This window comes from Chelonoidis abingdonii, chromosome 8 (assembly GCF_003597395.2).
Source record: "Chelonoidis abingdonii isolate Lonesome George chromosome 8, CheloAbing_2.0, whole genome shotgun sequence".
Lineage (NCBI taxonomy): Eukaryota > Metazoa > Chordata > Testudines > Testudinidae > Chelonoidis > Chelonoidis abingdonii.
The window spans coordinates 56,522,993-56,595,081 of NC_133776.1; the positions used below are offsets into that span (position 1 = coordinate 56,522,993).

Below are 72,089 nucleotides of genomic sequence, written 5' to 3' on the forward strand. Positions count from 1 at the left end.
AGGCTCTCCACAATGGCATGTAAGGCATCCGCCACCACCTCGCAAGAGGGGCCGGAGACCATGACGTCATCGATATAATGATAGTGGTGGGCCAGCAGTGGCAACTGTATCTGGGCCAGGTCAGTGCTGACTAGCTGGTGGCATATGGTTGAGGAGTGCTTCCAACCTTGCGGCAGCAAACAAAAGGTGTACTGGCGTGCCTGCCATGAAAAGGCGAACTGTTCTTGACTACCCAGGGCAATGGTGATGGAGAAAAAGGCATTAGCCAAGTCGAGAACGGCGTGCCATGGTTGGGCAGCCACTGCAATATGCTCGATCAAGATCACCATGTCTGGTACAACAGCCGTCAGCCGGGGGGTCACTTTATTAAGCTCCTGATAGTCTACAGTCATACGCCAGGTCCCATCCAGTTTCCGTACGGGCCAGAGGGGACTGTTGTAGGGGCTTAGGGTGGGTTGGATAATCTTGGCCTCCAATAGCGCGTTAATTGTTTGGGTAATTTCCTCCTTCGCTCCCAAGAGGCGGTATTGCTTCTTAGAGACCACGGCGGTTGGGGGGGCAACACCATGGGTTCCCAGCGAGGGGTGCCCCGCGTGATTGTTAATGTCTGCACCTCCCACGCTCGCGTCGCGCTTACATACCAGGGATGGCCGAATGCAAAAAGGCCGTACTGCGTGTCCACCGAACGGCCCCGTAGGACATCGATGCCTAGTATGTACTCCCCGATGGCAGCTGCCAGGACTGTGGCCTGGAACGGAGGGGCTTTCCCCAGGGTCAAGGTGACCATGACCTCATATGCCGGGGTCTCAGCTCCTCCAAGGCTTTTCACCAAGGTGGCTCGGCCCTGGGTCTGCGCAGAATGCAAGATCGTGACTTCGGCACCTGTATCGAGGAGCGCCAAGACATGCTGAACCCTCCCCTCAGCCAGCGGATTACTAGGGGTACGTAGGGGCGTTGGTCCCCCGCCTCCCTCTCGTATGTGGCTGCGGCCACGCACAGAACGGAGGACCCGCCACACCCTCAATAGGGGCGTGGCAATTGCCACTCCGAGGGTGGAGCAGAGGGCTCTACTGGTTTGCTTCGTTCCACGCCCTTTTCTCCTTCGCTTCTGGTACTTCGTTTAGCGGCAGGCAGCTGCATCCATCGCTTATACAAGTCTGCCGTTGGCTTCCCATTGATTTCCTCTCGACAGACTCCCGCCTGTAAGAGATCTAAGCACAAAACCTTCCGGGGCACCCGCAGCTCCCCCTTTTCTTGTCCCCCGCCAGCCTGTCCCTTACTCTGCTGCCCCTTTGCAGCTTGGACGGCCCTAGGCCATGCCCCGGCCAGGGCGGTCTCCAATTGCATAAGGGTGGCAGCTAGGTCTCCGACCCACCCATCCCCTGCCATAACAACCACAAGGAGCGAGGGCTTCAACTCGTCTGGGGCCAAGCGCAATAGGGTAGCTTTAATGGACTTTGTGACCAGCGTGTCGTCTGGTCCGTTCTTACCACCCGTCTCTACGGCCCAGGCCATCCCCAACTGCCGTAGTACTTGTACCCCCTTGGCGATGGTTTTCCAGGGGCCTGCTTGTGCCTCCAATTCCCCTACCGATGGGTAGGCCGCACCTACAGCCGCCGCCAACCAGCAGTACAGGGAAGGAGACTCCTCATTCCCATCGGGCTCCTGGGGGTTGGACATTTGTGCACGTACCTGTGAATCTTGTGACAGGACACCCAACTGTTGCAGCTCATACCGGAGGAGCATGACCGTATTACCCGCATTGTCCCAGGCTCTGACTAGCCAGCGCAGGACACCTTCCCCGGGCTCCTGGCGAAACAACTTTACGATTCCTTGCAATTCACTTGTTTTGAAGGTTTGAACGACTTCCGGTTGCAGCTCGCCGCCCTCGGCTCGTAGCTCTCTCACAGGACGGGCGTGCACCACCAGAGGCCTCAGCTCCTCCTCATCCTCGGAGGAGGAGGATGAGCCCCAGATGTTACCGTCCCAGGCCTCAGGGTCCCAGAAGGGGGCAGCGGTCACCGCACTTACCTGGGCCGTGGTTACCGGTAGCCACCCGAGTCTGAGACACCATTTATTTGCAACCCGGGCCACTAAGACTTCACAATGCCTCATCAACTCCTGGGCGCGCTCTGCCTGGGAGGTGACGACCTCCTGGGCCACGGCCCAGGCCTCCGCCTGGGCCGTGCATTCCAGCGTCTTTTCTTCCAGGGCCCGCTGTAAGCAGAGCACCTCCTCATCCTGGGCCTGGAGGGAAGTCAGGAGGAGCCACCCTAGCTCCCCCATGGCTCGCCTTTCCGTCCCAGAACACCGGTTCGCCCGCAGCCGCTGTAAGCTCTCTGTCAGCTGTGCAGGGGTAACTCCAGCTGCCTGCCGGAATTCCGGCCAATCAGCCGGGACAGCCCACCCGGCCAGAAGCCATGCTACCAGCCCCCAGCGCTCAGTCTGGGGCCACCCGGGTATGCACTGTAGGGACAGCGACGGCTTCCCTACTTCCCCTACCTTTGACCAAAACGGCATCATCTCCCAGAGCACCCTGCTCGCTGCGCCAGATATAAGGTTCTTGGGAGGCTACGGGCCTACCCAGGGTGCTCTGCAAGAACGAGGCCCACACACACTGTGAGTTATTTGGCTTTAAGGAAGGTAAAGTGACACACCCGCAACGGGGACTCCTGGTGTTGCTGTCATGGAGGTGGGGAACCCAGCGCACTGAAGCTCGGCCTGGTATGGAGTCCGAAGGCGGGACTGAAGCCCTGCAGTTATATATACCAAATGCAAAAACAGCTTATACATAAACAAGTAGGGGTTTTCCACTGGCTGAGTCCGCCCCTTGGCTTAAGGCCATACAAAGCAGTTCTTACCAGCTAGGAGCGGATTACACTGGCATGCCGTGTCCTACAATGACCGGCCGCCGAGAAAGCGGAAGTACCCTAGCTAGGCCGTAACCCAGTCTTCCGCGGTCCCCTACAAAAGATTAACAGATTGATTTAAGCTTATGCCCAAATAAAACTGTTAGTCTTTAAGGTGCCACCGGACTCCTCATTGTTTTTGTGGTTACAGACTAACATGGCTACCTCTCTGATACTTAGTACCTAACTGAGGCACGTGATTGAATTGTTAAGTAAGCAGAGTCTGAATGAGCTCACCTGACATCTAGTGGTGAGCTGTGGAAGAGGACTTCAGGAGCTGATCTCGTTTGCATGGGCACATCCACATCTACCCTGCCTAGATGCTGAGCATGATGGGATTGCTTGCCCAAATGGTCACTTTTGGCTGGTGTGGGATCCCCAGTCTCCTTATTATTGGGGCAGGAGTAATAAAGGGTTGTTATCCTTATTGTATTAATCAAGGGCAGCAGAACTGTACTTGGCATAGCCTGACTGAGGGACTCACTCTCAACTAAATGGCACTCTCTAAGCAGGGAACATGGGTTCCAAAGCCCAGTGAGCTGAGAATTGGTGGGGACAGATATCTCTGTTGGGTGGTGTGGCCCTGGCCTAAGGGTTTCAAGTTTCATTTTACTATTTCTCTTAGCCCTGTGTAATGACAAAGCTAATTTAAACTCACTTGAGAGTCTTGTTACACACTGTAGAGCTGAAATCACTGATATTGAGGTCTAAGTGTTTGACTTGCTTTGGGACAGTGGCTCTGATGCAAGACTGCCCACTGTCTGCCAGGAATAAGGCTCCCCCACTAACAGCTGAAATCACTGAGAGCTGTGTTAAGCAGTGGGATCTGAAGACATCCAGGTGGATCAGTGGGCAGCTGGCAGGGCGGCCAGGAGAGAGGTGTGGTGATCAGCCGGCAAAGTGACTGGTGGATATGTGTGATTAGCCAGTGAAGAGGAGCAGCGAGCGAGTGCCTGAGAAGCAGAGTGAGTAAAGTGCCTTCTTACCCCCCTCCACCCAGGGCAAAAGGTGAACTCTGCAAGTGCATCTCTGGACTCTGGGTCTGCACTGACCAAGGACAACAACTGTGAGTGGGGTGCAGAGAAGGGATGGGCATGTTAAAGGGACTTTTGGTTGCTGGACTTAAGAACCTGACAGAAAAGGTCCCTGCCCAACTTACTTGGGGGTGGGTCTTTTGCTCATGGTTTATATTTGTGAACTGTGTTTGTGGCATTTTCCCAAACTGATGTTGAGTTACCTTTTATTAAAAGTTCCTTTTCAGCTTTCAGACTCTGTGCTTGCGAGAAGGGAAGTATTGCTTCTTAGAGATGCCCAGGGCATGGTATGTAATTGTCCCAGGTTACTGGGTGGGGGAATGAGCTGGTTTTGTGTTGTATTGTTGAACAGAAACCCTTAGATATTGAACCCATCACTGGTTGCTGCCAATTCCAATGGGCAGAAGGGTTACAGTTAATTTGTCACAGCTTGTGGCCAGTTTCCAGGGTGGTTAAAAGGATGATTTGCATGGTTCTCAGAGAGAAAAGATCTAGGATTTTGCAGAGGGTCCTTGGGCTCGTGAGATTGGATGAGACCTTGTGACCCTCACAGGCTGAGATCACCATCCTTCTGCACCTTCTGTTCCCCTGGCTGGGGAGGAAGCATGGTAGGACTCAGAGCTGAGTCTTGGGGCACAGGCTGAGGAAAGTCTACCCAAAGTTACAGGATATCTGGTAGGAGCCCTGTAACCCCCACACTGAAACCAGTTAAATGTCTGCTGTAGGAGAATATGGGTGATGGACAGGTAACAGGTATTTAAATTTAAGAGTTGCATCCTGCCACTTAAAATCCATCCATGAGTGTTCTCATTTCACCACCATGTCCGCATCAAGGTCTCTTTGTTGGGACAAACAATGTCTGTTTTGGGACCGGCTCTGTTCAATATCTTCATCAACGACTTAGATATTGGCATAGAAAGTACGCTTATTAAGTTTGCAGATGATACCAAACTGGGAGGGATTGCAACTGCTTTGGAGGACAGGGTCAAAATTCAAAATGATCTGGACAAATTGGAGAAATGGTCTGAGGTAAATCGGATGAAGTTCAATAAAGACAAATGCAAAGTGCTCATTTAGGAAGGAACAATCAGTTTCACACATACAGAATAGAAGAGACTGTCTAGGAAGGAGTATGGCAGAAAAAGATCTAGGGGTCATAGTGGACCACAAACTAAATATGAGTCAACAGTGTGATACTGTTGCAAAAAAAGCAAACGGGATTCTGGGATGCATTAACAGGTGTGTTATAAACAAGACACGAGAAGTCATTTTCCACTCTACTCGGCGCTGGTTAGGCCTCAACTGGAGTATTGTGTCCAGTTCTGGACACCGCATTTCAAGAAGATGTGGAGAAATTGAGGAGGGTCCAGAGAGAGCAACAAGAATGATTAAGGTTTTGAGAACATGACCTATGAAGGAAGGCTGAAAGAATTGGGTTTATTTAGTTTTGGAAAAGAGAGACTGAGAGGGGCATGATAGCAGTTTTCAGGTATCTAAAAGGGTGTGATCAGGAGGAGGGAGAAAACTTGTTCACCTTAGCCTCTAAGGATAGAGCAAGAAGCAATGGGCTTAAACTCAGCAAGGAGATTTAGGTTGGACATCAGGAAAGTTCCTAACTGTCAGAGTAGTTAAGCACTGGAATAAATTGCCTAGGGAGTTGTGAATTTCCATTCTGGAGATATTTAAGAGTAGGTTAGATAAATGTCTATCAGGGATGGTCTAGACAGTATTTGGTCCTGCCATGAGGGCAGGGGACTGGACTCGATGACCTCTCGAGGTCCCTTCCAGTCCTAGAGTCTATGAATCTATGAATGTTAAGTGAGTTTCCCAGGAAATCTCTAGTGACAGGTGAATGCAAATGCATCACCCCATTGTGCAAAAAACCCAGCAACTCAAAACTACGCACTGAGAAGACAACCATTGTCTTCTGATCACCTGTTACACAAGGACAAGATCAAAGGCCCAAGTGTATAAAGAAACAGGCTGATCTACAATGTCTGGGTTCTTGTTCTGAGAAAAAGCTGTTTTGAACTGGAAACCATGGAATTTCTGGGATTTGAAGGATTTGAAGGATTGATCACTTACTGGAGCCCAAGGTTTGAGTTGGGTGTGATCTTATAAGAACATGAGTGGACTGATACAGAATAGCCAATGGTCCATCTAACCCATGGTACAATATGGACTGCTGAATAGCTGTGTATCCTCAGTTCTCCAACCTGGGATGCCTTTTACACGGCTTTACAGGTGAACAGCCATTCCTGGCCAGTTAACACACAACCTCTAGCATGTAACTTGCTCTCAGCTACACAGTATTGAGTGCTACTAGCTAGCCACTCATGAATTACACTGCAGAAGGCTACTAGCTGATTCTCTAGTCCTAGACTTTCCCCCAGAAATGTGTGTCTTCTGTTGCCCAGCACAACTGCACAACACAAGCTCATATAAAGCCCGTCATTTCATCAATGGAAAATGACATGCACCAGCCTTGTTATTCCGCGTGGAGTTTCCCCACAGTCTTTACTCCATACACATTGGTTAGCTAAGATAGTGAAACAAGTTTATTAACTACAGAAAGAAAATAAAGATTTTAAGTGGCTGCAGGTAATGAGGCATAAAAGTCTGGATTGGTTAAAAAAAAGAAAAAGATAAAATACAAGCTAAATGCCTAACTTAACAAGTTAAGTGAACTTAAAAGCAAAAGTTTTTTCTCTCCATAATCTTACAGCATTCTGTACTAGATTAAAAACCTCCTAGCCAGGCCTCCCACCCCAAGCTCAATTCTTTAAAAGTCATTGATATAAACAGAGATGAAGGACGAGAGTGTGGTCAAGTGTTTTTCAGCCCTCTTTATAATTCAATTCCTTGTGCTAGAAACATCCTTGCTGAGTCATGGTGACCAAAAAGCTCTTGTGGACATGAGGTTTGAACCATCATTGTGATGAAATGTAAATGTCTTGTTCAGACTTCCCCCTGCCAAGGAATGGCCATTTAAGTAGGTGATGGTCCATTAACACCTGGTGGTGTGTGTGACACTCTGTACCTCGGGTGAATACCCAGCACCCCCATGTTCATCTTTGTAAAATGATTGTGTGGTATCAAATGCAAAGTTTGTCATGTCGGGTGTCTTCGGAAGGCTCATGATGCATGGTAGTTATAGTGATGTTATAGTAAGGTTGCAATTTCATGTATATAGTTACGAGGCTGAAAATGTATCCTTGTGGCTTACAGCAAACCCAGGCAAAAACTCTCCAGGAACAGAGAGGCAGTACACATCTCGTCAGTGCATGTATGGGACAAACCCAACCCAGCCTCACAGGAACAAAGGACACTGGCCTTGGCAGCAACAAAAGAATCTGTTAGACTCTTGAAGGAGTCATCCGCCTTCCTTTGGTCAGTTTGGAACTGTGATGCAGTAATGCTTACCTGACTCTGAAGGTGGAGGGGGCAAAGCCAAGAGGGAAGAAAAGACATGATAAAAGGGAGAGATATTTGCCATGCTCTCTCTATCTCTTCCACCTACATCTACAGACACTACACCAAGCAACTGAAGCGCTGATCAAAGGGGAGAGCCTGGCTGAAGAGCAACCAGCCAACCTGTGGTGAGAAGCATCTCAGTTTGTACGGGCATTGAAAGTCTTAAGATCAGCTTAGAATGTATTTTGCTTGTATTTCATTTGACCAAATCTGACTTGTTATGCTTTGATTTATAATCACTTAAAATCTATCTTTATAGTTAATAAATCTGTTTGTTTATTCTATTTGAAACAATGCATTTGATTTGAAGCATGTTAGAGACTCCTCTTGGGATAACAAGCCTGGCACATATCAATTTCTTTGTTAAACTGACAAACTCATATAAGCTTGCAGCGTCCAGCAGACATAGTGGACACTGCAAGACAGAGGTTCATAGGATTGTGTCTGGGACTGGAGGTACTGGCTAGTGTCATTCAGTTGCACAATCCAAGGAGCAACTTACATGCCAGAGGCTGTGCGTGAACAACCCAGGAGTGGGAGTTCTCACAGCAGAGCAGGGTAAGGCTGGTTTGCAGAGCCAAGGATTGGAGTGACTAGCAGATCACCAGTCCAGATAACACCAAAGGGGAATGTCACAGGATGCCAGTGTTTCTTTTTCTCTGAAGAACTGGTTTGGGTCTGCTTTTCTAACTTGGAATATGTTACAGGAATGTTATACAGCAAAATCTTTTAACTTTACATACAGTGTTGGCACACACGCTTTACCAGAACAACAATGTTCAGCAGATTATGAGGTTTCAAATGATACCTGACAAGGCATAATTTGTACAAAATTTTTCATAATTCTGTAAAAGTGGTGAACATAATGGTATAGACTGTCATATTCCCTCTTCCCCTTACAAAGATGCAGGAGTGTCAGCCACTGGCTTAGCCATAGGCAGTAGGCCAGGGCCCTCTTGAGTTTTGACAACATAATTCCCAAGTGTTGCTAAACACTGCTATGCCATTCACATGTGCTCTTGCAAAGTTCTGTGAACTATTTAACACTTTGCCCAGCTTTGTGATCTTCCCTGCCCTTTCAACTGGTGTTGGCTCACTGCAGATATTAATACTTTCCAGAGTGGAGTTATCTTGGCATTTAGCCATCAAATCAATGAGATGGTGTGCCTCTGTTTCCCCTTCTACAAAACAGATCATGTTTACCATGGCTTCTCTGCAGTGATAAGCTTTAAGTGTGTTTACATGCATTAGCTGTGAAACAGCATTATCATGAGGCTTTTTAACATGACATGTATTCTCATTTTAAAGGGTTCTTCCCAAGAATTTTGCATCTTTTCACAGGGATTAACACCAAGTCTCCTATTGCAAAAAAGTGTTTACAAATATTTGTATTATACCACATCTTTTGTTTAGATTGATGGTCTTTGAGGTTGGTTTGGACAATACTTATTGTGTCCTTTAACTCTTTCCTGAACCGCTGCACTGGTGCTTCTTTTACTGGTTCTTCTTTTATCTCAGTGTTCCCTTCAGCGCTGGTCCTTAATCCAGCCAAATTCCTGGGACTTTGGTATTGCAGGATCTGGTGAGGCAGGGATGCAGGGTGCTCCTGCACATTAGCAGGCCCTTTTTAGAGTTGTCCCTCAACCCCAGGGCTGTGCGGATCCAAGAAGCCCATCTCCCTTCGTGGGGTCAACCTGTTGCCCTTGTCCCCAGGATTGAGTACTTTCCCAGCCCTCTTTTCTGGAGGGTTATGACTTGGGTTCTTTTGGTTAAGAGAGTTCTCCATCACCATAGACACCCTCTGGCCAGGTGTATCTGTTGCCAGCAGCATCCTTTCCGTTGCTTCTCCCTTCCCTGGTGTGTCTCTCATCCTTGGGCAAGGCAAGCATTTTGGCAGTTGCCCTGCCCTGCCTGTGTTTCCCCACAGTCAGCTGGGGTCTCAGCTACCACCATGCTCAGCTCTGTCTTTGCTTTCCCACTGAGGGTAGACAGCAAACTTGCTGCCTTGGTTACAGCATCATAGCCAATGTGACTCACACCTCCTGTGTAGAGATGGGTGGAGACCATCCCTCTGCACCACTTGGCCACAGGTGTCTGGTTACAAACTAGAATGTATCTTAGGCCATGTCTATATGTACAGCGCTGCAGAGGCACAACTGTACCAGTACATCAGCATAAAAAATTCACCTCCACAAGTGGCAGAAGCTGTGTCAGTGGCTCTGAACTGTGATACTCTTCATACATAAAACTTTTAAAAATGGCATGAATCTAGAGTGCACCTCATGGATTTAAAACATCAGAACCTGAATGCAGCACGTTCTGCTTCCTCTCACACTATGCTGCTGTGACAAGCTGCAGACTCCTCCTGATCCTGCACTTACACCGATCTTTACATAGTCAGGGACACACCCAGCTGCAGTTACATGAAGGCTCTGCCAACCACTGCATGAACCAACAACAGAGAGGCTCCAGCCAAAATACCTCCAGCTCCCCAGCCTAGGACCCCAGAGCTGTACTGTCCTGCCCTGGTCGAAAGCCTGACCACTATGAATTTATTACCCAGTCCGCCACTTCTACAAAGGAAAGTGGACATGCACTAACTCTTGTTCCTGAGCTGATTTCCCAAGCACTTCAAGCAAACCACACAGTTTTAGGTAAAAATATAGAACAGATTTATTAATTAGAGAAAGATTGATTTTAAGTGATTATAAGAGATGGCAAACAGATCAAAGTAGGTTATCTAGAAAATAAGCAAAAATGCAATCTAAGCCTAATATACTAGGCCTGGTCTACTCTGGGGAAGGAGGGGGAAAGGGGGGGCGATCGACCTAAGATACGCAACTTCAACTACGAAAATAGTATAGTTGAAGTCAAAGTATCTTAGTTCAACTTACCTTGCGTCCTCACAGCGCAGGGTCGATTGCCGTGTCTCCCCCGTCAACTTTGCTTCCACTTCTTGATGAGAGTTCAGCAGTCGATGGGAGAGCGACTGGGGATTGATTTATTGAGTCTACACTACACATGATAAATTGATCCCCAATAGATCGATTGCTACCCGCTGAACCAGCGGGTAGTGTAGACGTACCCCTAGATAGGATTTGAATTAAGCAGTGTCTAACTCTGTTAGATAGTATGAACAGTCCACCAAGATTTCATGCACAGGCAGGCTTCCTTCTTTCCTGCCCAGGACCAGCACTTCCCCCAGTTCAGTCCTTGTTCTTTAGGTGTTTCCAGGTGCTGTGTTGTAAGGGGAATGAGGCCGCATGATGATGTCACTTCCCCCTTGTATAGCTTATTCCATATGGCAGGAACTCCTTTGTTGCAAGCCAAGTTCCCAGCCCAGAATGTGGAAAAATACAGGTACTAAAATGGAGTTCAGTGTCATGTGATCTAGTTACATGGCCTTGCATGCTTTGCTGAGTCATAGCAAGGGCCATTGCCCATATCCTAGCTAGAACGTCTTCAGGAAGGTCCATCATGTGTGGATAAGCTTCTTCCATGGTCCACTGTCAGTTAAGTGTTCTTTGATGGGGCATTTAACTTGAATAGTCCCTTCACAATGTACTGGCCAGACTAGAAGTAAACTGCCTTGTGGGTGTTACCCCAGGAGCAAACACATTTGAAATAGATACACAGTCAATATTCATAACTCCACATACAAAAATGATACATGCACACAAATAGGATAATCATATTCACAAATCATAACCTTTCCATTGACACCTCAGATGACATATTTTGTACAAGATGCATCATAATTATGTCATAATCATACCACAATGGTGAATATGGAGTGCAGAGTGTCACACCTTCCCTTTAAAGGTGAGCTGAGTTGCCTTTTTTAAAAAAAATTGTTTATGATCACAAACCTTTTCCAGAACATGTGGAGAGTTACAAGGCTGGTGGAATGAATGATTGTTATGTCCAGTTCATGGCACCAAGATCAACACTCAGCTCATAAAAAGCAGTGCACTGAAGAGCTGCTCAGCAAGGGCTGGGATGAGCTCTGATGGGGCGAAGGGAAGGAACTCTGTGATCCGGCTCAGAACTTAAACAGAATATTCTGGAGATGGTGATGAGCCACTGGCAGGTAGTCTTAGAATGAGGTGAATTACTGGAGCCCCACAGGAGCAGACTTTTGAGAACTGGGGGAGGTTTGGCTTATCTTTCCCTAAGGATCTGAGACCCCAGAGCAAGAATCTAAACACTTTAGTGTCTTTGGAAGAGACAGGCCAAACTGTCATTGTGAAGTGATGGCTTCTTCAGCAAAGGACACACACATTTTCTTAAGCACACTTGGCAGCCTGCTTGCCTTAAAGTAGGTTCTGAAAATCTCCATCAGCAAAGGACTAATTACTTTCGCACTAGCCAGAAAGAACAGGAGTCTACAGCATTGACTATGGAACAGAGATCTGCACGACTTCTAGTACCCCAGCAAGCAACACCAATCTAATAAAAAAATTAAGCTGAGGAGTCCTCACCTCCATCTCTTCAACATCCTGCTCTCCTTCCACAGATGTCAACAGCTAGGCTGAATCCCAGTGATTTTTCTCTGCAAAAGAAAGAGAAAATTCCTTTCAGCAACAGGTAATTCAAATCAACTCTCAAGAAGAAACAGCCTGGAATCAGCAGCCTAGCCTAGTTTAAATTACCATTTTTTCCATACATCCTCAGCAGAATACTGTCCCCCTGTGTGGTGTCATTCACCTCACACTAAATTGGTCAACATTGAATTGAACTTGACCATACGCATCATCATACACACCCTCCGCCCCATTCCTATCCCATGACTACCAGTTCTGAGCAACATAGCCCCCGGAGCACCGCCAGCTTTTTTGCTGCCCTAGGCGGTGGAAGGTCCAGCCCCCGAAATGCCACCCCTGACAGAGGCGGCAGAAGGTGCTGCCCCCGAAATACTGCCGATGACCGGGGCGGCCGAAGATCGGGCTGGCACGGGAGCCGCCCTCCAAATGTTAGTGCCCTAGGTGACTGCCTAGGTCACCTAATGGGTTGTGCCAGCCCTGCATAGCCCATCCACACATGATTCAGCACAGAGAGTCTACAGCCAGGCTGGTAGAAAAGGTACACGCCAATCTAAGTCTTCCATTGTATATAGACATTTTTAGTCACCCCAGAGCATGACTTACATTGATGTGTCCATTGTGGTTTCAATTGCCAGATTGGAATCTGTCAGCAGCAACCTTTTGGTACGATGAGTAGTCAGCTATAGACGTTTGCAATGGTTTTGTTGTCACTGATCCGACCATTTGACTGCCAGGATTTGACCTGCAATGTCGCCCTTGGACTCTGCTGAACAGGTTCCAAACTGGCAAAGAATATGCGCAGTCAGACTCTGCACATGGGGTCTGCACGATGACCCACTTTGTCAATGCGGCCTCCATTAGTCAATGGCACATGTTGTTGACAAGTGTCAGCTGACTAGATTTCATGGTGGCCTTAGGGCCCTTCATTCTGTTGATGAAGCTGCTGTCGGTGACTCAGCAAACACTGCAAATGCTAGAAGAATGAATGCCTAGAATCAAAGCATCATAAAAGATGCTACAGATTTGTGGGCCTGTTTAAAGTTTTTCAAATTGATTTTTTTGGTATGAAAACTTGAATTTTTTTAAAACACTCCTCCCCCATTAAAAATGTTGGTGACATTTTCCATCAACATTTTATCCATTTTCTGAAAAAACAGTAAAGTTTTCAGAACTTCACCTCCTTGCACTCACACACATTTTCAACCAGCTCCACAGATTTCTTGATTGCAAGGTTTCTTTGCTGAGGGTCCTCTTGCTGCTCTAGTCACTTAAGGCCACTGTGCATATGAATTTCAGATGAGTGTGATTGCCTAGGATGACATCAGCAGCAATGTCATTTGTTACATATTTTATTTAAGGAAATGCATTCTTGTGAAAGGTCCACTTCAGAGTGATACGTTTACCCAGCTACATCTGCATGTACTGTGTTATAGAAAGAAGTATATCAGCCTGATTTCCTGCTATATACCCCCATGTAAAGCTCCAGTAAATTCCCTTGATTTCAATGAAGTTACACTGATGTAACATTGCAGCAATGTAATGGGGCAGGAGGCCCTGTGTCTCCTGAACTCAGGCAGTTATTCATAGTAGGCTAGAATTTTCTGCCTCTTAACTGGACTAATAGCTATATTTGTATTTGATGACTAATTTAATTGTCTCCATGTGTGCTACTCACAGCTCACAGGACCATGTCCCAGTTTTCTGCTTTTAGAAAACAAAGCCAGGAAGGGGGAAATGAAGACAAAGGGGCTGTCAGGGGGCTAATGAAATAGGGGGTGCAGAAATTAAAGGAACATTAAGATACTAGAAAGAGTAGAATTCCTGTCTTAACAGTAACTGTGTTCAAAGAATTCAAAGCCATAAAGTTTAAGGAGTGACTTTACAACATTTGGGGGGGAAAATCCCTGCTATATATAAAAATGAACTGCTGTCAAATAGATAGCGAATGCCACAAAATCAGAAACCTAGGGCTGCAAGGGGCCTTGAGAGGTCATCAAGCCCAGCCCCCTGTGCTGAGTCAGGACCATTCCTGGCAGATGTTTGTCTAACGTGTTCTTAAATACCTCCAATTACAGGGATTCCACAGTCTCCCTTGGAAGTTATTCCAGTGCTTAACTATCCTTATAGCTTCCTAATAGCTAACCTAGATCTCTCTTACTGTAGGTTACATCAATTACTTCCTGTCCTCCCTTCAGTGGACAGAGAACAATTGATTAGTCTTCTTTATAGCATATCTGAAGACTGTTATCCGGTCCCTCAGTCCTCTTAGTCATCTTTTCTCAAGACTAAACATCCCCAGCTTCCACTATGTCAAGTTTTCTACACCTTTGTCTTTTTTGTTGCTCTCCTCTGGACTCTCCAATTTGTCTTAAAGTGTGGCACCAGAACTGAAAGTGTCTTAAAGTGCAGCACCAGAACGAACACAATATGCCAGCTGAGGCCTCATCAGAACTGAGTGGAACAATCACCTCCCGTATCTTACATGTGACACCCCTGTTAATACACACCAGAATGATATTAGCCTTTTTTGCAACTGTCATACTGTTGACTCATGTTCAATTTGCAATCCACTATACCCCCAAGATCCTTTGTTACAGTAACAGCTCAGGCCAGTGCTTTCTGGGGGCAGCGTTACCAGTGCTGGAAGGCCAGTCTGGAGTCCTGTGGTTATATACACAATATTAGACTGTGTAGAGAGACTTCAACAACACAGGGGGCAGTGGCAAAGCTGTGCTTGAACAAACAAAGCAATCTGGTTTGGAACCGATTTAGTTCAAGTGCCCTTAGACAGACGAAACATTACCCAGTTTCTCATGGTGTAAATCAGTATAGCATCATTAAAGTCAACGGGCCAGATCCCCAGCTGGTATAAGTCAGCATGGCTCCATTGAGATCAATGGTAGAGATTACCAGATGGTGTAAATCCATGGAGTTTCATTACAGTCAGTGTAGCTAGCTTGATTTGGCTGGTTCTGTTTTGGGACACATGATCTCAGAGGAAGGTAGGCACAAACTCCAACCTGGACCAACCTGCAGTATCTACTCATACACACAGACCAGAAGACATAACCACTTCAGCTTCCTCTCTGGGACTCACTGTTCCAAGTTTATTCCAAATTATGCAACAGCTGGAGAACCCTTCCTGGCACTATTATGTTGACTCCGGGTTTCACTCAGGCAAATGCTGCTCAGACTTGTGGAAGAAATTAACTCCACTCTCAGGTTGGAAGCAACACAATCAGAGACAGCTTTATTCAGGACATGCAATTGCAAGGTAAGAACACAGATGACAGAGAGCATCTCTGCTTCAGTTTCTCCAAAGTACAAGCAAAATCACACAAGAATTTATACCTCTTTGTGACATGCATTAATTAAAAACATCTGCATTTTATTTAGGCTATTTGCTATCTATTCCAGTATTTTCTCACTTTCTCTTCTCAAACATCGTTATCTGAAGGCTAGGTCACACTGACTATTCTCCTGTTTTCCACTTGCTTCTGACGTGAGCCCTGCTTCTACAGGTCTCACAATATTAGGCTAAGGCCTTGGCTACACTGGAGAGTTGCAGCGCTGGTGGTGGCTTTACAGCGCTGCAACTCATTCACCGTTCACTCTTGCAAGGCACGTACAGTGCTATATCTCCCTGGCTACAGCGCTACATGTACTCCACCTTGACCTGGGGAATAACGACTGCAGCGCTGGTGATGCAGCGCTGCTCCACCAGTGTGGCCACCAAAAGTGCTGTTATTGGCCTCCAGAGGTATTTGGAGGTATCCCAGAATGCCTGCTCAGCCACTCTGCTCATCAGTTTGAACTCTACTGCCCTGGCCTCAGGTGATCCGCCCTTTAAATGCCCCGGGAATTTTAAAAATCCCCTTCCTGTTTGCTCAGCCAGGTGTGGAGTGCAATCAGTGAATCTTTCCAGGTAACCATGCCTCCACAAGCCAGACAAGCCCCAGCATGGAGCAACGGCGAGTTGCTGGACCTCATCAGTGTTTTGGGGGAGGAAGCTGTGCAGTCTCAGCTGCGATCCAGCCATAGAAATTACGATACCTTTGGGCAGGTGTCAAAGGCCATGCTGGAAAGGAGCGGTGACCAGGACGTGCTGCAGTGCAGGGTTAAAGTGAAGAAGCTGCTGAGTGCCTATTTCAAAGCCCGTAAGGGAAACCACCGCTCCGATGCTGTCCCCACGACCTGCCGTTTTCACAAAGAGCTAAACGCAATACTTGGGGGTGACCCCACCGTCCATCCAAGGACCACGATGGACACTTCAGAGTGGAGGGGGGAATGAGGAGGGGGGTAGGAGGAAACTGAGAGTGAGGGTACTGGGGTAGGGGGGAGACACCCCAGAGTCCCAGGAGGCATGCAGCCAGGAGCTCTTCTCAAGCCAGGAGGAGGGTAGCCAGTCGCAGCAGCCTGTACGTGGTGGAGGACAAACAGAGGAGCGGGTTCCCGGTAAGCGGCTTTTATTTTCAGGATGGAAATTTTTCAAGAGAGGAGGGAGGGTTCTGCATGCATGCATGCATATCTAGATGTGGAATAGAGCATTGATGTGATCTATCACGTCGCAGTAATCAGCCTCAGTAATCTCTTCAAAAGTTTCAGCCAGAGCGTGGGCAATGCACTTGCACAAGTTTATTGGGAGAGCCACCACGGTCCTTGTCCCAGTCAGGCTAATGCGTCCGCTCCCGTGTGCCGCGAGGGGTGTGGAGACCATTGCTGCACACAGGCAAGCTGCATAGGGCCCAGGGTGGAATCCACATTGCTGTAGAAGACCCTCCCATGTTTCCCAGGTGACCCGCAGCAGCGAGATATCTTCCAGGATCAACTCCTGTGGAAAATATTGGAAAAGTGTTCAGTGTAGGTGCCTCCTGCAGCTGTTTGCTTTCCCCAGTGCACAGAAACCCCAGTACAGCCCTGAAGCAATCAGTCCCTCTTACTCACCATTTCGGGGCTCCTGTGGGTTAGGTGCGCTCTCTTTGGTACGGGAAAATTATGCTATTGTCAAGAATGTTACTCCTTCACTGTGTGGAAATAACTGTCTGAGATATAAACAGTGCTGCCTCTGTTAAGTGTTGCCTTTTTTGCCTTTCCACAAGCAACCTTGAGTTCTTGGCTGCCCATGTTATCAACAGTTCAAAGACTGCAAAACCTCCAGAAGAAGCCGCGAAAAAGCAAAGAAGACGTACTGCAAGCAGTTATGGATCACTCTGCCACAGAGAATCAAAAAGTGCAGGACTGGAGGGAAAGGGAGAGCAAGATCCACCAGAAAAACACAGCAGCCAGGAAGAAAAGCACAAAGCGGCTGATAAGCATCCTGGCGCGCCAAGCGGACTCTATCCAGGCGCTCATAGCCATGCAGGCAGAGCACTACCGCACCATCCCCCAGTCCCAAAGCTCTTTCCCTGGTGCCCCAATGTCAGCTCCAAACCCCCTTTCCCAGCATCCAGGTTCTTACCACCACCAGCTGCCTCCAACACCTGTACGTTTACCAACCAGCCCTGAGAACTACAGCCCTTACCGTCTGCACTCAACTCCCATCACCATGCAGTATAGGCATCCTGAAGTGCAGCAGTCATTGCACAGCACTCCAGACAGGACATATTCAAACAAGTGACTGTACAGTTCCTCACCCCACCCCCCTGCCCTTTTAGGTTCCCAAAATATTTCATGTCTGTCAATAAAGTTATTTTCTTTTCAATAAATGAATTCTTGGCTTTGAAAACAGTCTTTATTATTGCAGAAAGTCAAAGATACCGTAGCCCAGGAAAGAAACAGGCACTGCAAATTAGCTTAGGAAAAACAGATTCCTATTAACATTGTAACCAATGCACTTCACTCCCGTGCAAGGCACCAAACATTACTATTGGTTTTCAGCCTCAAATTCCTCACTCAAGGCATCCCTAATCCTTGAAGTTCTGTGCTGGGCCTCTCTAGTAGCCCTGCTCTCTGGCTGTGCAAATTCAGCCTCCAGGTGTTGAATCTCAGAGTTCCATGCCTGACTGAATCTTTCACCCTTCCCCTCACAAACATTATGGAGGGTACAGCACACGGATATAACCGCGGGGATGCTGCTTTCCCTCAAGTCTAGCTTCCCATACAGAGATTGCCAGCGCCCCTTTATACGGCCAAAAGCACACTCCACAGTCATTCGGCACCGGCTCAGTCTGTAGTTGAACTGGTCCTTGCTCCTGTCAAGCTTCCCTGTATACGGTTTCATAAGCCAAGGCATTAACAGGTAAGCGGGGTCTCCAAGGATCAAAATGGGCATTTTAACGTCCCCTACTGTGATCTTCCGGTCTGGGAAAAAGTCCTGGCCTGTAGCTTCCTGAACAGGCCAGTGTTCCGAAAGATGCGTGCATCATGCATCTTTCCAGGCCAGCCTGTGTTAATGTCAATGAAATGCCCACGGTGATCCACAGTGCCTGGAGAACCATAGAGAAATACCCCTTCCGATTAATGTACTCAGATGCTAGGTGGGGTGGTGCCAGAATAGGAACATGAGTTCCATCTATCGCCCCTCCACAGTTAGGGAAACCCATTTGTGCAAAGCCAACCACAATGTCCTGCACATTCCCCAGAGTCACGATTCTTCTTAGCAGGAAGCAATTAATGGCCCTGCAAACTTGCATCAACACGATTCCAATGGTTGACTTTCCCACTCCAAACTGGTTCCTGACCGATCAGGAGCTGTCTGGAGTTGCCAGCTTCCAGATTGCAATAGTCACCTGCTTCTCCACCAGCAGGGCATCTCTCAATCTTGTGTCCTTGCACTGCAGGGTGGGGCCAAGCTCAGCACACAGTCCCATGAAAGTGGCTTTTTTCATCTGAAAGTTCTGCAGCCACTGCTTGTCATCCCAGACTTCCATGACGATGTGATCCCACCACTCAGTGCCTGAGCCCAAAAGTGGCATTCCATGATGCTGGGTATTTCCGTGAATGCCAGAAGCAATTTAGTGTCATACGCATCAGGTGACTCGCTATCATCGTCAGACTCCTCATCACTTTGGATCTTAAGGAATAGCTCAACTGCCAAACGTGATGTGCTGATGAGACTCGTCAGCATACTCCTCAGCAGTTCAGGCTTCATTTCCCACAGAAATCGTGCTGCACAGAAACCGTTGAGAGAGTCAAGATGGTGCCAAACGTGGACAGAAAAACAGGGATTGCTGGGATGTGAAGCCATGCATCACGGGGCATTGGGACAGGAAGCAGAATGACCCACACCCTCCACTCCGTTCACACAACCCATGGCGCCAAGATGGCACCAAAATGGGACAAGATGCTCTGTGAGATAGCTGCCCATAATGCATCACTCCCAACACCGTTGCAAATGCTGCAAATGTGGCCACACTGCAGCGCTGGTAGCTGTCAGTGTGGCCACACTCCAGTGCTTTCCCTACACAGCTGTACGAAGACAGCTTTAACTCCTGGCGCTGCACACCTGCAAGTGTAGCCAAATCCTAAGACTTGACAGAACAGTTGCTCTGTCTCTGACACTTAAATGGCTGCACTTAAACCCTCTCTTTCTTTCCCTGCTTCCACAGACTAGTTCCAAAGCAGATTATTAAAAAGCTCAGAACTTATCTTGTTCAGTTCTGCTTTGCCTGAAATTATAGTTACAGCCTGCAACAGACTTTAGCCTGAGTGAGACATGCTCACAGATCCATAAAGATAAGGGTTGGGTTTGTGTCAAAGAACTAAATGATGATGAATAAAAATGTCTTCTTGTGTCAATCACAGCATCTAATGAAAAAAAATTCTGCTTTAATAGATGCAAGTTCCCCAGACCCCTGTCCTAACTGGTCAACCTATAGCTACCTTTGGAATGACTGCAAGTCCTCCCAGCTGCTGCCACCTCATGACCAGAGCCAGGGACTTTTTCCATATTTGAGGCTTTGTGCATGCTTAACTCGTTTTCCTCCTTTAGTGACCAGGGCATTGGTGGCCAGGGCAGTAGTGTCTGCTGGATGAGGGTCAGAGGCAGGAGTTAGGACCAATTCGCAGCCAAGTCAGAAAATGGGTACCAAGGTCAAGCTTGGTCAGGGCCAAAGGCAGAACCAAGACAGGGCAAAAGACAAGTAACAAGCCAGAGCCTTCATGGTTATTTAGACAGCTTCCTATCCCAAATTCCTGATTTAAATAGTTGGCAAGGACCAATCAGATGGGTGCCAGGTTCTCTCACTCTGGCCTTTTTGGGTAGAACGTCCAACAGAGACTAACCCTTTAGTAATTGTTAGGTGTAAGTTGGTGAGGCTCCCTCCTAGTGATGTGGTGTTACTGGTCCTAGAACCCTGGGTTCTAGACCCCCAACTACTTATACCTCCTTTTTTTGATGGGCCCCATGCTGATGCTGGTGTAGTTTTTACTCCTGGGGGAATTCTGCATCACTGCGCATGTGCAGAATTCATGCTCCATGCAGATTTCTTTGCTTCCCTGAAGAAAAATCACTTCTGATGAGGAAGCAAAGGGAAGCCACAAAAGCAGTCTCTTGCCCCCCCTGACAATGCAGACAGGTCATACACTTCAGGAGGAGGGAGAGGCAGCTAGAGTGTTCCTGGCAGCTGCAGTTCCCAGCATACCCTGAGGGAAGAAGAGAGCAGTGCACAGGAAACTCAATACAAGCCTGGTACCCAGCATCAGGCTGTTTCTTTCTCTGGATCCCTGGGCTCTGGGGGAGTGAAAGGGGCAGGTATCTGGGCTAGGGGGACATGGCTGGGCTCTGGGGGGGGAAGAGGATGCAGGTATGTGGGCCGGGGGTCCTGTGGCTGGGCTCTGGGGAGGAGGAGGTTTGGGTGTATTGGAGGGGGCGTGGCTGTGCTCTGGGGGAGAGAGTCTGCCCTCTCAGCTGGGCACTGGGGTGGGGTAGGGGGCAGAGAAACAGGAACTGGATTGTCATAGGGGTTTCTTTAACTCTCTACTCCTGGGAATTTCTGTGTGCGTCTGTATTGTTATGACATACTTGCTGACAGGTATTTTGAAATAAATTACCAAAATAATTGAATCTGGCATGATTATGTATTGTTATTTAGACAAATAAAATTTGCAGAATTTTAAAAATATTCTGTGCAGAATTTTTAATGTTTTGGCGGAGAATGCCCCCAGGAGTAAGTTTTGCAGTGGTGAAGCAGGCAGTGGAGCATGGAGAGGCCAGTTTGGCTACAGGAAAGCTGAGTGTAAAGCTGGACAAATCTTTTTCAACTGTTTTTCCCCCCAAAAAATGAAATTTCCAAGGTTCAAAATTACTCACCCATCCTGGGTCAAATTTGAGGTATAGTTTTGTTTGGAAAAACAATTTTTAAAGAGTCAAAATGACATTTTGATTTTAAATTGTGGCCAGTTTAAAACAAAAAACAATACAGACACACACAAAAGGGATGAAAATCACCTGAGGCAGCTGAATCAGTAGAAAAACTCGGGGGGGAAGGGGTTGTTTGAATCAACCAAAATGTTTTGATTGACTCAAAACTAATAAAAAAATTGTTTTGGGTTGGCTCAGAACATTCCAGTCAATACTAACAAATGTTGTTTTGTTTTTCCATTTGACAAAAAATAATTTTGAAAAAAGTTGTTTCCGTTCAGTTGGAAATGGCTTTTTGTTTATTCAGATCAGCCCCTGAACCGAGAGATCCATCCTGCACTCTGGTCTAAGTAAGTGCTTTATTAACACTGAGTGTCCAACACACAATCTCCAGTCCCAAATACACTAGCACATTCTTTCCTGCTCCCTAAGTCCCTCTCACATACTGGATCTTGTTCCCCAAATCATATTCTCCTGGCCCTACTCCTTCAAGTCATACTCGCACCTACTCTGTCTCTCTTTCCCTCCCTCCCCCAAATCACCCATGTGCACACACTAGTACTTCTTCAGCCCCACCAATGCCCCAGCCCCTCCTCTTGTTGGGGTCTGCAGTGTGGTGAGGGGAAGTCAGTAGGAAAGGGAGGGCACAGCATACCAACGCTTCTCACAGTGCCTAGAGCAGAGGAGAAAAGGTCCCTTCCCATCCCTGCAGATGGTTGTGCCCATGTGCTGCCCTGGCAGCAGAGCCTCCATTAAACATTACTCAGAACTCTGTCCTGGTCTCTCGCCCTGTTTCTTTAGCTGACCCTCAAGTGCATTCTGGGAGGTTAAGAAGACATGGCCTTTGACATTAAGAGTAGGTAGTTCTGTTTGTATGAGGGGACTAATGGGAATGTTTTCCCACCATACTATAGTATTGAAGGAATTACAGCAATTTATATTTTCTCACCTTGGGTCATATCTTCCTAATCTCCTTGTTGTTTTAGCTTCCACCCTTTCTCTCCACCCTCCCTGCCCCTTACAGGGCCACAAGCTAGTACAGCAGAGAGGTCCCTCTTCTTTGGTGCCATGTAGATGGCATCTCTGTGGAAATGGTGTCTCCTAGTCTCCAGTCCTGGACTCTCTGTTGGATCTCCTGTGCCATGTGTTTGTCTGCTCATGGGTGATTATGACTTGGAAGATGGTACACTACCTTCCAGCAGGGGTTGTATTTGTCTGTTCTGTGTCCCTCCCCTCTGCAAATCAGGACATCCAGGTTCCGTTTAGATGGTACATGTCCCTTATTCATTTTAGTTATCACACCCCCTACAAAGGCAGGCACAGACACCAGATTTGTAGAAAAAGGTCTTCGAGCCCTTCTTGTCACCAGGTTTAGGGAGACAAGGAATAGCCCACTGGATTAGGAGCACCAGTCCCAGCTAGAGGTTGGTGGGAGGGTCACAGACCCTCTAGGGCAGGTTCAAAAGGGACAGAGAATAGCTACCCAGTCTCAGCTATAGAAAAACAACATGACAGGTCTCCTTGGCCACAGAAAGTAAAACAAATGTGAGCAGCTTCCTTCAGCCTAGCCCTAGGGTCCATGCTAAACAGACAAAGGGGAAGGTGATCGAAGGGACTTGCCTTCCCTGTAAGAGGCAATGAGAGAGCTAGTGATGGGAGCTGTTCTTGGAGAGGGAGTTGAAGAGGGAGCTGAGGCTTGGAGTGATCCTTCCTGGACTGGATGCAGAAGGACTCACTGCTGGAAGCTCCACTCCTGAGGGAGTAAAGATAAAGGCAGGAAATCCGTCCCACCAGGTGTGGGGACGAGGAGAAGCCAATGTTGCTGTTTGAAAAAAGACAGCTTGAGTGTATCCTCTGGAAGTGAAGGAAGAGCCTCTGTTTCCCTCTCTTGTGAAGGATGGATAATGAGGTCTGCAGCCTTCACAGAGCCGCCAGCAGGGAGAGAGCCCCATTCTGCCCCTTGGAGGGCACTCTCTAGGTGCAGAGATGAGAGGTGTTTGTTCTGTGCTGACCTCATTCCTTTGCTCCAGCTCTGGGTTTCTCAGCCTAGTCAGGCTGGTCACTCCTTACACAAAGGCAAGAATGTTTGCACCCCTTCCCTGACATTTACTATAAAGGTTAGAGTAAAATCTGTCTCTGTGGTAACAGTGATCAGCCTGTGTAATATACGAGTGTGTGCATGAGTTACAAGAGGTGATAGGGATACTAGGCCTTGAAGGATACAGTACATGTGGAGAGTGGGGCAGCAAGATTTTCTTTGCCTTAGACTGTAGTAACATTTCCACTGCCTCCTGACTCCTCTGATTGCTAATGCCCCAGGCATCACAACCCACTGGCAGCGCGGCCCTGTTCCAGATTATAGATTCTGGAGTTTGTCGGTAGCTACTGCATGCACTCCTAGCCCCACACCAACATGGGTTGTAATGGAGACTCGCATTGCCCCGTGTTTTTATTTATTTTGTAAAGCTCAACATTCACCCCTTTCCCTTCCCCAGACTAACTCCCTTTCCACCACCTCTGTGCTCTCTTTATGCCCAATTAACCAAGGCATCCACAGTGGTTTTAGCTTTAGGCCAGGTCTACACGAGAAACTTTTGTCAGCATAACAATGTCACTGAGGGGTGTGATCTCCTGTGATATTGCTATACCAGCAAAAGCCCTATGGTGGACCTGTTATCTCAGCCTAAAAGTGCTATCGGGAGAATAGTTTATTTCTCTTGGGTGCCCAGGATAAACTATAGTAGCAAAGGCACATTTATGCCAGTATAGGTACAGCTATGCTAAGAGGGCCCTTGCCCACTGCACTGTCGTTATTAACCCTCTCCATTATACCCACTGCAGTGCTGCTGAGTGGGAAAGGACAGATGGCACACATGGAAGAGTTCTGGCTCCGAGGTGGAATACAACCTAGCAGCCATAGTGCACCAGAGAAGGAATGGATGTCACCTATTTTCAACGGGTTTATTGTGTAATCAATGTTTATACAGTAACTGAAATAGGAATCAGGTGATGAAATATAGCACCCTTATTGATTTACTGCACACTTAAAACTCCTGTCCTTGACATGGGACAGATAAGGGAGAGAGGTGTCTTATTTACCACTCTAAGCACTGTAGCAATGCCGTTGCACTGGAAGAGTTGTAATACTTGAACACTGTGCCCTGTCACAAAGTGTTTGCACACATACCAATGCCTCAGACAAAAGGACTGTGACCACCGTTCAATCTGAATTCACCTGTAGATTCAAAAACTATCCCAATCTATGGGTCTTAATCCTGTGATCTGTTCAGAGAGCAACAAATTAATATGACACAATCTTTATTGTTAATTATTAACATAGTACACCACCTTCCATGCTATTTATATACCTTTCATTGAAAGAACCCAGACCAGAGGACAATCTTTGCAAATTACACACAATCATCAGATGAAATTTAATGTTGATAAATGCAAAGTAATGCACATTGGAAAGCATAATCCCAACTATGCATATAAAATGATGGGGTCTAAATTAGTTGTTACCATTCAAGAAAGAGATTTTGGAGTCATTGTGGATAGTTCGCTGAAAATATCCTCTCAGTGTGCAGAGGCAGTCAAAAAGGTGAACAGAAGGCAGGGAATAATTAAGAAAGGGATTGATAATAGGACAGAAAATGTCATGTTGCCTCTATATAAATCCATGGTATGCCCACATCTTGACCACTGTGTGCAGATGTGGTTGCCCCATCTCAAAAAAGATATATTGGAATAGGAAAGGTTCAGAAAAGGACAACAAAAACTATTAGGAGTATGGAATGGCTTCCGTATGAGGAGAGATTAATAAGACTGGGACTTTTCAGCTTGGAAAAAAGACTGCTAAGGGGAGATATGATTGAGGTCTATAAAATCATGACTGGTATAGAGAAAGTAGACAAAGAAGTGTTGTTTCCTACTTCTCATAACACAAGAACTAGGGGTCACCAAATGAAATTAATAGGCAGTAGGTTTAAAACAAATAAAAGGAAGTATTTCTTCACACAACACACTTTCAACCTGTGGAACTCCTTGCCAGAGGATACTGTGAAGGCCAAGACCGTAACAGGGTTCAGAAGAGAATTAATTCATGGAGGATAGGTCCATCAATGGCTATTAGCCAAGATAGGCAGGAATGGTGTTCCTAGCCTCTGTTTGCCAGAAACTGGGAATGAACAACAATCAACCTTTGGAACTCCTTGCCAGAGGATGTTGTGATGGCCAAAACTATAACAAGGTTCAAAAAAGAACTAGATAAATTAATGGAGGATAGGTCCATCGATGGCTATTAGCCAGGATGGGTAGGGATGGTGTCCCTAACCTCTGTTTGCCAGAAGCTGGGAATGGGAGATAGGGAATGGATCACTTGATGATTACCTGTTCTGTTCATTCACTCTGGGGCACCTGGCACCGGCCACTGTCAGAAGAGAGGATACTGGTCTGACCCGATAGGGCCATTCTTATGTTCTTAATCATCATTTCACTTATTATTGAAATGCAGCCACCTCGTGAGCAGAAAGGAGCAATCTTTAAACAGTTCAGGCCAGAAAGTGAAGGACAATAATTCATCAGGTTAAAAGGCAAAGGAAAACTAAAGGGAAATGCAAAGGAGGCTGCCTGAAATCCCCCTACCCTGGAAACTGACCAGAACAGCAGAAGTAAGATTTTCTCTCCTGCAAAAGAAGCTGGAGAGGTTACATTTTAATGCCTCCATTTGATACCAAAGACAGTTGGGCAGATTCCCAGCTGGGGTAAATGTCACCAATCCATTGAACTCCCTGTAGCTGTGACAAGTGACACAAACTGAGTACCTACCCCAGCTCCTCCAGCAGTGCTGTGCTCCTTCATAACTCAGTGTGGAGCTGATTCAGCATTGAGTCAATATGGGGAAGAGTGTAACCCATGAAACCCCAATTCCCCTTCCTGAAGCAATGATATTTTCATTGGCAGCCTCTCATTCAAATATTGCCTAAGCCTGAGCTTGGTAATGGATGGATCTGGCATGCTCAGAGCCCAGAGTGGGCTGGCTGCTAGCTGGGTTTGTTACCAAATTGATCAAGGGGTTCATCTTTAATTAGTAGTGTAATTTCTATTACAGTAGCACCTAGAAGCCTCAGCTGAAGCTGGGGTCCCACTGAATAAATGCATAATCAAGGACAGGCCCTGTCACAGGGAACTTTCAGTTTGAACAGGCAAGCCAGACAAAGTATGGGGGAGGGAGAAGTGACTAGTCCAAGGTCACACAGCAGTCAGTGGCAGAGCTGGGTATCTGGATGCCCAGTTTTATGACTTGACAGAACAAGGAGCAATGGTATCAAGTTGCAGTGGAGGAGGGTTGGATATTAGGAAACACTATTTCACTAGAAGAGTTTTGAAGCACTGGAATGGGCTTTCTAGGAAGGTGGTGGAATCTCCGTCCTTAGAGGTTTTTAAGGCCTGACTTGACAAAGCCCTGGCTGGGGTGATTTAGTTGGTGTTAGTCCTGCTTTGAGCAGGGGGTTGGACTACATGACCTTCTTAGGTCTCTTCCAAACCTAATCTTCTATGATTCTATGATTTATCCATTAGACCACGCAGCCTCCTCAAAAGGAACATTTCATAATCTCACATCTTTCCTTAAATCTCCAGTGGTGGATAATGACACTCATGTCTCTCTCCCCAGCTGATGGTAATACTCTGCCTCATTGTGCTCTGTGCTACCTGACACACCTGGGACTAGCTGGAGGATGACAGCTCCTGTGTAAAACCATGTTGCTGTCTGGTCTCATTTGGCAGGAAAAGGCGAGTCCAGCTTGAAGCATCTGCTGATTGAAATCACAGTGGTCTGTTGGCTTTTCTGAGTTGGGCTGACGTTTGGGGCTTGGCTTGGTCTGTCTGTGGAGGTTCTGAGTACGAGTGAGCTTAGTGAGTGCATGTGGTCATGTTCCTGCCTTCACTGAGTGTCACAGCCTGCAACTTAGCGATGGCACATGGCGTAAGTCCTTTACCTCCACTATAGCCTGGGACCTTCAGAATCAAAAGCCTTTTGATTCTGAAGGTCCCAGGCTGTAGCCCTGCTAATGATCACACTGCCTCTATATCATAGATACAACCTATTACCCGCCCATAGCCCTTGAATAGTCTGTTCTTTGAAGCTATTACATGGAGGGTCGGGGTGGAGGATGGGAACCATTACTGGAAAGGCAAGGCAGGGAGAGACAGTTCATGGAGATTCTGAAGGAGAGAGTGAGGCCTTACACAGGGAAGGCTTTGATTTGATTGGATTTAAACAAAATGGAGAGTATCTAAAGAGAAGAACTCCTCATGTAAACATGCTGTTTAAACTGCTGACATGATGATGATTCTCATGGAAGCCTTTTATCTCTTATATGAGGTAAAATGGACAAAACTATGTGGCCAAAATATTTTACATGTTTAGCTGGAGTTCTGAAGCCTGTGTATCTTTCTGACTGACCATTCCACTTCCCGTCGAATAGCCAGGACAGAGGGGCATGGCAGGCAAGTTCTGTATGACTTCTCTTAGAGTGGCGGGCTAATATATTCCAGACTCAAAGGGATGTTGTATCTCAGGAGTCTGTTCCTGTGTTTCCAACAACCAGCATGTTACACCCTGTGAGCTCAGTTCCACTGGCTTGTGATATAAAGTACAATCAAATAAACTGAAATATAAAGCTTTCCCTCAGGCCTGCTAAACATGCTGTTTGGTCTTTGCAATGTCTGTGTGCACGAAACTGACCTGTACTGCACTGGCAATCCCTGGGTCAGCCTAGAATGGGAAGGGGGAATTTCCTGCAGAGTCACTTCTCTGCAGCATTTTCCATTTACAACAAGATCAATACAGGCATTTGCACTAAACCTGCTGTGATTTAAATTGGTATTTCACCCACAGAGGAAAGGCCAGTATCTGCTCTGTGCAGCAGGGACTGTAGGCAGTCAGGGAATAAATCACAGTTCCCTGGTTCTTTAGCCAATTTCACCCCAGCCCAGCCCCTGGTGTAGGCTGGAGCAAGCAAAGGTGTCCAGGGAACCATATGCCAGAGGGAGTCAGCTGGGGAGTGCTGTGTTCCTGCCACACACACCCTGTCTCCCAACCCCACTCACGGATCTGAAATCTCTGTGAGGAAATTTCATGGGTTAACTCCACTGGGCCACAAATATGTAAACACACATCTCTGGGAGGTACATGAACAAAGTCATAGGAATGTTATAAGCATTATTGCTCTGTGGGTGATATTAACAATCCACCAACACTATCACCTCCGCCACAGGGAAAAGGCTGTGCTCTTCCTCTTCTTCTCTGGGAACTGACGAGCGTATAGATATGACATATACTGAAGTTCAGGTGTGATCAGTCTCAGGCAGGTTCTCAGAGTCTCATTAGCCATGTCTTCTTTAAGATTATAGCCCAGAATATTTGCACGGCCTGACTGGAAGGGCTGAAGTTTTTTGTCTTTGATCTTGGTCTTATCTATCGGCATTGGGTCCAAGAGACACAGCTCCATAAGTTCCTTTTGTCTCATTCTCAGGATATTCACCTCCTGATCCAATTTTTCTAGTCCTATTGTCTCCTGAATTCTTCTCCAGAAGGTCCTGTTGAAGTGTTGGTAGAGCTTCCAGTCCAATGAGCACCATTCTTTTACCTTTTCCTTGCTCTCAGGGGTCATGCTTTTGATAGTGTCCTGGCTTCGGGAATTCAGCTTGAAGTAAACCACATCATCCAGCTCCCAGCCCAAAGTCTCCTTCAGCAGGACCATGGACTCATCAAAGTAATCAGTTAGCAGCATCAGCTGAAAAGCCTGTTCTATCTCCGCTAGGACACGCTGAACATAGTCCTCAGTGTCCATTGCGTTGTTATCATAGCCAAAGTCAAACCACATGTAGTTCCTCGCATGAACATTATTTCTGTATTCACTCATATTGTAATATGTCCATGGAGATGCCAGAAACTCATTCACATCCTTTGACCTTCTAAATGCTGGTGTAAAAAATTTATTATAAGCATAGGAGGACTCCATCAGTGAAATTGGGTTTCTCATGATGGAAAAGTAGGTGGTGGTGTTTGGCATTACTTTTCGGACCTGTTTATAAAGAGACAGCACAATGTGGCCATTAATGTATCTCTTGCTTATGCATAGGAGAAGTTTTGTGATACAAAAATGGGTCCTACTTGACTTTAAGGGTAAACAGGCCAAAAGAAGAAGCAGAGTGTAGATCATTTGCAGGGGGTTAAAACATAGTCACGGTGGGAAAGTCTAAGTACAAGCACTGTACTGACAGGTTGTAGGCAACTGATCCAGTTCTCTCTCTGTGCTAGGAAGGCTTGCCAGCACTGCTGTACTGGTATAGCTAAACCAGCACACATAGCCCTTGGCCACTCAGTATAGTAAGCACATGGAAGCGGAGTTTTCTCATTCCTGTTAGGGCTGAGTAAATAGTTTCGCATGTTATGCTGGGCTGCATGAGGGGTTTTCTGGCTGAACAATCACAGAGGGGTATTGTATCTGAGGTACCTGTGCACCCCTAAACACCATGGATGTGGGCTCAAGGCCAGCCCCACTTGGCTGATGCTGAGGGACACATTGGTTCAGGCCAGTGATGGAGTGAAGATCCACATTTATGAAGACCCAGTGACTTGCCCAACTGCTACAGTGAGACTGTGGCTGTTATTCCAGACCATTGGATGGAGCAGCAGCTGTGGGAAGAGTGCTGTGCAACAAACCCTGTACCCTGGCCCTTGGCGAAGGGTGGATTTCACCTCCCAAATTGCTCTTTGTGTCCTCCACATAGAGTCTGAATGCTTGGGATTTATAAGCGTGGAGTGAAATTCACCCCCAGTTACTCCATCAAGAAAAGAGAGAAAGACAGAGAGATCATGGCCAGGCCTAGAAGTTGACTCTCTATTTCCCAAAACAAAGGGTCCTCCCTGAGCCAAACAAGGTAACTCCAGTCTTGTTTGTTTGTTTGTTTTATAAATAATTGTCAATTCCAAGATTCTTAGAGGAATTGCCAGCTAATGATGGCCATTCCCCAGTACTAGTGATCTTTGTGATTGACAGCCTACGTATTAATTCCTAACTCATAAAACATTTTACATGCCAATTGCAATGCACTTCTTGAAGGGAAAGGCCTCTGCAGAATGATATTTAGTGCTAGCTAATAACCAGGGAGCCTAGAAATCTGTTTGCCATGGAAAAAATGTAAAATTTGCATTTTTACAGAGAATCTTTAGTTTTTACATTTGTGAGAAAATAAAAACTTATACAGTGGAACCCTGGTTATCTGATCTAATTGGGACCAAGGCCAGATCAGATCATAAACAATTCAGATAATCAGGAGAATGGCCAGGGCTCCAACTGCAAGCTTGCTTTAAAATTGTAAATATATCAATAAAACATTGTGTTCAACTGATACCTATATATACTGTGGCCAGGATAACAAAAGTTCAGAATTTCATTTTAATCACGAAAAAAACATGGATTTCTAAGTTTTTTTATTGGTAAATTTTGTTTTTTTATCATGGAAAACTAGGATCCCTGATAATAACAGCACCACAGTCATTTCACAGGATGCATACCCAACTGCTACTGTCCAGGATCTCACCTCTGGGAGGTTAAATCTCATGTGGTTGCACATGATGTTGTAGCTTTGTCCCATGGTTTTAAATCCCTCTACAAACTGGGCCATGAAGCGATGAGGATAGCCCAGGTGGTAGCTTTGGCCAGCAGGAAGGGCTAAGGTCAGATTGTGCTTCTCTGCAAACCGAAATAGGATGTTCATGACTGTGCTGCTGGCAGTTTTGTGGGTCTTGAGAAACATCACGTTCATCTGGGGGTAACTGGGTCTCAGGTGCTTGGTGGAAAACCTCCACACTCTGTAGGAATTTAAAGCACATGGGAAATGTTTTCTCTAGTATTGTGTAATCCATTTCTTCCACCTGACAGTGCTGCTTTCCCCTGCCATTTCCTACCCTCCTGCCCCTCCCACTTTACTTTTCCAAAGCAACCAAAGTTTAACCTGAACTATCTTTCCTTGGGATAACTGGGGCCAGCTCCACACCTGGCATAAATCAGCATCACTCCATTGAACTCAGCGGGACCCATTCCCCAGCTAATGTAAATCAGCATCACTCCATTGAATTCAATGGTTCCATTCCCCAGGTGGCATAAATCAGCATAGCCTCATTGAAGTCAATGGGCCACATCTCCCACTGGTGTAAATTGGCCATAGCTCTATTTAAGACCAGATCCCCAGCTGGTGTAAATAGGCATAGCTCCCTTGCAGTCAATGGGGCTATGACAACTGACATCAGCTAAAGATCCAGCACTGTGTCTGTAGTTCTAGAAACCATAGATTAGCCACATCCCTCTTCTGCCCTCATTAGCTCCAAATGCCAGTCTGCATGGCTCTTTCAGCTCCACACAATAATCAGCTTATTTGTTACTGAGAGGGTTGGGAGGGGGCTCTGACTTCTCCTGCTCACTCCCCTTGCTGTGTCAGTGTTGTTGCAGCTACTCCCAGCTGCTGGGTGCTCTACACTGTTGATAGGTCACTTATTTAGGTGCTAGATATAGAATTAGGAGCCCAACTTCAGGCCCTCAGACTTGAAAATCCTAGCCCTAGTCTCTGTGCTTAGGGCTACATTTAGCAATCCAAAAATATAAGATATGATGGATCATCTTGCTGCCCCTGCACAGACAGGGCACATGGCAAGTTCTCTTTACTTGTTCTATCACTGTACAAAGTGGACTTACGAGGTGATCTTTACATTCATATGGAAGAACCCAGCTAGAAAAATGACTCCCAGCCAAAGAGTAACAAGCCCCAGGAGTCTGGAACGCCTGCAAAAGAAACAGAGATCCAGTGAGTCCAAAATAAAATTTAATGTCCTCCCAATTCAAACCACATCAAATTTCCTGCCACTCTTTGTAACTGAGGGCTTATCTACATAAACATTTCATTTGCGGCAAGCTGGGTGTAAATCTGTCCCCCTAGCCTGCTGCATGCAACTGTCTGTGTGGACCCTGCTGACACACATTTAAGTTCCCTTGTGCAATCTGACACGAACATCAGAAAAGCCATAGTAGGTCAGCGCAATGGTTCATTAGCCCAGTGTCCTGTCTCCACCAGTGGCCGGTGCCAGGTGCTTCAGAGGGACTGAATAGAACAGGACAATTTCCCGTGATTCATCCTGTCGGCCATTCCCAATGTCTGGCAGTCAGAGGAGCTACCCCACTTGAAAAGGGAGTAGATTGAAGTGCACTAGGGAACTGCTAGTTCACATCAGCAGGGTCCACACTGCCACTTAGTGCATGGAAGGCCAACGAGGGGTAGATTTACAGTCCGGCTTGTCACAAGCTAAATGTTTGTGCAGACAATCCCTTAATGGCTGTTACAGCTGCCTCCTTTCTGGCCTTTCCATGTTGTTAGATAGCGTGAGCACATCGATCAGCATCCTGCCCTGGTGGTAACTCCTGTTCTCTGCAGTAAAGCAAGAGCACTTGTGTTGTAACAATTACATTCCCTTTTTACAAAAACTTCCCTTTCTACAAAAGAAAGCAGAGCATCTCAGGTAAGCATGACCCCAGGAGCTGGGGGTTTAAAAAAACACTCATGATCAAATCACAAGAGTTATCAAATCGCAAGCTTCCCACCTTCCAAAATGGAGATGACAGACCTTTGATCTCTCCAGCTGCACCCACAACCCTCGACAGCAAAGGCAGCTCCTCCATTCAGTAACTATGCTCCAGAAGTATAGGAACCTAAGTTTTCATGGGTGACGAAGTGGGTATTCACCCACGAAAGCTTAGGCTCCAATAATCTGTTAGTCTATAAGGTGCCACAGGACTCTTTGTCACTTTTTACAGATCCAGACTAACATGGCTACCCTCTGATACTATGCTCACAAGGGCTGTATCCCTGCCACTTGGTTTATTTTGCCCTTCCACACCCTCTATACATGTCATAATTTTTTTCTGTCTTTGGAGAGAAGACCAGCTCCATCGCCTCCAGTCAACCAGCCCAGATGCCCCTTTTTCTCAGCCCAGCTGAATCCGTAGGGCAATGTTCCCTCTAATGTTTCCCACACGTGCTGAATGAATTTTGTTATGTGCACCAATATGGAGGTGATATGTCACACATCACCTCCATATTGGTGCACATAACAAGATTCATGTGGCAGGGTGGGACTGAGGGGCTCAGAGTGTGGGAGGGAGCTCAGGGCTGGGGCAAAGAGTTGGAGTGTGGTGCAGTAAGGGCTCCGGCTGGGGGTGCAGGTTCTAGGGTGGGGCTGAGGATGAGGGGCTCAGGGCTGGGGCAGAGGATTGAGGTGCAGTGAGGTGAGGGCTCCAGCTGGGAGTGCAAGTTCTGGGGTGGTACTGGGGATGAGGGAGTTGGGGTGCAGTGGGATTCCTTAGGGCTACGGTGGGGAGAGAGGACTCTCCCTCAGTTCTCTGTCCCTGCAGCAGCACTTGGGCTGCAGGATAGAGGCATCTCTCCCCTGGCCACAACAGGTCCAGGCTGGGCTGGGTGGGGCCGAGGGAGGGGCTCCTGGCCGCAGCAGGGCCGAGGCTGGGTTGGGTCTAGGGAGGGATGCCTGTCCCCTGGCCACAGCAGGTTCAGGGCCGGGCTGGGTTGAGGCCAAGGGAGGGGCTCCGTAGCAGGTCCAGGGCTTGGGGAGAGGCATCTCATCCCGCCACAGCCCTGAACACCTGCATGCACTTAATAGGCAGCTGTGCAGCTTAGAGGGAACTTAGCTAGGGGACATCACCCCCACAAGCCCGCTCACAAGGGGACTCATTCAGTGCTGACACACACTGCCTGAAGTCAATGAATCCTTTGAAGTCAGCTGGGTAGCACATGGGAAGTAAGGGAGCTCTAGGTTGGTCTCCAGGATGGGGAACCACTGCTGTTCAGGAACTGTGGGGAGTGAGGGAAGCAGAACCGTAACGAGGGCAAGGTGAGTGATGCGCTTGCCTCGGGCGCGCAAAGCTAAGGGGCACAGAAAAGTCCCGGAGCATCCCTGCCAGAACGACAGCTGCATGTGGCTCTCCTGTCTGCTGCACGTTGCGGGGAGGGAGGGGAAGGAGGCACACACATGCTTCGCAGTCTTCCCATCCCCTGCCACACACATGGAGGAGACGCCGAGGGGGCTTCCAGTGGGAGACAGGATCGTCGGCATTGGGCCTCACTCACCTGAGCAGCTGCTGCGGCTTCGGTGAGTGTTTGACTCTGTGATCCACTCTATCCCCCCAGCAGCCACCACTCCTGCAAACACTGGGCAAGGGGCAGCCCCATTCCCCACCCCCAGTAAGGCTATGGTAAGGGGCAGCAGGGGAAGAAGGAAGCCACATGTGATGGCAGTCCCCTTCCCCCCAGCACCCACCACCCTCTCCCAGAGCCCACAGCCCCTCTCTGACCCTCAAACTCTGTCCCAGAGCCTGCACCCAGCCCTCCGCACTCCCGCCCAGAGCCTGCACCGCTCCATCCATCCTGCATCCCACCCATGCCCCAGCCCTGAGCCTGCACCCAGCACCCAAACTCTGTCCCAGAACCTGCACCCCCATCTCTTCCCACACACCCTCTCCTGCCCCCAAATTCTGTCTCAGAGCGTGAACCCAGAGGCCATGCCCCAGCCCAGAGCCTGCACCCAGCACCCAAACTCCATCCCAGAGCCTGCACCCAGCCCTCTGCACTCCCTCCCAGAACCTGCACCCCTCCACCCATCCTGCACCCCATCCCGTGTGCCAGCCTGGAGCCTGCACCCAGCACCCAAACTCCATCCCAGAGACTGACGTCTCAACTGTCCTACACCCCAATCCCTTGCCCCAACCCAGGGCCTGCACCCCAGACCTCCTCCCCCTACCCAAACTCCCTTGTAGAGCCTTAGGCAGGTGGGGGGCAGAGTTCAAGGGGGTCGGGCTCTGAGCATTCTGGGCACCACCAAAATTTCTACAAACCTGTTGCCCCTGATACTTGGAGGGGGTGTGTGTGAGGAGGCAAGTGGCAAATCAGTGGGTGGAGGGGGGCAAATCTCCCAAATTCAAAATCTGGGACTGTGTCTGTTGGTCCTTTTTGCTGCTTTTCTCTGGGCTGGGGGTTGTCCCAATGCCGCAAAGAGGTTGTTCACAAGGGAAGGTGCTTGCTCCTGACCCCTAGGCCGTCAGTATGTCTGCTCTTCTCTAGTCAGCCCACTTGACCAGTTTGATTGTCCTTGGTCTGGCTTCCAGCTCCTCTCCAAGGGTTGCAGCTGTCTGGAGGTGTCTGCCTTCCATGCCTTCCTCATTCACATCTCATTCATTCAACAGGGAAATTGATTACAAAGTGAAAGGGAAGATCTTATTCTACTTCTTGCAAAAAGACATTTTTCTTTTACTTTAATTATACTATCTCAGGGGCCTGCTATAACATATTACCAAGGTTCAATAGAAAGTCATATAAAAGTTATACAAAAATGCATAATGCAGAGATTTATCTACAACTGCATTGATTGCTGTGTGCAGTAATATAGGACCCCTGGATCTTTGAATGAGGCTTTATACTTGGGGGGGTAAGGGGGTGAGTGGCAAGTTGGGGGTGAGCAGGTGGGCAAAGAGGCGAGCAGTGAGCCAGCAGGGGTTCTAGTATGTTACATGCACTATGATGCAAACCTTATATGTATTAGCTGATTTTGTACACGGAACTTATGATTAAAATAAATAAACGTTCCATTACCATTATTATTCTTGTTTACGTATTTTTCTTTTTTTTACAAAGTAACTACTATGAAATTATATGGAGGGGGGAGGGTGCAATTTTATATCCTTGCCTCAGGCACAAAAATAGCTAGTTACGGCTCTGGAGGGAAGTATATCACGATGCTCTGGGGAAACTGCTGAAGCCAAGGCCAGGGATCCAAGAGGAGCACATGTGCCTGCTGAAAATCTTGCAGCTTTTTCCCCTGCAGGGACAGGGTGAATGGGTGCATGGAGAGACCAGCAACCCAGAACTTCACCTTGGAGCTCTGGCAGTCACCTTATGGCAGTGGGCTGGCTGGGGGAGACTGTGTTCTAACCTAAACGATAGGGCCAAATCCTCCAATGGTACAAACTGACACAGCTCTCCTGAAGTCACCTAGACAGTCTCCCCTGATGTCAAAGGGGCTGTGCTAACTTACACCAACTGAAGATCCAGCCTGTTGCAAATAATATGTGACTAATTTTGTCTGGTTGTTGGCAAATCACTATGACAAACTTTACACTTTAGACACAAGTTATTCCTGTGTGCCTGTTTCAGCATAGGTACATCAAATAGACTGTTATTCTAAAACACATGGGTCCAGCCTCATCCCTGGTGTAGCTCTGCTTACCTCAGTGGAGTAACATCAGGAATGTATTGGCCCTGACTCATCAAACTACGTGTGATTACAAAGCAGTGTGTAGGTTTGGATCTCCACACCTCTGGAGACTGCTTAGAATTTTTCTGTCTTATACGAGGTTCCTTCAAAGCAGGCCCGAGGCTTGAGAGTCAAACCATAGTAAATTGAAGTTTTAATAGAAACCAACTGAGCTATAGAGTGCAAAAACGTGGTGAAATTCTTCATCGTGGTTATTTATGAGATAACCAAACTCAGGCAAACCTAACACCCAAGATCATCTCTGGGCTGAGAACAAGCAGGAGAAATGTCACAAAGGCCATCTCAATTGTTTCCAATTACTGAATCCCAGACCTCCAGAGCTATGCCAAGAAATGTGGACAAATGGTGAGAGTCCAGAGAAGAGCTACAAAAATGATCAGAGGTTTAGAAAACATGACCATTGAGGAAATGTTAAAGGAACTGGACATGATTAGTCCAGAGAAGAGAAGGCTGGGTTGGGAGAGCTGGGTGAGGGGAAGAGAGGACCCTGACAACAGTCTTCAACTATGTAAAAAGTTGTTATAAAGAAGACTGTGATCATGGCTATTCAGCACTATGGACCTCCACTGTCTACACGTATTATTGTTGCTCAATTGTCCTCCATGTCCACTGAAGGTAGGACACAAATGTGACACTGGCCTAGCAGGCACCAGCTCATGCCAAGGTCCCCGTGGCTCAGCTGAATACTTCCAGATACATAGCTGGACTCTGTCTCACCTGGAGGTTTGCATCGGTAGAACAGGTATTAGAATGATAAGAAAGCGTTTCGTGTCTGGACTCTGTCGAATGCTTGTGAGTTGCTCCGTACATTAAGCTCACTTGTACTATCTGTAATGTAATATTTGTGCAGGTGTAGCATGAGTAGGCTTGTTAATTTTGGTTGGACATACTCTGGAGATTTCATCACAAAACATACTCTTTAATTAAAGATTAATCTTTAATTCCTGAGGCTCCAACCTAAGCATGAGCCAGTGAATGAATCACCACACAAGAAACTGTTATGCCCCTTCCAAAAAAGGAGATCCAGCAATACCAGACCAGCTCTGGGTGGATCTTACAACTGGAAACTCCCTGCATATGGACTGCAGAATTGTCAACAGAAGGACTAAAAGCTCATTGTTCTGCTCCCCTCCCCATGAAGATGAATCACAGGAATGGACTTTTCCCATCAGCTGAGAGCACGTGGCAGAAGGGGGATGAAACCCCCCAACAAAAGGACCTAAGGATCTCTATGCTGCTTGGACTCTGGGGGTATGTCTACATTGCAAAGAAAAACCCACAGCTGGCCCGTGCCAGCTGACTTGGGTTCACAGAACTCAGGCTAAAGGGCTGTTTCATTGCTGTATAGACTTATGGACTTGGGCTGGATCCCAGGCTCTAGGACCCTGTGAAGTCTACACTGCAATTAAACAGCCTCGCAGCCTGAGCCCTGCGAGCCTGAGTCAGCTGGCACAGGCGAGCTGTGGGTTTTTCTTTGCAGTGTACACAGACCCTAGCAGGCCTGCACAACTCATAAAGCGGTGAGGGCCATATTACTCCAAAGAAAATAGCTGAGGGCCAAACCCCCCCTGCCCCACTGAAACCCCCCTCCCCAGCGCCACCCAGCTCCTCCGAAACAACCGTGCCCCCAGAACTTGTGTAAGCAAGCAGGATGCACAAGATTTTGTTGAACAAATTCACACACAAGGGAAACAGTCACACACAAAGAGAAGCGATATCTCACAGCGTATGGCACACTAGGAAGGCACTGACAGTTTGTGGAAGCCTGTAGTGTAGAGAGGGGAAGAAACGGTGTACATAGGGTGACCAAATCACAGCAGTAAAGTAGGACCCACCCCTTCCCTGCTCGGCCCCACCATCACACCCCTCTTCACCCTCTAGCCCCCCCGCTAGCTTGCTGCATCCCTCCTAGTCAGTCCCCCATCCCTACTCGCCTCCTTTCACCTCCTCCCTCCCCTGCCAGAAACCCCCTTGCCCACCCCTAGAACCGGATCACTTGCCTCCCACTCGACTCTTCAGCTGCCCATGTAACAACAGAAAAACCTCCCTCTCCCAACTGCCCCCCCCCCGCTTGTCTCCTCAGCCTCCTCTCCCCCGCCGCTGGCTCACCTGCCGCCCCGCCCGCCGCCTCAGCCACCCCTCCTCCGCCTCCGGCTCACCTGCTGCCCTTATAACAACAGAAAAACCTCCCTCTCCCAACTGCCCCCCCCCGCTCGTCTCCTCAGCCACCTTTCCCCCACCGCTGGCTCACCTGCCCCCCGCCCGCCGCCTCAGCCACCCCTCCCCTGCCTCCGGCTCACCTGCTGCCCGTGTAACAACAGAAAAACCTCCCTCTCCCAACTGCCCTCCCACCCGCTCGTCTCCTCAGCCACCCCTCCCCCACCTGTCTCCTGAGCCCCCCTGCTCACCTCCTCAGGCCCCCCTCCAGCTCCCCTGACCCCCTGCTCGCCTCCTCAGCCCCCCTCTCGCTCTCCAGTCCCCCCCGCAACTCTTCTCCCCTGCATCCCTCCCCCATCGCCAGCTCACTTGCCTGGCATCTCACCTGCTGTTGCTGCCGCTGCCCCCACCTCCCACCACTGGCTCACCCTCACTCTCCAGAGTCCAGCCTGACACTGGCCCCTTTACCACCCCGCCCACCAGCCAGCCAGCCAACCTTCTGGCCAGCTGGTCCTTGGCTTGCCTACTCACTCCATGTGGGCCGCACAGTAAGGCCACCTACTCACACCCCCGTGGGCCGCACAGTGAGCCCACATGGGCCGCATGCAGCCCACGGGCCATATGTTGTGCAGGCCTGCGGACAAGGAGTTTCCTAGGCATAAGAAAGAGATCGTGGATCCATAGTCACTTGCTTTAACCTCATAACTAACTCTCTATTTTCCTATTTAATTAATTTTCATATAATTTATTATAGGATTTGCTGAAGTATTGTCTTGATGTGAGACCTAAGGTGCAATTGACCTGGAGTAAGTGACTGGTCCTTTGGGATTGGGAGTAACCTGAATATTGCTGTGATTCTTTGTCTTAAAGGCCATCTATCACAGAAACACGGTGACAAGACAGACCGGAGTAACCAAGAGGGCTATGTGAGACTGTGTTTAAGGCTGTTAATCCATCTGAGGAGTTTGCACTTGGTGCAGTTGGTTGGTGAAATCTAAGTTTAGAACTCATGACCAGCTTGGGGTTTGTGCTCTATTATTTTTAACACTCTGCCCAGAGGTTGGTACGCCTGGTCTTGTGACACTTGGAAGCGTCACAATTAAGTAATCAACTTAGTTTGCAGCAAGGGAGATTTAGGCTACCTGATAATTAAGCAGTGGAAGAGGTTACCTAGAGAGGCTGTGGAAACCCTGTTATTGCAGGTTTTTAAGAACATGCTAGATAAACAGGCTACAGGGATGGTCTAGGTATATTTAATCCTACCTCAGCACAGAGGGATGGACTAGATGATCTCTTGAGATCACTTCCAGCCCTACATTTCTATGAGCTTCTGCAGCATGAACTAAAGGATCCTCCAGCTGGGTGCTGTAGAAGAGTCAAGTCATTGGTGGATCAGTCCCAGAGGCAGAAGCGGCTCTATGTATTTTGTCACCCCAAGCACGGTAGGCAGGCAGCTTTCGGCAACATGACTGCAGGAGGTCCACTAGTAACACGGATTCAGCTGCATGCCTGCGGGAGGTCCGCCGGTCCCACGCCTTCGGAGTACCCGCTGCCGAATTGCCGCCGAAGCCATGGGACCGGTGGACCTCTTGCCGGCATGCTGCCGAAAGCTCCCTGATTGCCACCCTCAAGGCGACCAGCAGGGTGCCCCTCGCCGCTTGCCACCCCAGGCACGCGCTTGGTGTGCTGGTGCCCGGAGCCACCCCTGCCCAGAAGGGCCACGCAACACAGAGCGATGGGCTATAAAAGCACTTGAAAACAGGGGTCTAGCTGAAAGTGCCTTCTCTGCCAAAACTATAGTGCCAAACTCTGATATTCTGATATTTCAAATGTTATATGTAAATGTTAAAAAAAGAATTGGGACAAACTTTTGACCCTTTGGATCAAAGTGGAAGGAAACAGCCGCTTCAGAGACGTGCTAAAATTACACTGTGATTTAATTTAAAATATTCCCTAAAGGCTGCTTTCCCCGCTTTGCACCCACACCTGGATCCCAGCAAGGAACAGCCAGTTCACAATTAATCTTTGGCCCTGGATCAAGCCAGGGCTGAGCTCAGAGACATATGAACTATTTACACAGCTTAGCCAACATGTTCGCTACAGCTTCCTATAAAACTATTTCTTAATCATACCCTGATGATCACTTCTTTGCCCCTTGCTGTCTTCTTACCTCCAAGGGCAGCTTGGGCTTTTCATGTTGTCTCCAACTTCACCACAGTGAACTTGAATGAGTGTCCTTTGCAAACCAGCCAAATACACTTCCCTCTCGTTCCAGCTTCTCCAGTGTCTTGTGTTAGTGCTACTATTTCTAGCAGTCAATCACATCTATAAAAGGCTGGGACAAGCTGGGACAAAGGGAGTGGCTACCTGTCCACTGAGTGCAAGTGCAACTTATTTTATAAGGCAAGAGGAGCTTTGAGATGACACTGCTGATACACAGGAGAACAAGAGACAGGTGCAAACCCTCATCCCATCCCTGGGAGTTCATGCATCAGGAGGCAGATATGGGAAAACCATTAGTGAGAGTCTCATGATTTTAGTAATCTTGAAGGGAAGCCACACGCATGCATATAGCTCAGAGTGGGAGAATTATGCCTCCATCTTCTTCCTGACAGCGAAGAGTAAGGCTCTAGTCCTGACACTGGCGGATAGGGAGGGAATTGCAATTGTTGCCCGTTGATGGTTGTATATTATCTCTGTATATTTTTGTACACAGCCATAGCAGCGAGTTATATGGGCCCGTGGTGCCCATGATCCACCAATATTCATGAAGGTGGGTCCAGTTCCACCAACGTTTGGGCTCCAGGCCCCACGCTTTGGGGGGCCCCACACCATGGGTTGGCTTTGAGCAGGGGGTTGGACCGGATGACCTCCTGAGGTCCCTTCCAACCCCGATATTCTATTTAAAAAAAAAAGTGGGGCACTTTCACCTCGGGGACAGCTCCCCCTATCCCCGGAATCGCTGCATGCTGTGGATAGACCCCAGAGCTGACCCTGCTCCCAGCCCATTGGCCGGGAGCCCCGACCAATTGGAGCTGCAGGGTCCGGTGCCAGAGCTGCCTGGCCACTTCTCCACAGCACGGAGGGGGAGGGAGCCACAGACAGAGAGAGCCCCAGGAGTCTGGTCCTGTCAGAGACACATAGACACAGCTCAGGGGTTCTGGGGACAGACAGATGGAGCCGTGGGTGGGGAAAGGAGCAGCAATGGGCACCCTGGGGCTGACATAAAATACACAGTACAGAGGGGGCTTTCTGAGGGGGCTATAGCAACACACACACACACATACCCCCCACAGAGCAGACCCGAGCTACGGCTGGCTCCATTCATCACTCCCCCCCACCCCACAGAGACCCACACAACCCTCTGCCCCCCCGAGAGACCTCCAACAGCCCCTGTCACCCCTCTCCAGAGAGCCCCCACTTTGTGCCAGACAACTCCCCTCCTCCACTGCCTCCCCTGCTCCAGAGCTCCCTACAATCTCCCCCTTTGCCTCCTGTCACCCCCGGCCCATTGACCAGGAGGCTTCCAGTCTATTGCCCTGTCTAGCCAATGGGAGCTGCACCTGAGGCAGGGCGCCTACTTGCAGATGCAGACCTGCCTGGCCATGCCTGCACAGCATGGGGAGGGGGAGCCACAAATGAGCAAGCCCCAGTCATCATCATCACAAGCACAGCAATTCTCTGGGTATTTAATTTCACTGAGGCAAGTAATTCAATCTACTCTTCCTTTCTAGACAGTTTGTGGCTTTTCCTGTAAGAAAACTTACAATTTCTTTGCAAAGAAGTCCATTTATAGTTTTTTCACTTGCGAAGTATATTTTCTGGTTGTTCATAAGCTCATTTATTTTGTTAACTCAGTTTCAGAGGCAATTATAAAGTCACTTGAATTGTACCTGTTTTTTTCCATTGGTCCAAAAAGACATGGAAGATGTACAGATTTTTATTTCTGTGGGCCAAACCACCCTGTGTGGAAATGTAAATGTTGGAGCTAGAAAAGCTCTGCAAGGGTAAGGGTCCCTTCAGGAAATTGTTCTGATGTCATTCATTCTTCTGGGCATTCCATTCTACTGTTCCCTCTTATAGTGATAGTGATCAGTGTTTCCACCCACAGCGGAGAGGCAGAAGACTGGGTCAACCCTGCAGTGACTCTGCCTCTACCCTTGTTCTCTGTTTGCTCCCTCTACCAGCCCCTTTGGTCTCCCTAGGATTGCCCCTACCATTTCTCCTCTCTAGAGCTTCTCATGAAGTAAAGTCTGTCATTTCAGGTTCTTATCTCTGTAATGTATTTAACGTTGATGCATTTATTGTTAATTAATGCACTATAGAAGTCTCCTTCAGCCCTGTGTATAAACTGATCATCTTCTTTCCATATGTTTTGCCCATAGGGCTTTAGGAACTGCAGGGCCTGATTCAAATACCCGGTGGCGATCCGGGTCTTCAGTGACACTTCAGCAGTGGGGAGTCTTTCACTTGCTCTGGACCCCCCCACCGCCAAAATGCCACCGAAGACCCGAAGCGAGTGAAGGACATCCTGCCGCCAACGTGCAGCCAAAGTCCCGGACCACCGCCAGGTATGTAAAAAAAAATTAAAAAATTAAAAAGACGCCTAAGGTGCGGGGCCCTCTTAGGCGCAGGGCTCAATTCCAGGGAATCGGGGGAATTGGCCTAAAGCTGGCCCTGTCTGCAGCCCTAGGGCAGCCAGCAATAACCCCTGTGCCTTTGCAATGGAGTGAGGGAAGAGGATCATAGGTTCCCTATTTATGTGATTTGCAAGAAGTGTTATCATTACTCAGGGTACCAAACGTGTTTAAATGATATAAGTGCCTTGTAAAATCCCAAAACAAGCTCATTTTCATTTCTCATATAATCTCATATGCAGTATACACACATTTTCATTAATTATATGAATTGAAATTCTTATTACTGTTATTATTATTAGCTAGGTTTCTGGGGGGTTTTCAGTATGCCCAAACGTGTGCTATTTTATGGTTGAATGATTGAACGATATAATACTCCCCTCCCCCTGCCCCCAATGTCACTAAGTCCTGTAATTTTGTCAAGTGTTCATCGTACAACATGGTGGTGCCTACCCCACCTTGTGCTTCAGGGGGTCACAGGGTCCAGGGTGTCCTGAGGCGTTAGCGGAGGGGGGGCCTGGTGCTGGCAGCAGTGAATGACCTGACCCCAGCCCGCTCTGCTCCACCTCGCTGGCTTCCAGCATTGCTCAGGGGTGGGGGCTTCAGGGAAGAGGTGGAGTGGGGATCGGGTGGGAAGAGGTGGGGTAGAGCAGGGTTGCTTCCTGCTGTTGGCACCAGGCACCCCACTAACCCCCCAGGCCACCCTGGACCCCATGTCTCCCTGAAGCGCGGGGTCCCCCTATGGATGGGATGGATCCACTTGGGCACCACCAAAAATTATACAAACCTGTCACCCATGTACACAGCTACGCAGCCTGGGTCTAACTGTCAGTCACATTTTGCTGTATTACACCTCCAGTTTTTGTTGTCCCTTGCACATGTATGTAACCCTTCTGCCAGGTGATGTTGGCAGCAGAAAGGTCCAGGTTCAAACACCTAGGGGTTCCTCTTAAAATTAACTAACAGTACCAGCCTGAACCTCCACCCAGAAATGTGGAGGAAAAACATCTTGCCACAAGGTAGAAGGTTTTTTTCCCCTTCCCCTTTATCTGACTTGTGTCCAAGGAGTGAATCCTCGCTGCTAAGGACCTAGATGCCATTGGCCTCCCACTACAGGCAGCTCTTTGCTAAATGAAAGGAGGGGATGGTCCTGCTACTAAGGAGAACTTTCCTGACTTCTGCATTACCCTGTTAGAATGGGCCAGTGAAAGGATCTGAGTCCTTGCTCCCACTTCCATTACGCAGAGGTCTGCCTGACCTTGAGGACTCCCCTTCTGCTCTCTTGAGCGGCGGGGTCCTTGTAACCCCAACAAGGCTGAGCCCAGGATTCCTGGGAGGCTGAACCCCAAGTCTCATCATGGTCACTTAGGATTCAGGCCAGTGGTAGGGTGAAGATCCACATTTATGAAGATCCAGTTGTGACATTACAGTCTATATAATTTTATTAAAATATGCTAATGAGTGAATATAATGTAACTGGAATAAACTTCATGCAAAAGGTCTCTTGTATGTTATCATTACAAAGCTTATAATCTACTGAGTGTGATCATCCTATTTGTGTATAAATGTATCACTCTTGTAACTCAAACTAGAAATATGAAATATAACTCTGAGGTCCTATTGTAATTATGCAAAGTGTGGGTCATTAATGGTGGTTTAGTGACTCTCATTAACCAGGACAACTGTCTGCAGATGGCTGTGTTTTACCTGTAAGTCTTCCTGTATATGCGTGTGCTGGTAAGTGGGTAATGAAGTCTTGCAGTGACATGTGATCATGTCACCTGAACTAGAATCCATCTTTAACCTGGTGTCTTTCTATCTATCGTGTCAAACCAATCTGATAGCTTTCTTTGATAGGATAATGAGCCTTGTGGATAAGGGAGAAGCGGTGGATGGAACAAAGGGAGGAGAGGAGCCAATCATGAAGAATCCCCTAGCTACCACCTGAGCTGGAACAAGAGCTTTACCAGGGGAAAGAATTGTGCCCAGGCCTGGAAGGTGTCCAGTCTGAGGAAAAAACTTACTGAAGCATCCCTGAGGGTGAGATTATCTGTATTCAGTTTGATTAGACATAGATTTGCTCATTTTATTTTATTTTGCATGGTGACTTACTTTGTTCTGTCTGTTACTACTTGGAACCCCTTAAATCCTACTTTCTGTATTTAATAAAATCACTTTTTACTTATGAATTGACCCAGAGTATGTATTAATACCTGGGGGAGCAAACAGCTGTGCATATCTCTCTATCAGCATTACAAAGGGCGAACAATTTATGAATTTACCCTGCATAAGCTTTATACAGGGTAAAATGAATTTATTTGGGTTTAGACCCCATTGGGAGTTGGGCGTCTGAGTGTTAAAGACAGGAACACTTCTGTTAGCTGCTTTCAGGTAAACCTGCAGCACTGGGGCAAATAATTCAGACACCGGATCTTTGCTGGAGCAGACGAGAGTGTCTGGCTCAGCAAGACAGAGTGCTGGGGTCCCGAGCTGGCAGGGAAGGCAGGGCTAGAAGTAGTCTTGGCACATCAGGTGGCAGCTCCCAATGGGGTTTCTGTGATCCAACCCGTCACACCAGTGACTTGCCCAACTGCTACAGTGAAACTGTGGTTGTTATTCCAGACCATTGGCTGGAGCAGCAGCTGTGGGAAGAGTGCTGTGCAACAAACCCTGCACCCTGGCCCTTGTTGAAGGGTGGATTTCACCTCCCAAATTGCTCCTTGTGCCCTCCATAGCAAGAAACTGTGACAAAAATAAGGAAAAAATGGGAAAAGTTAAAGCAGTGGCTCTCAACCTTCCCAGACGTACCCCTTTCTGGAGTCTGATTTGTCTTGCATAGCCACAAGTTTCACCTCACTTAAAAACCACTTGCTTACAAAATCAGACATAAAAATACAAACGTGTCACAGCACACTAGTACTGAAACATTGCTACTGCCTCATTTTATCATATAATTATCAAATAAATCAATTGGAATATAAATATTATACTTACACTTCAGTATGATACTTGAGCCTGTTTTTCACTTGTGAGCTGTGTCTGAAGCCCAAGCCCTGCTGCCCATGGCTGAAGCACGTAACTTAGCTTTGCAGAGAGTCTGTGGCATGTGGCCTGGGGTAACTGCCCTACTTGCCACCCCCTATGGCCAACCCTGCACTTGTGACCCCCCTAAACCTGTCCTGTGACCCACACTCAGGGTCACAATCCCAGGTTGAGAAATACCGATCTAGATGAGTTGAGTACCTACTGGAAGACCTTGCATACCCCAAGGGGTACGCTTACCCATGCTTGAGAACCACTGCGTTAAAGTAAACAAGGACCCCACCTGTGGGGACACCACAATCAGCTGTCTCTGGGATGTAAGGGAAGGTCACAGTCTGTTCCTCACCCATCCCAGGCCTCCCCACAAGCCCTGGCTATGCTCTGGTGACACCATGAGTCAGACCCTGTTCTGGTGATGGCCAGAAGCCCTCAGGCACTAGGTGGCAGTGACCCCTCTCCCCAGTGTCACTTCTCTTACTGGGATCATGTCCCCCCTCTGAATCCAGCCTGCATGGGTGGCTCCAGCTGTTTTGCCTCCCCAAGTGGTGAAGCGAGGGTAAAAAAAAAAAGTTCAAGCCAATCGGCACCAGCTCAGTCACGCCACTTCATTCTTCGGCGGCAATTCAGCAGCAGCTCAAAGAGGAAGAGAGGGACTGAGGGACCCGCCACCGAATTGCTGCTGAAGACCCAGACCCATCCACTTAACTGGAAAGAACAGTCAGTGTAAAAACCTATTTCTGCATATACCCTGCACCAGGCATTGATATCTTTTAAAAAGGCCACAAAGCAGAATTTTAAACCTTAAGTCCCACAGGGTGAGAAAAAGGGAGGTGGAAGTGAGTGGAGAAAACAAAAAATCTGCTCTGGAAAGAAGAGACAACAACCACACAGTTTGCAAAAAGCAAAGCAGTGTGGCTTCTTGTCATTGCACTATCACAGGCTTTTCACAGATCTGCATTATGCGATATTGAGCTGTTATGTCTCTGTAACCCAGGCGAAGCAATGCTATAATCTGTCTGTTTCTGTCATGACAATGAGTGAGTCACTTTTTCTCTTCCTCTTCATTATGACATTTCACAGATTCTCAGATCAGCTAGTGCTTTTGTACCAAAGGCCCTGTATGTTGCAAAGGCAATACTCTACAGACAGCACATGTAATGTGGCCAGGCCCATCACTGGTGTAAATCAGCACAGCTCCATGCAAAGCCATGCCAGTCTCACTCACAATCTGATCCCACGGTCCATCCTTGCTTAAAAATTATATGCTGGTCTGGTTACTAGAATGCCCTAGTGGTGGTGATTGAGTTTGAGTCTTGAGTAGATTTAACATGAATTTTCAAGGAATAGACATTTCCTCCAAGACTATCGTCTTTCAGATTCCCCAATTCCTGTCTTAAGAGTTTGACTAAATATTCCACCTCCCAAAGGGGTCACTGCCACCAGGATGGATTAAAGCATTCCTGAGGCTACTGTAGCTGACTGAGAGGAGGGAAGCAGAAGATGGTATAATATCCATGTTTGCCCACCAGACTGCGCAGGTCCTGCTCCAGAAAGCGAAGATCTGAACCAACAAGTTTAGAGGCAGGAAAGTTCACAAGAACCTCCAGTTTTCAATGACTATTAGAGATTATCTGCAGGCAGCAAATTTGGAACTTGTCAGTGCCAGTATTACAATGGCGAGCTGATTAATGGGCCAGCTGGGTGCATGGGCCAGCGCTGCTTGCTGGAGGTGATAAAGACTGTAGGAGATCCCACCCTTGAAGGAATCTAACGTGGCAAGAATCCCAACATATATTTCTGAGAAAATTAGCCCCCTTGGTAAAAGGAATGTGCCTTACAGGATTGGTGAAAAAATCCTGAAGAACAAGAATAAACCTGGTCTTCTCCTCGTAACTGTTGCAGAGATCGTTGCTGACCATAATAGACCCAGTTTCTGCCACTCTTGAGCTGCAAGATTAAATTCTCTATATCTCATTATCAGGTACATTTTCAAAGACAATGAACCAAATATTTACCTTTTGCTTAGCACAATCTGGCTCTCTATTTACCTTCTGTAGTTTATAAGTAGGCTTGTCACCTTATCAGGGCCATCCCTAGGATTTATGGGGCCCTATGCAGTATTACTAAACTGATGCCCCTGTACCAGGAGATGTCAGCAAACCAGTAAAGGGCCTGAACCCACTATTGCTTATTGCTAAAAGCAGCCAAGTCATCAGGCTTAGCTTATCCAAGGAAGGAGGGGAGGGGGTTTTGGGTGCCACAGAAAGGGCAGCTTGACCCTGCGTCTTTCCTGATAAGAATTATGTTGAAGTTGTTGATACATGCATTTTAAAAGAGCAGGATGTGCCCTCAGGAATGTGTCTAACAGGGTCTCAAGGCTGCAAACTCTGGGAAAAAAACACACCTGGTTAATCAATAATCAGAAGAAAACCTCCTGCTTGACCATTGAAACTGCTTGTATAAATTTTCTTTAAGTGACATGTCATTATGTTACTAATGTATAAAATAAGGGGGGGAAGTTTGAGGTAGTGGGACTCTTCAGGACTGGACTCTCCCTCTGGATGCAACTTGTGTTCCTCACCGGCAGATGGACTGCAGCTGTGCCACTCAGAAGCCACACTCCGCTTTGGTAATTATCAAGGGTTGGGGGTGTTTTACTAACCTGTTGCAGAAGTGTGTAAGTGCTTGAGACTAAGGGTATGTCTACACTAAGAATTAGGTCGAATTTATAGAAGTTGGTTTTTCAGAAATTGTTTTTATACAGTTGATTGTGTGTGTCTGCACAAAAAATGCTCTAAGTGCATTAAGTCGGCGAATTGCATCCACAGTACCGAGGCTAGTGTCGACTTCCAGAGTGTTGCACCATGGATAGCTGTGGGCAGCTATCCCACAGTTCCTGCAGTCTCCACCACCCATTGGAATTCTGGGTTGAGATCCCAATGCCTGATGGGGCAAAAACAGGGTCGTGGGTGATTCCGGGTACATGTCGTCAGGCCCCCTCTCCCTCGCTCCCTCCGTGAAAGAAACGGCAGACAGTCGTTTCACTACTTTTTTCCTAGGTTACCTGTGCAAACGCCATACCATGGCAAGCGTGGAGCACGCACAACTGACCGTCACCGTTAAGTGTCCTGGGTGCTGGCAGACGTGGGACTGCAGTGCTACACAGCAGCAGCTCATTGCCTTTTGGCAGCAGATGGTGCGCTACGACTGGTAGCCATCGTTGTCGTACTCCTGGGTACTCTTTTAGCTGACCTTGGTGACGTCAGTCAGAGATGCCTGGGCAGACATGGGAGTGACTCAGCCAGGTCATCCCCATCTTCTGCCGAGCACTCAGGAGATGACGATTGCTAGCAGTACTACTGCACCATCTTCTCGCAAGCAGCCAGGAGACGATGATGGCTAGCAGTCGTAATGCAGCATTTTCTGCCGAGCACACAGGAGATGATGATGGCTAGCAGTCAAACTGCACCATGTGCTGCCAGCCTAAAGATGTAAAAGATAGATGGAATGGATCAAAATGAGAAAAAAACCTGATTTGTTTTGTATTCATTTGCTCCCCCTTCCGTGAAATCAACAGCCCTCTAAACCCAGGGTTTTGAGTTCAATCCTTGAGGGGGCCATTCTGTGTGACAGTTGTTTGTGTATCTCCTTGATGCAGCACCACCCCCTTTGTGGACTTTAATTCCCTGTAAGCCATGTCGTCAGTCGCCCTCCCTCCATCAGAGCAGACAATCATTTTGTGCCTTTTTTCAGCCCAGACGCCATAGCACTGGGATCATGGAGCCCACTCAGATCACCACGGCAAATATGAGCACTGTGAACACCATGCACAGTATCCTGAAGTATATGCAGAACCAAAACCTGCCAAAGCAAAACCAGGTGAGGAGGCGACGGCAGCGCTGTGACGAGAGTGACGAGGACATAGACATGGACATAGACTTCTCACAAAGTCCGGGCCCCGGCAATGTGCACATCATGGTGTTAATGGGGCAGGTTCATGCTGTGGAACGCCAATTCTGGGGCTGGGAAACAAGCACAGACTGGTGGGACCACATAGTGTTGCAGGTTTGGGATGATTCCCAGTGGCTGCGAACCTTCCGCATGCGTAAGGGCACTTTCATGGAACTTTGTGACTTGCTTTCCACTGCCCTGAAGCACCAGAATACCAAGATGAGAGCAGCCCTCACAGTTCACAAGTGAGTGGCGATAGCCCTGTGGAAGCTTGCAACGCCAGACAGCTACCAGTCAGTTGGGCATCAATTTGGAGTGGGCAAATCTACTGTGGGGGCTACTGTGATCCAAGTAGCCAACGCAATCAAAGAGCTGCTGATATCAAGGGTAGTGACTCTGGGAAATGTGCAGGTCATTGTGGATGGCTTTGCTGAAGCGGGATTCCCTAACTGTGATGGGGTGATAGACGGAACCTATAATCCTATCTTGGCACCGGAGCACCAAGCCAGGCAAGTACATAAACCGAAAGGGGTACTTTTCAATGCTGCTGCAAGCACTGGTGGATCACAAGGGATGTTTCACCAACATCAACATGTGGGATGGCGGGAAAGGTACATGACGCTCGCAGTCTTCAGGAACTCTGGTCTGTTTCAAAAGCTGCAGGAAGGGACTTTCTTCCCAGACCAGAAAATAACACGTTGAGGATGTTGAAATGCCTATAGTTATCCTTGGGGACCCAGCCTACCCCTTAATGCCATGGCTCATGAAGCCATACACAGGCAGCCTGGACAGTAGTCAGGAGCTGTTCAACTATAGGCTGAGCAAGTGCAGAATGGTGGTAGAATGTGCATTTGGACATTTAAAAGCTCGCTGGCGCAGTTTACTGACTCGGATAGACCTCAGCGAAACCAATATTCCCATTGTTATTACTGCTTGCTGTGCGCTCCACAATATCTGTGAGAGTAAGGGGGAGACATTTATGGTGGGGTGGGAGTTGAGGCAAATGCCTGGCCTGCTGATTACATGCAGCCAGACACCAGGGCAGTTAGAAGAGTACAGGAGGGTGTGGTGCGCATCAGAGAAGCTTTGAAAACCAGTTTCATGACTGGCCAGGCTACGGTGTGAAAGTTCTGTTTGTTTCTCCTTGATGAAACCCCCCCCTTGGTTCACTCTACTTCCCTGTAAGCTAACCACCTCCCCTCTCCCCTTCGATCACTGCTTGCAGAGGCAATAAAGTCATTGTTGCTTCACATTCATGCATTCTTTATTAATTCATCACACAAATAGGGGGATAACTGCCAAGGTAGCCCAGGAGGGTGGGGGAGGGGGAAGAGGTGGGTGGGGGGAAGGAACAAGGCCACACTGCACTTTAAAACTTAAAACTTTAAAACTTATTGAAGGCCAGCTTCTCTCTGACATTGTCTGCCTCCACGCATTTTGCTGTGCTCTGTCAGTGTGGGAGTGTTGCAGGCACAGAGGGTACCCGAGGCAAGCAACAATGGTCCATACCTGGAGTGCTTAGCGCCAATAAACACACCAGGGTGGAGAAGCAAGCAAAGTTTATTTGAGATCTCAAAGCGGTGCTGGGAGACTTAGCACGCCTCAGATCCAGCACACCTAATAGAAGCAGCTTTTCTTGTCTTCTCTTAGGTCGATTAAAGTTCAAACATGGAAGGACTTTTGCTCACCAGAGGCCTAAAACAGGGAGACTTCATATTCTTATTGCCTTCCATTTTCCCAGGTTACTTAGGGTTATGCTTAGTGATACCAACAGGAGGACAGCAAGAGCTCAGAGAACATTTTATCCTGAGTGCGTTTTTTTTGCCTTCTAATCTTCGCTAGCCTCTGCAAAAGAGAAACATTTGCAGCTGGTGAAAGAAAAGGGAGAGTGGCAGTTAAAAAGACACATTTTAGAGAACAATGGGTGCACTCTTTGACCTTAAACCTTGCTGTTCAAATTACACAGCACATGTGCTTTCGTTATAAGGTTGCATTTTGCCTCTTGTATTGAGGCCTGCCGGTTTGGTGTGAGAGATCACTCATGCTTCATCTCTCCCCCCACCACATAGCTAACAGCGGGGAACATTTCTGTTCAGACACAGCCAAACAGCTGAGCAGGAACGGGCACCTCTTAAAAAAGCACCCTATTTCAACCAGGTGACCATGAATGATATCACTCTCCTGAGGATAATACAGTAAGATAAAGAACAGATGTTGTTTGAATGCCAGCAAACACCAGGACCATACGCTGCCATGCAATGATTCCCGACTACGTGCTACTGTCCTGGCATGGTAAACTGTCCTACCATGGTGGATGGAATAAGGTCGCCTTCCCCAGAAACCTTTTGAAAGGCTTTGGGAGTACATCCAGGAGAGCTTTATGTCCCTGGAGGATTTCCGCTCCATCCCCATGCACGTTAATAGACTTTTCCAGTAGTTGTACTGGCCACGAATGCCAGAGCAAATTAATCATTAAACACTCTTGCTTTTAAACCATGTGTAATATTTACAAAGGTACACTCAGGGTCCGGGAGCACACCTTGGGTGGGTCCAGGGTGAGAAACATATCTTGACTGTTGGGAAAACTGGTTTCTCCGCTTCCTTGCTGTGAACTATCTTCAGTCTCTTCATCATCATCTTTCTCATCCCCAAAACCCACTTCTGTGTTGCGTGATTCTCCATTGATGGAGTCAAAGCACAGGGTTGGGGTAGTGGTGGCTGCACCCCCTAGCATGGCATGCAGCTCATCGTAGAAGTGGCATGCTCAGGGCTCTGATCCAGAACGGCCATTTGCCTATCTGTTTTTTTGGTAGGCTTGCCTTAGCTCCTTAATTTTCACGCAGCACTACTTTGCATCCCTGTTATGGCCTCTGTCCTCCATGCCCTTTGAGACTTTTTCTAATGTTTTGGCATTTCGTTTCCTGGAATGGAGTTCAGCTAGCATGGATTCATCTTCCCATATGGCAAGCAGATCCCATACCTCCCGTTCGGTCCATGCTGCAGTTCTTTTGTGATCCTGGGACTCCATCATGGTCACTTCTGCTGATGAGATCTGCACTCACCTGCACCGTGCCATGCTGGCCAAACAGGAAATGAGATTCAAAAGTTTGCAGGCCATTTCCTGTCTACCTGGCCAGTGCATATGAGTTGAGAGCACTGTCCAGAGTGGTCACAATGGAACACTCTGAGATAGCTCCCAGAGGCCAATACCGTCGAATTGTGTCCACACTACCCCAAATTTGACCTGGCAAGGCCGATTTCAGCGCTAATCCCCTCGTCGGAGGTGGAGTAAAGAAATCAATTTAAAGAGCCCTTTAAGTCAAAAAAAAGGCCTTCGTTGTGTGGATGGGTCCAGGCTTAAATCGAGGTAACGCTGCTAAATTCAACCTAAAATCATAGTGTAAACCAGGCCTAAGTAAAGTTTAGTTTTAAGTGAAAACACTCTTGTGTTGTCCTGTCTGTGCCAGCTATCTATCAGTTGGATGGCCATGTCTCCCTTGATTTATTTCCTGGCACCAACTCGCACAGAGTAAAAGTTACCAAGAGTTTTGGGTTGAAAGAACCCCGGGTAACACCCCTATGCCCAATGGCAGCCTGGGCTCACATGTGTATTTTAGATAAGGAGGGTCTTTTGAAGGATTACCTTAAAAAACTATATGTCTGAAGATCCAAGCATTTAAAGCTAAAGATGAATACTCAGACTGTGCATCTAAAAATCTATGCAAGAATTTTTTTAGAGATGTGATTTTATAATCTTCGGCAACACAGTAATGAAATATTTTTAAAGCAAATTTTAAACTAAGGTCCTGTAGATGAACATGTTCTGAGTAAATAGTACAGTAATGCACACTTGTTTTTGTCAGTAGATTCAGAAACTGAGGCTGTGTCTACACTGCCACTTTCAGCGCTAAAACTTTAGTCATTCAGAAGTGTGAAAAAACACCCCCTGAGTGACAAAAGTTTCAGTGCTGAAAAGTGCCAGTATAGACAGTGCTTTATTGCCAGGAGCCGTGCTAAGACCCAGGGGTGCCCCAAATTTTCAGGTGCCCTATGCAGCTGTGTATGCTGCATATGCCTAAGGAAGGCCCTGCACCTGAGGATCTAAGCCCTTCAATACAGCCACTGAGATTCACATAGCGTTGTTCATGGAGGGTATTGCAGAAAAACCTCCTAAATCCCTGGAAACATTTATTTGCCTCATTTTGTCTGTGCATGAGCATTAAGAATGCCTTGTCTTTCCTGATGAGGGGGAGGACGGTGGCAAACAGATGGGTTTTCAGCATGTTCTAAAAATGGCCAGGCCTCCTCTCCTGTAGTAGCGTGTCCCACAGTCAGACTCTCAACAGAGAAAACTTTACAGTATCTCCAGCTCCTACCAGCCTCATGGTGACCCTGTGAGGGGCAATCTGGGAACAGAAGAATGGGGAGGAGCTGGGGGAGAGACAGGAGAGTGCACTGGGGAGCTGGAGAGGAAGTTGTAAGGAGTCTGGTGAATGTGGAAGGAGGAGGAGGCAGACTGGGGAAAAGGGAAGGAAATACGAGAGGAGACCCCAGGGAATGTAGGAGGCAGTTAGGGGCAGAAGGCTGTGGAGGAGCATAGAGGGACAATAGATAGCTGCCTAGGCTGTCTTGGGAGGGAGGGGGATGGAGAAGGATAGAACGTTAGCCCCCAACTTCAGGAGAGAGTGAGTGATACTCCCTCTGCACAATGAGCAGAGGCTGCATTTTTATGATAAAGGGCTGTGCCAAAGGATGTGGCATCCTTATTTCACAGGGGACTTCACTAGGATGCAGTTCACACTCCACAACAGGCAGCTCTAGAACATCAACTGGGAATAGCACACTAGCCCTGCAACTGGCCCTGAGCGGGATGGAGCCTGTGAGGCAAGGGACCCTTGTAGCCACAGCTCTCTTTGAACTGGGCCCCTCTGTGGCCAGCTCCTTGGGAAGCTGAGGTTCCCCTGAACTCTGTAGCACAGGCTAGTGTGGTAACAAAGACCCCAGAGGATGCTGTGTGTTCAGCAATGAATTTCCCAGTAAACTTCACTGCTGTTAAATATGAAGCCTGATGAATAACGTGTATCCAATTATCTGAGCCAAGCTGCCCTTTGAGTCCCCTGACCTGGAGGCTCAAAAGCGTGAACTGGCATCTTAAAGAAATCGCCAAGTGCTAAAACTGAGCAAAGAATGAAAACATCCTCCATCCATTCATTCAAATCAGACTTGGATTCAAGTGTGTTCACTTCCTGTAAACTTATGGCCCATTTCAAACAGTGCAACTCTAACATGCACCAGGGAAGTTCTGGTCCATGCCAGCAGGGGCCACATGGGCCCATTGGTGTGAGACATGCTAGTGCAGCCTAAACTTACACCCCTCTGGTGCAGAGTAAAGCACCATGTAGACAGGGATGAAAATAACATTAAGCACTTATTGGTTTGGAGGCCTGGCTCTGGGCCCCCAGAAGGGGCAGGGCCTCAGGTGGAAGGGGCGGGGCTGAGGGTCAGCCTCCTCCAGCTAGCCCATCCATGCTGCCTAGCCCACACCACCTGGGGCTCCAGTGGCAATTTAAAATGCTCAGGGCTCTGGCTTTAGCTGCAGTAGGGAGCTTTAGCTGGAGCCCCAGGCCCTTGTAAATCGCTGGCTCTGGGGCAGCTGCCCCTTTTGCCCCCACCTCGTAGGTGGCCCAAGGTGGAACAAAAGGGGCAACGATGTTAAAGCACTGCCATGGCAGCGCTTTAAGCAGGGTCCTTTGCTGCGGCAGCGCTTTAACTTCGGCTGCATACAAGCCGGTACCAGTGACCACTTTTTACCAGTACACTGTACCAGCCCACTTTCACTCCTGTGTGTAGACAAGTCCCAAGTCCCCCAAATCCCAGACCCTAACCACTGGACCATCCTGCCATCCCAGGAGACCAATATTGTCCTCCCCTGAGGGGAGAACAAACAGTCCACTGATCTAACTGTGCTAGGTCTCAAACTGGGGATTGGGAGAGGCTGAGGTAGGGTTATAGGGCCTTGACAGAGGTTCCTGCTACCCTGCAGGGAGCCCCCAGGCTTTAGGGGTATGAGGATAAGATGTACCACTTTTGTATGGTGTCCCTAGCCTCTATTGACAGAAGCTGGGAATGGGCTATGGGATGGATCACTTGATGCTTACCTATCAGAGGGGTAGCTGTGTTAGTCTGGATCTGTAAAAAGCCACAAAGAGTCCTGTGGCAACTTATAGACTAACAGACATATTGGAGCATAAGCTTTCGTGGATGAATACCCACTTCATCAGACACACCAGCGAAAGCTTATGCTCCAATACATCTGTTAGTCTATGAGGTGCCACAGGACTCTGTCACTTTTTGATGATTACCTGTTTTGTTCATTCCCTCTGGGGCGCCTGGCATTGGCCATTGTTGGAAGACAGGATAGTGGGCTAGATGGACCTTTGGTGTGACCCAGTATGTATGTTCTTATGCAGAGGCACAGAGGGTGTCACAGAAACAGGCTAAAGGGAGGGCTGTGTATCTATTTGCCTCCCTGGGAACGTCTACATCCAACTCACAGGAGCCAGCACGTACTGTGGGGGATGTTTGTAGAAACAATTATGACTGAACTATAAAAATCAGATGTTTAAACTCTTGGAGTCATTACAAGATGGCAGAGGCTGCACATGTGGTTTCCACAGAACAGGATGTGTTCTATCCTGTTAGCTAAGGGTGGTATATTGAAATAACTATAAATATAATGATGACACAACACTGTATTTGGAAGTGCTGACAAAAGTTTTTAATAGGAAGATAAAACGGGGCTGAATTCCTGAATTTTAATCCTCTGGCAATGCCTTCCTCTCTCTCCATAGCACAGAGCAAGCTATACATTCATTCTGCCACTGAGCTAAGAGGTACAGCTCTACAGTAAGGCACCGTCAGAAAAGACTGCTCACCGCACCCACCATTAGCCTTGCAATTACTACTGGCTAAAGCTGTGCAAAGTTCCTGCTGACTCGAAGTCTGTGGTGGGTCTCTGCCATGCCAGACACAATTTCTCCCTCCTCTTTCTCTAAGGGCTTTGTGCGTAAAGAGCGATCAGCATGACAAGCTATTTCTGAATCTGAACTCCCTGCATCAGGCATTGATCTCTTTTAATCAGGCTACAAAACAGAATTTTAAATCTTAATTCTCTCAGTGTGGTAAAAAGGGATCTGGGAGTGAGTGGAGAAAACAAAAAAAATCTGCTCTGGAAAGAAGAGATAACTATCCAGCTTGCAAAAAGCAAAGGAGGGCGGCTTCTTGCCATTGCAACTGTCACAATTCATAGCAACTGCACCTGTCTTCCCCTTCTGGTGTCCATCCATGGCACCCACTCCCAGGCTCTTGGCTCTCCAGCCCTCACCTCTCTTGGTCAGAAACACATGTCTCTCTCCACCTGATCTGGGTATTTCCAGGCTGCGCAGCTCTCTGCCTACACTGTGAACTCCCCAGCAAAGTCAGACTGCCTCAGGAGGCCAGCTTTGCTTTTCTTCTCCGAGGTGGCAAACAGTGCCATTGCCGGGGCCATAACCAGGGTGCAGGGAGAGAGGCAGGTGGGCAGCTATCTAGGGCACAAAACCACAGGGGCAAAAAAATGGGGAGGAAAAATGATGGGAAAAAAACAGCAGGAGGTGCAAATATGCTTGCTTTCCCAGGGCACTAACATGCCTTATTACTGCTCTGGACACTGCCACAGCTCTTTCTAGGCAAGCACATTGATTCTTAAAGTACAAGTATTACAGAGAGAAAATAAAAGAACCTACACACTTGTTAATCAATTTGCCAGAGATCACCCCCCACCCCCCATCTCCACCAGGCCTCTGGTCAGTGTCAGACCTTCCAAGCCTTTCCTAAGGATGAGGGGGACCCCTTGGACAGAAGGGTCTGTCCATTTGCTAGAGCCAAAAGCAGGCCCTCCGTCAGTTTAAACTCAGGCTATTTATCCAAAAATCCTTTATGTCTGTTGGTGCCTGGAGATTTCAGTTTGAACTAGTGGCTGTGAGGCTCTCTCTAGGGCAGTGGTCTCCAAAGTGGGGTGCACGCGCCCCAGGGGGTGCACAAGAGGATCCTTCGGGGTGCACGGCAGGAGGAGCACCGCCTGAGCAGTGCCACTTTTTTTTCTCCCCCTTTGGCAGTTCGGCCAGGAGTCTGAGTGGCTTTTCTTTTTCTTTCCTGTCCCTTGGCAGTTGGGCTACATTTGGACGACATTTCTGCAGTGCTGACAATTTATTGCCACATCATGCAGTATATTTAGATTCAAACCCCATAAAGGAAATACCTGAGAAAGGAACACAGCTTCTAAGAATACAATTCTACTTGATAGTGCAAAATAGTGAATTTCAGAAGGAAACTATTCATCATAAATCTGTTCTGGTGTCCTTTTGTTAATGATACGGTTAAAACAAAAGCTAGTATGTCCTAATTTTGACATCCTCACTCATGTTGCTTGTCATTTTACTCTAAGAACAGTCCCATTGCAATCAGCAATGCTACAAAACATAAGAGCTGAGTAAGGGGATCAGTATCTAATCCTCAATAAACAGTTTGATAGTTTTGTATTCAATTTTGATTCAAATTAATTAGATAAATTTAAGAAATTACAAAAAGCCACCATAAATTCTTAAAATTTTTCTGTTTTTTTTTAAACTAAACAAGAGGATCCTTCAGGGTGCGCGGCAGGAGGAGTGCCGCCAGAGCAGCACCACTTTTTTTTTTCCCCTCCCTCGGCATTCGACCAGGAGTCCCAAGCGCGCCTTTTTTTTTTTTTTTTTTTTTGCTTTCAACAGTTTCGGCGGGACAGGTGTGCGATCGTGTGATGAAGTGGGGGGTTTTCTGCTTTTCCAGGGTTGCATGCACAAGGGGGCAGGACTCAATGTTACCTGGGTGTTTATGTTTAACTGAGGTGAGGGGGAGAGGAGTTTGTTACAAGGACCGGAGAGGACTGGGACCTGGGACCCCAGCCGATGGAGACACAACCGGTCTGGCCAGCTGGGAGGACAATGGGCTGCCCAGAGAGAGGACCCCGGCTGACCTGACCAGCCGGTTCCAGCCAGAGGAGAGCTGCGAGAGACAGAAAGGGACTCAGGCCTTCCTGTTTACGACCCTGTTTACCTGGAGAGAAGACAATGGACTAGAGCGGCTTGAGGCCGGATATCAGAGGGACCCAGCGGGGAAGCAGGGGCTCAGGCTTGGCGAGGGACGCAGGCAGAGCCCCACCTGGATTGCAGGGAGACTGGATGACTGTGCTGTTATTGTGAGAGGCCAGTGCCTGAGGCCCTGAGAGTTTCCTGTGCTGTGTTCAACTCTCAATAAACCCTCCTGTTTTATGGCTGGCTGATGGAGTCACACTCTGGTCTAGAGAACAGGGTTGCATCACCCCTTTGGGGTGAAAAGGCCCAGGGGGGTCCAGAGTGCGTGGACTCCCTAAGGGGGCCCACGGCAGAGACAGATGTATGCTAAGGCTCAGAGAGGTGCGGCTCCAAGAGGTGGAGGGGCCTGACCCCGAGAGACAAGTGGACCCCCGAGAAGGGCTGTCTCACTGAAAGGGGCACCCCCCACGGACTGCACAGGGCCAAGTGTGGGCACAATCTGTGAGTCCGTGACAGCATGCTCAAAATTTTTTTACTAATGGGCTGCACGATCAAAAAAGTTTGGAGACCACTGCTGTGGAGGATGAGGGCTCTCAGGAGGTGTTACAGCTGAGTGACTTTACCTAACCCCTTTCCCCCCACCACTCACTGTTGTTAGTCTCTGGAGGGCTGTGCTTCCCCTCCCCCAAGGTGTGCATACAATACCAGCCCACAGTGATGACAGAAACTCAATTCAATAAGGTTTGCTCAGGATATTGCAGGAAATTGCCCCATCAGAGCCTTTTCACAACTCTGCATTATGTATTATTGGTTGTGATGGCTCTGGGAACTCAGGCAAATGCACGCTATGATCCACCAACCTCTCACCTGGTTGTTTCCCTCTTGACCATAGAGTCACTGCATCTAGTCCGTTTAATTATGGAATTTCACAGACCCCAAACTCCTTAGCCGGCCCATTTGTATCATTGGCCCTTTTTGCAGCAGAGCTGGTACCCTACAGACAACGAGTACAAGGTGACCAGACCTTCGCTGGGCCCAGTCAGCGCAGCTCCATGGTGGAGCCATTTCAAACAGTGCGACGCTAACGTGCACCAGGGAAGTTCTGGGGCAAGCCAGCAAGGGCCAAGTGGGCCCGTTGGTATGAGACACATTAGTGCAGACTAAATGTACAGCCCTCTGGTATGGAGTAAAGCACCGTGTAGACAGGCCCCATGTCTCCCAAGTCCCAGGCCAAGGCCCTAACCACTGGACCCTCCTTCCATCCCAGGGGACCAAGTCTCGTCCTCTCCTGAGGGACAAACAAACAGCAGTCCATTGATCTAGCTGTGCCAGGTCCCAAACCAGGGTTTGGGAGTGGCTGAGGCAGGTCTGTAGGCATTGATAGGGATTCCTGGCAGCCTGCAGGGAGCTCCCCAGGCTTTGGGGGTACCCGGGTAAGATGTCCCACTCTTGCAGAGGGACACTGTGTGTCACAGAAACAGGCTAATGGGAGGGCCGCATATCTGTTTGCCTCCCTGGGAATGTCTGACTCTGGGAATGTCTGCTCAGCCCATGGCAGTGAGCCTCCCAGCCTGGGGTGACTGACTCGGGTTAGTGGGGCTTGCGCTAGCACTCCCAAAACAGCTGTGTGCATGGCACTTTAAAGCTGTAGCTTGGGCTGGAGCTGAGGCTGTGATCCCTAGGGAGGAGGCTGCTGCCCGGGCTGTGTACACATACACACAGGGGCCAGCATGGGAGGATGTTTGTAGGACTGTTTATGACTGAAATATAAAGAGCAAACATTAAAATTCTCTGAATCATTACCAGGTGGCAGAGGGAGAACGTGGTTTCCAGAGCATGACGGACCATTGTTTTTCAAGCTCTCAGACAGTGGTGTTCCCAGGAATTGAAACTGAGGGAGGGGTGTTCGAACTTACAGGGTGGGATGTCAGGGAGACTTAAAAGAGATATGAATAAAGTAAATGTTTTGTTAAGATAATGCAAATTTAACACAAGGATAATGCAAGTTACACCAAAACACATAACAGGCCTAGATTTCTAATATATATATATTAAATGTATGTAATTGAAATGGACGTTTGAAAAGTAGCCATCATGGGATAAGAGGGCAGTCCTCTCAAGATGAGTAACTGGTTAAAAGATGGGAAACAAAGGGTAGGAATAAATTATCAGTTTTCAGAATGGAGAGAGATAAATAGTGGTATCCCTGAGGGGTCAGTACTGAGACCATTACTGTTCAACATATTCATAAATGATCTGGAAAAAGGAGTAAACAGTGAGGTGGCAAAATCTGCAGATGATACAAAACTATTCAAGATAGTTAAGTCCCAGGCAGATGCGAAGAGTTACAGAGGGATCTCACAAAAATGGGTGACTGGCCAATTCAGTGTTGATAAATGCAAAGTAATGCACATTGGAAAACTATCTCGACTATACATACAAAATGATGGAGTCTGAATTAGCTGTTAACACTCAAGAAAGAGATCTTGGAGTCATTGTGGATAGTTCTCTGAAAACATCCACTCAATGTGCAGTCAAAAAAAGCAAACAGAATGTTGGGAATCATTAAGAAACGGGGTAGATAATAAGACAATAATATCATATTGCCTCTATGTAAATCTATGGTACCTGCACACCTGGTATACTGTGTGCAGATCTGGTCACCCCATCCCAAAAAAGATATATTGGAATTGGAAAAGGTACAGAGATGGGAAACCAAAATGATTAGGGGTATGAAACAGGAAGAGAAATTAAAATGACTGCGAATTTTCAGCGTAGAAAACAGACGACTAAGGGGGGATATGATTGAGGTCTAAAATCTTGACTGGCGTGAAGAAAGTGAATAAGGAAATTTTATTTAATCCTCCACAAAACACAAAAACTAGCAGTCACCCAATGAAATTAACAGGCAGCAGGTTTTAAAAAAGCAAAAGGAAGTACTTCTTCACACAATATAAAGTCAACCCATGGAACTCTTTGCCAGGAGATCCTGTGAAGACTAAAACTATAACAGGATTAATAAAAGAACTAGATAAATTCCTGGAGAATAGGTCCATCAGTGGCTATTAGCCAGGATGGGGAGGGATGCAACACCATGCTCTGAGTGTCCCTAGCCTGTTTGCCAGAAGCTGGGAGTGGGCAACAGGGGATGGATCACTTGATGATTACCTGTTCTGTTCATTCCCTCTGAAGCACCTGGCCTTGACCACTGTCGGAAGACAGGGTACTGGGCTATATGGACCATTGGTCTGACCCAGTATGGCCATTCTTATGTAAAAATTAATTATAATAATAAAAATGTTTAGTACAGAAACTCCCCAACATAATGATCTCCCAAGATATCAATGATGTGAGATAACAACCTTGGCAAATAACACATTTTAAAAATCTAGGCCTACTAGGAAACAGTTATATACGTTTCCATTCTAAGTTACAAATCTAGCATTCTGGAGCAAAGTCACTAAAATATAGTCCAACAAACAAATGTTTATTTAACATGCCCCTCACTTTTCCCTCCACTGCACCCCACTCACCAGTGTTGTCCTTGGTCAGTGGAGACAGCATTCAGAGGTGCTTTTATGTGAGTACATCTCCCATGAAAGCACCTCTGAATGCTGAGTCTCCACTGACCAAGGACAACATCGGTGGGGGGCAAGAAGGCACCTTGCTTGTTCCTCCAGCTGCTCACTGTTTGCTCTGGCCACAGCTGTTTGTTGTACCACCCTTCACTCCACCACTCTGTTGCCAATGGCCCTGCACAGTCACCTTCTTCTGTCACCTGCCACTGTGACCTGTGTGAGTTGGTCTGACCCAGCGTTCAGCAATTTCAGCTGAGCTCTCAGTGGGGGAACCTCACTGCTAATGTAGTCTGGTCCATCTCTTCCCCAGAAACACTGTCCCCACAGCAGGACTAAGCACATAGACCTGATTAACAGTGATTTCAGCTGGAGTGGTCACATAACAGAACAAAAGACTATCCATGGAGTCTAATCAGCTCTGTCTTTAAACAGTGGAGAGGAACAGGTCCCCCACCCTCTCTCGATGCCCTCAATCAGCACAGGCTAAGTACAGTTCTACTGCCCTTTACTCATACAATAAGAACAACAACATTTCACTCTCCCCCTCCCCGCATTCAAGTGATTTGTAACCGAACCCCAGCCAAAATCTATCACTTGGGCAACACAGCTCTGTTTGCTGGATACCTAGGTAGATTAGGTGTGAATGTAAATACAATCTGGTCCTGAAGTCTTTCTCCCCAGCCCCCAGCTCATCACTAGCTGTCAGGGAGAGCTCATTTAGACTTTGCTTACAAATCATCATTTGAAATTATTAGGTTGACCAACATCACCAAAATGAATGCACTGACATTGTCATAAAAAACAGCAGCTGTATAAGGAAGCTAGCCTATGTTTATACTTTTCAAATCTATTATACTTTTTCAGATACACTTATTTCATGATACACTGTGTTTGCTTTTAAAGTGTGTATTAATATTTCAATTTCAATTCAAATTTCCAAACAGTCACTAAATTGGCATGTAACTAGTTCACAAAAGTAGGGGGGGGATGTTGGGAAAATTCAGGGGAGGTGTAGGGAAATCACTGCCCTCAGATCACCTCTGCTCCAGTTTGAATCAAGGTTGTGAGCTTAAAATATAGCCTATCAAGAGGCCAAAGGACACTGATCAGCAGAAGACTGTGTTTAAAAGTGATGTAGTGATGGAATGACTTGCATACATCCCCATCCCTGGCACACCCAAACTCCTCAACTGTCCTGTAGGCACATGCTGTAGCTGCTGATTTTCCATGTACTTGGCACAGATACTTTATACACAGGTCCCCAAAAGCCAAAGGTCTGGGGCTATTTAGACCCCATGAGATGACATGTGCATACACCTTTTAGATAATATCTTCTCCTTGACAGACTTAGTTCTGATTTCAATCTTCTGCTGCACACAGTTTTCCTTAAGGGGTTTGAGCACCTTTGACAAGAGTTGGGTAAAATATTTTGCACAATTCGTTTGGCTGAAGAGTGTAGATTTTGGAGAACTGGAACATTTAGCAAATTTATGCAGAATTCACGAAATCATTTTGGTTGGGGAAACCAAACTCTAAAAAGATCAAAAGGTTTTGTTCTCAACATTTTCTAAACAGTGTTTCAACGCAAAACAACTTTTACTTTCAAATTTTACTTCAGGCCTGCACAACATACGGCCCATGGCAGGGAATCAAACGGCTCTGGGCTGCCCGCAGCGGCAGGGAGCCCAGAGCCCTTTAAATCTCAGCCGCGGCCGGGATTCATAGGGGTCTGGGCTGCCTGCAGCGGCAGGGAGCCCTGAGCCCTTTAAATCCCAGCCGCGGCTGGGATTCAAAAGGCTCTGGGCTGCCTGCAGTGGCAGGGAGCCCAGAGCCCTTTAAATCTCAGCCGCGGCTGGGGTTCATAGGGCTCTGGGCTGCCCGCAGAGATTTCCGGCCGTGGCTTGACATTTAAAGGGCTCAGGGCTCCCTGCGGCTGCTGGCAACCGAGAGCCCTTTGAATCCTGGCCGCGGCTCCACCGAATGGGATGGGGCTGGGATTTAAAGGGCTCGGGCTCCCCTCAGTGGCAGGAGCTCTGGGCCCTTTAAATCCCTGCCCCAGTCCAGCAAAGGTCCAGGTTCCCCCTGCCGCCAGAGACCTGGTCCCTTTAATTTGCCTCTGAGGGCTTCCAGCCACCTCTTCAGCTGGGAACCCTTGGTTGATTTAAAATCAAGTATCACCTCCCCACCCCCAACCTTCCTTTTTGGCTCACAGCTGTTTTGGTGGGGCGGGGCTGGGGAAGGAAGGTTTGTTTCTGCAGGGCTGGGCGGTGCTGGCATGGGGTGTTTCCGCAGGGCTGGGAGGTCCTGGGGGGGGGGTGTTTCCGTGGGGCCGGGGGGTTTCGGCCCTCAGCTGTTTTCTTTGGAGTAATGTGGCCCTCGCCGCTTTACGAGTTGTGCAGGCCTGTTTTACTTCAATGTTATTGTTAAAGAAGGTTTTAAAACACCTTGACAATGAAATGAAATGTTTCCTTTCAGGCTGAACGCAGCATTTTGAAATGAAATTTTTTCAACTTTTTCGGTTCACTGAAAGTTTTTTTTAACAATTGTTCCAGGTGAGCTGCAAACTAATTTTTTTTCCTATTTTTTTATTTGTCCAGCAAACCTTAAGCCTAAATGCACTTGCTTAGAAAGACCAGTGTGGTCACTTATCTGTGAGTTATTACACAGTTTAGAGCCACTGAGGAGAAGGCAGAGCGGCACCATCTCTCTCTCCCACACTGTCTGGATTGGAAGCAGTATCATAGAATCATAGAAAATTACAGTTGGAACAGACCTCAGGAGGTCATCCAGTCCAACCCCCTGTTCAAAGCAGGACCAACCTCAACTGAATCATCCCAGACAGGTCTTTGTCAAGCCAGGCCTTAAAAACCTCTAAGGATGGAGATTCTACCACCTCCTTAGGCAACCCATTCCGGTGTTTCACCACCCTCCTAGTGAAATAGTTGTTCCTAATATCCATCCTAGACCTCCCCCACTGCAACTTGAGACCATTGTTCCTTGTTCTGTCATCTGTCACCACTGAGAACAGCCAAGCTCCATTCTCTTTGGAACCCGCCTTCAGGTAGTTAAAGGCTGCTATCAAATCCCCCCTCACTCTTCTCTTCTGCAGACTAAATAACCCCAGTTCCCTCAGCCTCATAAGTTCCCTCATAAGTCATGTGCCCCAGGCATCTAATCATTTTTTTGCCCTCCGATGAACTCTCTCCAACTTCTCCACATCCTTTCTATAATGGGGGTCCCAAAACTGGACACAATACTCCAGATGTGGCCTCACCAGTGCCCAACAGAGGAGAATAATCACTTCCCTCAATCTGTTGGCAATGCTCCTAATGCAGCCCAGTATGCCATTAGCACTTCTTGACAACAAGGGCACACTGTTGACTCATATCCAGCTTCTTGTCCACTGTAATCCCTAGGTCCTTTTCTGCAGAACTGCTGCTTAGCCAGTCTGTCTCCAGCCTGTAGCAGTGCATAGGATTCTTCCATCCTAAGCGCAGGACTCTGCACTTGTCCTTGTTGAACCTCCTAAGATTTCTCTTGGCCTAATCTTCCAATTTGTCTAGGTCACTCTGGACCCTATCTCTACCCTCCAACATATCTATCTCTCCCCCCAGCTTAGTGTCATCCACAAACATGCTAAGCCTGCAGTCCATCCCATCATCCAGATCATTATTGAAGACATTGAACAAAACAGTCCCCAGGACTGACCCCTGGGGCACTCCGCTTGATACCGTCTGCCAACTAGACATCGAGTCACTGATCACTACCCACTGAGCCCGATGGTCTAGCCAGCTTTCTATCCACCTTATGGTCCATTCATTCAATCCATACTTCCTTAACTTGCTGGCAAGAATACTGTGGGAGACCATAACAAAAGCTTTGCTGAAATCAAAGTATATCACATCCACCACTTTCCCTATATACACAGAGCCAGTTATCTCATCATAGAAGGCAGTCAGGTTGGTCAGGCATGACTTGCCCTTGGTGACTCCATATGACTGTTCCTGATCACTTCTCTCCTTCAAGTGCTTCAAAAATGGACTACTTCAGGACCTTTCCGTGATTTTTCTGGGACAGAGGTGAGGCTGTAGTCCCCAGTTCTCCTTCTTCCTTTTTTAAAGTCTGGGCTGGGCTGAGCCCAGAGTGAGCCAGGCTGGCCAGCAGCAAGACACATACACACACACTCGCCACAAGCTTCTCCTCACACACTCCCTGGATAGCACCAGCAAAAAGTGTACTGTTCCCTCCAAAAGATTACTCTAACTATGTGCTGTATGATTGCTACACACAATGGCTGTCATTGGAAAAGCTAAAATTATAATCTAACACTTCAAAATTCTCAGGGGATTTCTGGTCCTGCTTGCCAGCTGTGGCTCTTTAGGGAAACATGCAGTTGGGTCTTCAGCAGTCAGTTAGATGGGAGTGAGTTGTGCCTCTGTTTACGGAGCAGCCGCTTTGTCTCACTCTGTTTTTGGTTCTTGTATGGTAAGGGTTGGATTTTGAGAAATAAAGTAGAGTGACATGCAGCCTTCCAGAAAGAGTATTTTATCTATTCCTCAGTGTGCATGCCATGAATATAACAGAAAAGAGCCAGCACCCTTTGCACTAGAGCTTGATTCTGAACATTCAGGCTGATGGGAGAAGGAGAGGCCCCAAAAAGAGATACTTTAGCTGTAAGCTGGAATAAGCTCAAAGACTATATTGAATGGTGACCATGTACGAACCTAGTGTGACAAAATGGCCTGTTGGTATGGTGGGCCCGTCTTTCTTGGCGAGGCTAAGATGCCACTCATTGCTCCTGCTTTTTTTGTACCAATAAAATAAAAACCAACGGGATCTTTTAAAAGGAATGAGGACAAAATGCACTTTTACTGTGAATACAAAAAGAAGCACAGTAAACAAGTAATCAATAATATTCTATCCATAGTACTCCACAAAAGAAGCAAAGCAGAAGGCAATATATTTACTACATTCCATTTACTCACACACACTATACACATACAAGTTCTGCAAAGTTTTTATCGTTACCAGCTAGAAGTTGCTATGCAAGTTACTGGCCAGGTAACTGGCACGAGAGGTGGAGCTGAGTCTTTGTCAGATGTGCAGCGATGCTTCTGGAGGTGGTTGCAGAACCAGATTCAAAGTCCTTAGTCTTTGGGTCTATTTTATAGGAGTTTATTCTATGCCAGTCTATGGAGGTGGCTTCATCATGCTGTTGCTGAATCAATCAGCAGATGGCAACATCCATGATGGCTCTATGACAACTGCCAGATGTTATCTTGTTCTTTGGTTCTCCATCCTCGGTTTTTTTGTTGTTTTGTTTTGTTTTCGTGAGAGATTTAATGAGGAAACAAAGCCAGCCCAGGTTTACAGACGACGACCCGGCGACCACCCTTTCTGCGAGTGCTGTCAGACGGGATGGAGTGACATCCTCAATGCGCCCAATCTTCATTCCAGAACGAGGAGAGTCTGAGGGCTGATGGGCACCAGGTCCAGGAGTTTTGTTCCTATTTCCACCTGTAGCTCGCAGCTTGATGTGAAGCGCAGTGATGCCCAGCTCCTTGCACCGCTGGGCAACATCCTGGGCTGCCAACATAGCAGCATAGGGCGAAGACTCGTCTCTGTCGGCCTTCACCTTCATACCACCAGTCACTCGGCAGATGGTTTCCTTGCCAGAGAGATCAGTTGTTGGGTGGATTCCAGTCTGCCTCCGGGGGTTATCCGGTTATCTCCACTTAGCACATTCTTCAGCCAATCGATAGTGAAGTTGTAACTCTTAGGCTGGTACTCCTAACCATTCATCTTCTATTCACACACAATATTCATTCACATGCATTCTGTAGCTTTAGTTCAACATATAAATCTTTTGACTTTAACCACCCTTACGGTATAACAAAACTGCTTAACCCTCTTACCATATAACTTACATAACAAGCAAGATAAAGAACTGGAGAAGGGTAGAAGTCTCTGTATGCTGTTTGAGGAACAGTTGCAAGGTCTTATCTTGACTGAGATAAGAATATGCTGACACAATTAGCAGTTTGGCCTTGTAAACTGCTCACAGGGAGAAGAAGAAAAAGACCTTCTAATTAACACTACTTTGGGATCTCTAAACTATGGGGGAGGGTTTTACATTCAATCTATCTACCATACACCTCCTTATGGCATTAATACAGAAGCCATACAGAATACAGAAATCATACAGAAATCCTTTGGTATAGTCTGACATCTTGGGGCATCAAGGGCCCCACTAGTGGCCCAAGAAGGTGGTAGAGGAGGAAAACGGCGGAGTGGTCTGGGTTTGCTTCTCACTCTGAGCCCCAGCCCCTCTCAACCCCTGCGGATTTCTTACCCTTTTCTCCCTTGGGTAGGGTTACCCTCGGTCCTTGACACTGAGGGAGGGACTCTCCCTTCCTTCGGTTCCTCAGCAACACACCTCCAAACTCCAGTCCTCTCTCCTTCCTCGCACACCTTGATTGCCTGAAGCAGGGGGTTTTATTAGGTTCCTGACAGGGCCTTAATTGACTACCGGTGCTCCAATTAACCTGTAGCAACCCTCCCTAGTCTACAGGTGTGATGTTCCCATCTGCTGTTATCTGGACTGGTGATCTGCTAGGTCACTCCAATCCTTGACTCTGGGAGCCAGCCTTACCCTGCTCTGCTGTAAGAACTCCCACTCCTGGGCTGGTCGCACACAGCCTTTAGCACGTAAGCTAATCCTTGGATTGCACAACTGAATGACACTAGCTAATATCTCCAGTCCCAGACACAACCTTAGGAACCTTCAACTTGCAGTGTCCAGTTATACCTCCTGGACACCGCAAGCTTATATGAGTTTGTCAATTTAACAAACAATATTGATATTTACTGCTTTGCTTAATCCCAAGGGATCTCTGACACACTTTTCAAACCAACCCACACTGCTTCAGATAGAATAAACAAATACATTATTTAACTACAAAGATAGATTTTAAGTTATTATAAAGTCCAACAGAATAACAAGTTCAGATTTGGTCAAATGAAATAAAAACAAAACGCATTCTAAGCTGATACTTAAGACTTTCAGGCTTACAGCTTAGATGCTTCTCACCCACAGCTGGCTGGTTGCTCTTCAGTCAGGCTTCTTCCACTTGGATCACGTGCTTCCATTCGCTTCGTGTGGTGTCTATAGATGTAGGTGGGCAGAGAGAGAGAGAGAAAGAGAGAGAGCATGGCAAACATCTTTCTCGTTTATCATGTCCTTTCTTCCCTCTTGGCTTTGCCCCTGCCTTCAGAGTCAGGTGAGCATTACCTCATCGCAGTCCCAAACTGACCAAAGGGGTAGGGGGTGACTCAGTCAAGAGTCCAACAGATCCTTTGCTGTTGCCTAGACCGGTGTCCTTTGTTCCTGTGAGGCTGGGCTGGGTTTGTCCCATACATGCCTTGATGAAGTGTGAGCTGCCCCTTTGCTTCTGGAGAGTTTTTGCCTGGGCTTCCTTTAAGCCATGAGGACAAATTCTCAGCCACATAATTATATACATGAAATTACAACCTATAACATTACTATAACAATGATTACTATAACAACAATGCTCAATGCATCATGAGCCTTCCAAACACACCCGACATGACAAACTTTGCATTAAATACCACACAATCATATTATAAGGATGAACATGGGGGTGTAGGGTGTTCCCCCGAGCTACATATTGTTACAACAGGGAACCACACCTTAATTAGCCAAGGGCTTATATATCTCCCCTCTACCACTCTCCCACTGCTCCCTGGCCCTCCTGTATCACACTAGATATGCTATTCTCCTCATAGTAAACCAGCCACTAGCGAAAGACATGATCACACTCATCGAGCCAGTGTACTATGTTTGCCTCTAGTAAGACAAAGCTCACTCTTGAGCATGTGGGGTCCACAGTAGTCTGAGTCCTGTATGCACCAGCCCAAATGATCCTGAGGGGAAGGTCAATCCAGAAAGAGCCAGAGGAAATCTGCACCTACTTTGCAGTGGGATTCAGGTAGCTGCTTGAGATTCATGCAAAAGCTCCTCCTTGGTTTGATGCAGGGGTATATGCAACCGCACACAGGTGGCTGCCACTTCTGCTCAGTGTGGTACCAACCACAGAGGATTCCTTTCACCCACATTGGAGGTTTGGAGCATGTGCAGGGCCTCAGCCCCACTCCTGATGTCATGTTCATTGGCCCAGAGGGCCAGAATCACTGTGGGATGAGCTGGCTGGCTCTGCTTCAGAAAGGTGCTAGACCAGTGGTGGGCAACATGCGGCCCATCAGGGTAAGCTGATTAAGGGCTGCAAGACATTTTGTGGACATTGACTGTCCACAGACATGGCCCTCTGCAGCTCCCAGTGGCTGCAGTTCCCTTTCCTGGGCATCTCTTCCCACAGCTCCCATTGGCTGGGAACAGTGAACCGCGGCCACTGGGAGCTGCGGGGGGCCATGCCTGTGGACAATCAATGTCCGCAAACTGTCTCGACCCACAATCAGCTTACCCTGATGGGCAGCATGCAGCCTGCGGGCTGCAGGTTGCCCACCACTGTGCTAGACTATGCTTTTCCCGGTGAGAGGTCTCTGCCCTACTGGATGAAACAAGATGACAAGGCGCTGGCTATGCATGTTCACTGTTAAATTGAAACTAACTTAATAAATCAGGTTAAAACACGTTATCTTCAGCTCAATATCAAAAACTGGCAACATAGAATTTTAGAACTCTTCAAGGGCTTGGTCTGGCAGGGTGCAAAGCACTCAGGCCCCGATTTTACAAAACACTCATGCAGAGATGAAGCCAGTGAAACAGTTCATGTGCTGAAAGTTAAGCATGTGCTGAAGGACTTTGACGGTGCAAAACCAGAGTGCTCAGCACCTTGCAGGATCCCTTCAGAACGGTTTGTGAAATTGCAAAGTGAAAACAAAACCGAATTAAGTTTAGTAACATGTTCT

The 72,089-nt window shown here is 47.6% G+C and overlaps 1 protein-coding gene across 1 annotated transcript; it reads right to left on the bottom strand.

The window, feature by feature from the left end:
- Window positions 1–28,527: 28,527 nt before the first annotated feature.
- On the bottom strand, window positions 28,528–57,989 carry GAL3ST2 (galactose-3-O-sulfotransferase 2). The gene is made up of 4 exons (XM_075068958.1): window positions 57,910–57,989; window positions 32,027–32,160; window positions 30,875–31,155; window positions 28,528–29,352 (listed from the first exon to the last, which is right to left on the bottom strand). The coding sequence occupies exons 1-4, from the start codon at window positions 57,987–57,989 to the stop codon at window positions 28,528–28,530; spliced, it is 1,320 nt and encodes a 439-aa protein (XP_074925059.1).
- Between the last annotated feature and the right edge of the window lie 14,100 nt (window positions 57,990–72,089).

Bases quoted from the DNA above. Each gene is read 5' to 3' on its own strand.
- GAL3ST2 (XM_075068958.1), bottom strand. From the start codon at position 57,989: ATGGCACTGTTTGCCACCTCGGAGAAGAAAAGCAAAGCTGGCCTCCTG. The intron at 32,161-57,909 runs GTAGGCAGAGAG...TTGAATTGGGAG, and splicing joins TTTGCTGGGGAGTTCACAGT to GACATTAAATTTTATTTTGG. The intron at 31,156-32,026 runs CGTAAGTCCACT...CATGTGCTTTAA, and splicing joins TATGAATGTAAAGATCACCT to ATTCCTACAGAGTGTGGAGG.